General features: G+C 38.1%; 1 pseudogene; it reads left to right on the forward strand.

Moving 5' to 3' along the window:
• The first annotated feature begins 23496 nt into the window (after nt 1-23496).
• Nucleotides 23497-35605, forward strand: LOC125153207 (UPF0711 protein C18orf21 homolog; annotated as a pseudogene).
• The last annotated feature ends 36484 nt before the right edge of the window (nt 35606-72089 follow it).

Genomic DNA, 72089 nt, shown 5'->3' on the forward strand with positions numbered 1-72089 from the left:
AAAGTGCAGGCTGTTTCTCCCTCTAGAGATGGCATGCACACTGGACCACTAATTAAGCACTAATTAAGAGCGTCTGGGGTCATAGCTGCTTAGAAATAGGCAATCATGATCTTCCTCATGTTCACATTTCCTTCACTATTAAACAGCATCACTAGTGACAAACATGTTTTCCTTTGTGTTTTACATTTCCCCCACATCACTGGTTCTCAAACTGTGTCTAGCATGCATCAGCATAGGAGCATTCAGCAGATGTGTGGCAGGGTGAAGGGGTCCTCAGGAACTTGGAGTATCTAACAAGTTCCCAAGTGATACTGATGCTGCCATGCTGGGAACACATTTTGAGAACTGCACTCAGTAATATGTAGTGTTTCTGATCGTTTGAATCTGGACTTACAGGAGGGACTCAAGCACCAAAATTTTTAGTAACACTGGAATCTTCCATGGTTATATTCAGTAAGTTGAAAAGGGGAGGAAAATATGCAAATATTCCCAATTTCAAAATGAAAGTTGCAGCGACAAGCTGATGATTCAGATCTCTTCTATCAGTGGTCTCCCATTCACTCACCCCTATCGGGTTATGGAGGCTAAGTAGGATGTTGTATTGGAAGAGCTAAAAGGAGCACCAGACTGAGATGCTATGCTTGGATAAGAAGTATCTTTGTTACAGATCTCATTCTCAGTCCAAAATAACATGTATCTTGGAGAAGCCTGAGGTTCCACAGGCTAGGATCTCCCAAGGATTTCTTGAAAAAAAAAATAATAAACTCTACCAACTTACTGTCTTTTATATTAACCCAGGACCTACAGGATTAACAACTACCATATTTTATCAAATCTGACATTCATCAAATCACGACCTTAAGCAGCATCAAGAAAGAAAAAAAATGCTACAAACTATTATACACACCTTCAGTTTTAAGTTTCCTTTGGATTTTGAAAATGTGCAAATATGATCTTACAATCAATAAAACCCAGTAATAAAAAAATGTGTGCTGGCCTTGGGAACATTTGGGATCATTTCTTCATGTGCTACCATGCTTCATTATAGCAGTTAACATGCTGATTGTTTAAGGCTATGGCGGAGGGTGGGGGGGGGTCTATATGAAATCAAAGGAAGAAATTCCATCAAGTCTACAGATTTTTTTTTTAATGGAGAACATTTTTAAACTTTTTATTCTGCAATAATTTTAAGTTTAAATTTGCAGGACCAGTATAAAAAGATTCCATAAAAAGTTTTTCCTTAAACATTTTTTTGTATTTTATCCAACATTACTTGATTTTTATTTTTTTATATTAAATATAATTTATTGTCAAATTGGTTTCCATAAAACACCCAGTGCTCATCCCAACAGGTGCCCTCCTCAATGCCCATCACCCACTTTCCCCTCCCTCCCACCCCCCATCAACCCGCAGTTTGTTCTCAGTATTTAAGGGTTTCTTATGTCCTTAACCATTTTAGAGTAAATTGTAAACATCATGTTCCTTTAGGACTTCAATACCTCAGAGTATATTTCCTAAAAAACAGAGATATTCTTTTATTTAACTATAGTACAGCGAACTAAGTCAGGAATTGAATATTAACATCATTATCCACTAAACAATCCATTTTCATATTTCTCCAACCTTCCCAATACTATCCTGTATAGTATTTAGTATGGGATGCAACCTGGCCCTATACATTACACATGGTTGCCATGCCTCATTACTCTCCTTGAATCTGGAAACCCATCTTTATCTTGCATGATAAAGAAATTTTTGAAGAAAATAGAATAATTAGTTTGCAAAATATCCCTCAGTATGGGTTCAAGGATGCTTACTTAAGATTACAGATTTAGGTTATACTGAATACATTTTGGGCAGCAATACCACTGAAGTGATATTATGTCCTTGGTTTAATCCCATCCTATCAGGAGGTTGATGCTATCATTTTGTCCCCTTAGGGGTAATATTAACTTTGAGGACTTGGTTAAGGTGGTATCCATCAGATTTCTTCACTCTAAAGTTGCTCTCCATTTATCATCTGTAGGGACAAAGTTTAAGACCATTTAAATATCCTGTTCTTCATCAAACTTTCCAGTAGTTTTATCATCCATTGATGATTTCTGACTGAATCTGGGATGAATGTAAAACATTTTCAAGAAAGATTTCAGCACATCCTAACGCATACTAGTGATGAGATTTGTTTTGTGTATTACATTCATTGAGCTTTATTTTATGGTGCTCTTTATAGTTTTGGAAGAAATACAGTGTACAGAAACAAAGGGGGGATTTAAGACTCTCTTCTTCCCAGCTATACTGAGGGAATAGGATTGTTACGTAGGGAATTTCAGGGAATAATTTCATGGTGAAATCCTATCCCTCTACCTCATTTTATCTTCAAAATAGTATACAGACCAATAGAGTATAAACAAAACTGAATGAGAGCAAAAATAAATTCTATTTAGGATATATAGATCATTTTCAAAGATAAAAATTTGAAATAATGAAGGTTCAAATTAGGATAATGCCATTTTATAGGTCAAAAGGGGAGGTCTATCGGCAATCCCATATACCTGCTAGCTTTCTGCAATTACAAGTGCCCAAAAGTGAGACAGCCCCTGGTCAAGGAGGACATTGCAGTATAAAGCAATCCAAGCGTCATCATAAGGAAGGCGGGCTAAATCGGCCCTAACACCATCTGTGATCCTAACAGTCCATATTCTTATTAATGCCTTATGCACAGTCCTCTGTTAGGCCGTGTGTGAAGAAGGACTTGTCTCTACTTCATAAACCTGAGGGATTTGCCTTTTTCACACTGTTTTGCAACTCTTTACTCATTTGTTTCCGTGACTATAGAATATTTCAGGGAAGGTCATTTGGGTATCAAGGGAGAAGGATTCCTGACTCCTCCTGGAGGCTAGAGAATTTGTACAGACAAGAGGTTACAAAATGGAAAACTTTATAACTGGCTGCAGGAAGCAAATCATTGTTTTGTCTAAATACTGGGTGAGACCAAGGGCACATGGGTGGCTCAGTCGGTCAAGCATCCAACTTTGGCTCAGGTCATGATCTCGCTGTTCATGTTGAGCCCCACATCAGGCTCTGCACTGACAGCTTAGCGCATGGAGCCTGCTTCAGATTCTGTGTCTCCCTCGCTCTCTGCCCCTCCCCCACTCATGCTCTTTCTCTCTCTCTCTCTCTCTCTCTCTCTCTCTCTCAAAAACAAATTAAAAACATTAATAATTTTTAAATACTGGCTGAGACAAAATACCTAAATTGTACACCAGGGTCTTCAGTGACAGAACTTAAGCAAATGACTGAATCTCTGATTTGTGTATCTATACAGTTACTATTTGAGTCTTGCAAGCATGTTATGAGAGTAACCAGTTGATTATTGTAAAGAATCTGAGTTCCTTGAAGAAAAATATTACAGAAAAATAAAGCACTAATATACTGCATTGATGCATTACATCCATGGTGAGACTACTGTCCCATCCCCAAAATTAGATCTCTAAATACACATAACAAGCTGTAGTTAGCAAATTCAAACACCATAAAATAAAAGATTGATTTTTTTTTTATTTTAATCATGCTGTTGGGACTAATTTTGCCAATTTGAAGGTTATTCCTAAATAACCAAATCCTCATTTACACCGCTAACTAGCTCTTTAGTACATTTGCAAATAGAACATATTACATTCCTATCATCCAACAACTTTCCCATTAGCTACAGTAAATACTCTGCACTTTCGTTACCCATCAGTTCCCCCATAGAGTTATGGGTTACAAGTTTAATTGTTCCATTTGCATATCCAGCTGAGGTAAATTAGAAAAAGTCACCACACTCATTACACGTTATTGCATTACAAACACAGATGTCTGTTTTTTCTAGACCCACTTAACCTTGACCTAAAGAGAGATTAGAATAATACAGTGAGAAAATATAAACTGTTCACTTGGTTTCTCACATCTGAACTACAGTGAATTTCCTACAATATAAAAGAACTTTAGTTTTTTAAATAAGAAAATAACCTCAAAAAAAACCCACCATAACCAGATATTGCTTTCCTTACTTATGAATGATCTATTTAAAAAAAAATCTTTAGGGGCGCCTGGGTGGCGCAGTCGGTTAAGCGTCCGACTTCAGCCAGGTCACTATCTCGCGGTCTGTGAGTTCGAGCCCCGCATCAGGCTCTGGGCTGATGGCTCAGAGCCTGGAGCCTGTTTCTGATTCTGTGTCTCCCTCTCTCTCTGCCCCTCCCCCGTTCATGCTCTGTCTCTCTCTGTCCCCCAAAAAATAAATAAACATTAAAAAAAAAATTAAATAAAAAATCTTTAGTTATTATTTCTCATATATATGGGAAATAATTATCTCTGTCAAGAGTAACTTTGCTACCTCAAAAAAAGAAAAAAACTTTCTTCACGAGGAAATAACCTCCAGCCACCATTTGTCTGGCTTAGTGATTCATTTCACAAAACTACAGATGGAAAGACCAAGGACTAGGCAGCTAAAGGCCCTCTAGAGTTTGTAGCTTTTGCTCACTACAGTATCATAGGTCTCCACCACTGGTACTTTTATAACCTCTCCTGATGCCCTTATCTAATCTCTGGAAGATTCCTTACACACAGCTATGCAAGCACATGATATAGGGAGAAAGACCATTTGTTTATGCTTGTGTGGCAAGTCTTTGATCAGGGACCATCATCCCAGTTGTCACATTCCCACCCACAATGGGGACAAGCCATTTTTATACCTAATTTGCTAAGAGCTATAATCAAAAATTCAGCGCAAAATTAAGCTTGAAGAATTATCTTCAACTTTTGTTTATTTTTGAGGGAGAGCAAGAGACAGAGTGCAAGCAGGGGAGGGGCAGAGAGAGATGGAGGCACACAATCCAAAGCAGGCTCCAGGCTCTGAGCTGTCAGCACAGAGCATGACGGCAGGGTTTGAACTCACGGAACGTGAGATCATGCCCTGAGCTGAAATCAAGAGTCAGATGCTTACCCAACTGAGCCATCCAGGCACCCAGGAATTATCTTTAAACCAAAGACAAGGGGCGTCCAGGTGGCTCAGTTGGTTAAGCATCTGAGTCTTGATTTTGGCTTGGGTCATGGTATCATGGTTCATGAGTTCATGTCCCACATCTGGCTCTGTGCTGACAGCATAGAACCTGTTTGGGATTCTTGGCTCCCCTCCCTGCTTGTGCTTGCTCTCTCTCTTTTAAAAATAAATAAGCATTGGGGTGCCTGGGTGGCTCAGTCAGTTAAGCATCTGACTTCAGCTCAGGTCACGATCTCATGGTCCATGAGTTCAAGCCCCACATCAGGCTCTGGGCTGATGGCTCAGAGCCTGGAGCCTGCTTCCGATTCTGTGTCTCCCTCTCTCTCTGCCCCTCCCCCATTCATGCTATGTCTCTGTCTCAAAAAAAAAAAAAACATTAAAAAAATTATAAAAATAAATAAGCATTAAAAAAAATCCAAAGACGAAAATTCTCAAAGAAAACCAATATGTATATGATGCTTAAGGTAGATTCAAGAGAGCCTCTGACACTCAACCAAAGCCTATGCACATATGAACCATTCTCACACACAACTATGGAAGACAAGGAAAATACCTGGCCTCACACCTGAGTTAAAACTGCACAACTGCATAAGACTACATATGTCCAGATAGAGGTTTCCTTCAAGATAAACACATGGATAGAAGGAATTGAAAGAGGAAAAGCCAGAAAGACGCGATAACAAGCAAAGTATTTTAGAAACTACTTAGATACAAAAATGAACTTGAGTAACTTATAAAAAAAAAAAATGTGTTTCCCAGAAAGAGACCTATCAACGACCAAGAGAAGACCTTGGTGGAACATAGGAATTGTGCTGTATCTTTGTAGCTGAAGCATCTGTCTGTACTGTGCAGCTAATGAAGTTTCAGCTCAAGGGCCTCTCCTTTGCGTAGCTCCTTCCAAAGCCCTGGAGGGACTCTCACAATTAGATTTTATAAAATTTTCAAAGCCAAGATATTTTTAACCATAATTACTTAAAACGCTGTCTCTTTCCACTCTGACTTCTCTGTCACACTTCCCCTTGTGTCAGGTGGCATTAGAGTTACCACAGGCATTTTTGATGTTTTGGAAAGGGGAAGTTGGGAATACAGTGATTTGGGGTTTATAGGATATAGTGATGTGTTTTGCTGTCCCTTCCACGTAGAGTGAAAATATTTCTCATCTTCCCAAAGGAATGGCTTCCAGGAATACTCCTGACTTCCACTGGGCCCACTCGCATAGCTACAAGACATGAAGGAGAAGGGTCATGAGTTGTATCCTGATATGATGATGTTTGAAAGGCATCAAGCCAGAACCTAGTCTAAAAAAAATTCTTCCCATCATCAGATGTATAAAATTGCAAGCAGAGGATTTGATTCTCATCAACGCATAGTCAAAATAGATGCTCTCCTGTCAGAATCAATACAGCATGCACAACGAAACATACCATACATTCTTATTTCTTTATTTAAGAGGAACGTTTAAACACACCATTTTTACTATAATTTTGAAAGATGTCTTACAAGGTTTTAATCAAATAAGGAAGAAATTAAAGACCCCTGATTTGGATGTATACTAAGTGTACCTTTTGGCTTCTTTCAATTTATTTATTTAAGATCTGCAAGTTCCAATAAAAAATGATGAATGTGTAACAAAAGAGATAAAGATGGAAGTTGAAATCAATAGAAATTACTCTGACATCAAGAAAAGAATTGGATCCAAAATGTTTAAATCATACCTAAGCATTAATTCATTAAACCAAGAGATAAACGTTGACTAGCCATAATGAATACATTCTTGGATTGTTTGATCCTGAAATTAAAAAGAGGAGGAACACAAATGAACACATTGGGAAAAGATTAAATTTCTTCCTGAGTTGCCAGGAAGTTCTGGTATTGATGAAAATCACATAAAACATACAATGTACAAGGACATTGACAACAAATGATTGTCATCAATTCAAAGACCAAGATTATTCACTGTCTAAGGAAATCTCATAGCCCACACAGAAAAGAAACTTGGGGACAATTTTGCCCAATTTGAATCCTAAACCATTTTAAAATTCCAAATACCACTACCAATAAAGATTCAGGATGCTAAAATAAATTTTTCTTTAAAATAATTTTTTCTAAACAAATAAATGCCAATCAGCCATGCTAAAAAAAAAAAAAGATTGAATTATCTGTCCTCTCAATGAAAAGCAAAATTTAAAAATTATCGTGAAGTGCATGTATCAAATCACATTGTACACTAACTTGACACCATGTTATATGTCAATTATATCTCATTAAAGCTGGGTGGAAAAATTGAAATTAAATTTAAAAATTAAGACCATATAGCCACAAACAATAAGTTAAAAAGTATCATCGAGGTGTAGTGGGCAATTAATTAATAAAAATGTTATATTATCTCCTGGGTCATGTCATTATTGTTATGTTAACTGTTTTAATCTTTTTTTTTCCTTTTCTCAATCTAAGTATTTACCTTCACACTTAATTTTATATCAATCATTTTGTGTGTTCTTCACACAAAAAGAGCCCTTTTGAGGGCTCTAAAACTGTGTAAGCTTTAGGCCCTATAACTCCTGCATTTACCCCTGCCTGGGCAGCTAAGTGTTCACAGTAAAGCAAGGTTTGCCCTGGCATGCTGTTCAGAATCATGATGAGGTAAAAAGTAAAGATCAAAGTGAAGCTTCCTCATGAAAATGGGACTGACCTTCCATCTCAGTGGGTACATCACTCCTAAAAATACCAACAGCAACCCTTGCCTTTGCTTAGAAACGGAGAGTCATTGGTGCTTTCTCAACTGTTGCAATGTTGATTCTCAGCTAAATGTCACAGCACCATGTCTAAAGGACTGTGCACAAGCCATCTTGTTCAGATTACAATGTTTCTATCTCTGAAGCACACAGTTTTTATTAAAGAATTACTATGGGGGACCAAAAAAAAAGAGAGAGTCACACTATCAAGCTCCATTTTCCTTAATTGAGGATTTTTGTTTAGATTGGTGAAAATATGGAGTTTTCACCAGTCTTGCCTTCAGTTTTTCCAAAAAGACGTTATTAGGTCCACAAGTGTTTTTCAGGCCTGTAAAATTTCTTGATTCTCACTCACATTTGCTATGTTATATACCTCCTTCCTTTTATCTTCCTAAACTTTTTCTCCCTTTTCCTCTATGATAAGACTTAGAGGGTACCAACATGTACTAATGGAAAATTCATCGTGAATTCTTTTGTAAACATAAAATCTTCAGGGGATATAAAACAAAGGCTTAGAATATCAACTTTACTTTAGGCCAGCTGGTTATCATTTGGCCTGCCTCAAAACCCTTTAATCCCCAGCAATGAGCCAGTCTTTATCCTCAATGCAGCAAAAGACTCTCAAATGAAAAACAATGAACACTTATGAGTCCCTAGTTGATCTACTTCTGCAAGAGATTCAGTTAGTTTTTCCAGCAAAGAATCTTAAAAATCACACTACTGAAAAGGGCTCTAAGAGGTCATCTTCTATACCAGACTGCCAAAAAGGGCTGCACTTAAAATAATCAAAACAGATAGTCATTGCTCTAGTTCTTAAAAATTTTATGGGACAGGAGTTTCTCTCAAAGACAACTCTGCATTGGTTTCAGAAGCACTGTTGCTGATGAAAATCTATAATGCTGGCAAACTGATCAATACTCCCTCAACTGCAAGAACACTGTTAAGAGGCCTACATCAGAAGCAACCACTGGCTCAAAGAATTCAGGTAACGTGTATAACTCTCAGTGGGAAGGTATCAACTCTGTGAAACATTTAATCAAATCAAGCATCAGAAATCACAGTAGCCTATATGGAAAAGGAACTCTTCATCTAAATTTTTAATTAATAACCTTATTAATTATCCATCCAATAGAATGCTTATATATACAGACTAAGTTTTAGTGGACTAAAAGGAAGACCCCTAAACAATGATTCCTTTTGATTTACTAGATACATCATGAAGTTTTTTTAATGCTTCATTTAAAAGTACAGAATAAACACCATATGGAATAAACTAGATTGAATGACTGGCCCTAAATCTTCACCCTCACTTGGACCCAAACCCTTGTCATGGCCTCCTAATAGGGTTGGGCCAATGGCACATTTGCAGAAGTAACAGTGAAGTGGTCTCTCCTGAATGTTGTTCTACAATTCCTTCATGGCTGCTGTGTTTCTGTCCTGTTATGGTGCCATCTGACTGCCACTACTCTATAGTCATGGATGCCTATAAGATGGACACAGGGCTTTATATCCTCTTATTTAGTCTAATTTATAATCCTATCTAGACCACTAGAACACAAGGTAACAAAAGCCAACAGAATTATTATTGCCATCATCATTTTCACAATAAAATAAGCATTAATCTACATTCCGCAAAGACCTAGTGATTCCTTTTTAAATGTAACTAAGTAAATTGGTTGCCATTGTCAACTTTTAGAGCTGCAACACATTTTAGAGACTGTTATTTATCAAATAAGACTGAAAGACTTAGTGATGTGACCAAGGTCACCAATGCTACTCAGCGGAAAACTCAGAAAAAGAATGTGCCCAATACTTACAGAAATTCCTATACCCTTAGATCAAATCAAATTCTGGTACAAATCTAGAAACACCTTTAAAGGGATAAGTCAATATAAATCCAAAGGTTATCTAGAGAGGAAAAGAAGAAAGGTATGAGAAGCTTGGGTAATGAAATGAAAAAGAAAAAAGACAAAGAAAAAATTTCACCCCAAGGCAAATTAGTTTCAAAAATATTTCAATAGTACAAAAACAAAGTTGGTATTGATCTTGACACAAGATTTTGGAAGCATACATTCTGTGCCTTCGCTTCTCTAATACAAATACGTAAGTCACAATACATTTATTTAATAGCTACCATCCTGTATTACTCAGGGTTATCCAGACAAATAGAAGCAATAACCATTAGGGTGTATAGACAGACAGATAGATACAGATCGATCAAGCAACAGCAACATCAAGAGTGATTTTAAGGAATTGGCTCACGTGATTGTAGAGGCTGGCAAACCCCAAGACTAGCAGGCTAGAGACCCAGGGAAGTTAGTATTTCACTTCTGAAGTCTACAGAATTCCCTCCTCTCAGGGGTAGTCAGTCTTGGTTTTATTAAAGCTTTCAACTGAGGGGCACCCGGGTGGGTCAGTAAGTTAAGCATCTTACTCTTGGTTTTGGTTCAGGTCATGGCCTCACGATTCTTAAGTTCAAGCCCCACGTCAGGCTCTACACTGACAGCATGGAGACTGCTTGGGATTCTCTCTCCCTCTCTCTCTGCCCCTCCCCTGTGTGCTCCCTCTCTCCCTCTCTCCCATTAAATAAACAAACTTCGAGGAAAAAAAAAAAAAAACTTTCAGCTGAATAAATGAAGCCCACCCACATTATGGAGGATAATCTGTTTTACTCAAAGTCTACTGATTTAAATGTTAATCACATCTAAAAAATACCTTCACAGAGAATCTTCAATAATGTTTGACAAAATATCTGGGTACTATAGCTAAGTTGACACGTAAAATTAACCATCATATATCCATCCATCTGTTCATTCAACAAGCTTTTATTCAATGCTACAACATGCAAGGTACTGTGACAGATGCTGCTGACCCAGAAATGTTAGCTGTTACATTTATGTGTTTATTTACAACACATAATAGTGGGAGTGACACTGGTTTCATATACTTTTTGACCAACAACTTTTCCACATTTCTTAAAATTTTGTATTATTTTTACCTAATTTTCCACAAGACTAAGTAGCTAATGTGCTTAAGGAGCACATTAACACTGCTCTTAAAGTATGAGAAAAAAAAAAAAAAAAACCTTTGTTTGTATTTCAAATCACCAACAACCATGCTCTAATTTGAATATAAATAAATAAAATGAAAATATTTTCTTTTATTGCCATTATGGTGCAAATCAAGTTCTAATTTTTAGAAGTAATTCATTTGTGGAGCACCTAGGTGGCTCAGTTAAGCGTCTGACTTAGGCTCAGGTCATGATCTTGCAGTTCATGGGTTCCAGTCCCACATCAGGCTCTGTGCTGATATTTCAGAGCCTGAAGCCTGCTTCAGATTCTGTGTTTAACCTCCCTCAATGCCCCTCCCCTGCTCACTCTATGTCTCTCTCTCTCTCTCTCTCTCTCTCTCTCTGTCTCTCAAAAATAAATGAACATTAAAAAAAAGTAATTCATTTGTAATTCTTTTGGAAACATTGCCTTGAAGCTATTTTTTTGATGTGGCCAACAGAGCTTTGGAAAGTACAAAATGGCATGTGCAGAAAGGGCAAGAAATGAAATAGGTTACTGAAAGAAGAGAGATAGCATTTTAAATGGTCACCTAAACCATGAAGTATTCAGATTAGGAGGTTATTGACCTGCATCCTGGGCTAAGTGAGCACCAACTACATCGATGGGACAGAGAAATAAAATCCAGATTAAAAATTAAACATTCTGCCAACTAATCTTTGACGAAGCAGGAAAGAATACCCAGTGGAATAAAGACAGTCTCTTCAGCAAGTGGTGCTAGGAAAACTGGACAGCAACATGTAGAAGAATGAATCTGGACCACTTTCTTACACCATCTACAAAAATAAACTCAAAATGGATCAAAGACCTAAATGTAAGACAAGAAGCCATCAAAATCCTCGAGGAGAAAGCAGGCAAAAACCTCTTTGATCTTGGCCACAGCAACTTCTTACTCAACACATCTCCAGAGGCAAGGGAAACAAAAGCATAAAAACCTTCTGCACAGCAAAGCAAACAATCGGCAAAACTAACAAGCAACCGACAGAATGGGAGAAGATATTTGCAAATGACATATCAGATAAAGGGTTAGTATCCAAAACCTATAAAGCACTTATCAAACTCAACGCCCACATCCAGTGAAGAAATGGGCAAAAGACATGAATAGACACTTCTCCAAAGAAGACGTCCAGATGGCCAACCAACACAAGAAAAAATGCTCCACATTACTCATCATTAGGGAAATACAAGTCAAAACCACAATGAGATACCACCTCACACCTGTCAGAATGGCTAACATGAACAACTCAGGCAACAACAGATGTTGGCAAGGAGGCAGAGAAAGAGGATCTCTTTTGCATTGTTGGTGGGAATGCAAGCTGGTGCGGCCACTCTGGAAAACAGTATGGAGTTCCTCAAAAAACTAAAAATAGAACTACCCTATGACCCAGCAATTGCACTACTAGGCATTTATCCAAGGGATACAGGTGTGCTGTTTTGAAGGGACACATGCATCCCCATGTTTACAGCAGCACTATCCACAATAGCCAAAGTATGGAAAGAGCCCAAATGTCCATTGAAGGATGAATGCATAAAGAAGATGTGGTACATATACACAATGGAGTATTACTTGGCAATCAAAAAGAATGAAATCTTGCCATTTACAACTACATGGATAGAACTAGAGGGCATTATGTTAAGTGAAATTAGTCAGTCACAGAAAGACAAATATCATAAGACTTCACTCACATGAGGACTTCAGGACATACAACAGCTGAACATAAGGGAAGGGAAGCAAAAATAATATAAAAACAGGGAGGGGGACAAAACTAAGACTCTTAAATATGGAGAACAAACAGAGGGTTACTGGAGGGGTTGTGGGAGGGGGGATGGGCTAAGTTGGTAAGGGGCATTAAGGAATCTATTCCTGAAATCAATTGTTGCACTATATGCTAACTAAATTGGATGTAAATTTAAAAAATAAAATAAATTTTTTAATAAAGATGTCTTCAAATTAAAAAAATAATTAAACATATTCTGTTTAATGTTAGAGTCCTAACAGTATTTTTAATTAAAAAAAAACAAAGGTAAAAATATTTTCTCCTTTTTAATTTTTGATATACAGAGATCAGGAAAGCAACTGGATATATATACCAGTGCTATTAAAAATAAAAGGTTTCTGTTTTTGTGTTTTACTCCATTCCTCATTCTATATATAGCATTATAACAAATCCATTTTAATATCATTCAAGTGGACACTCTCCTTTCATCAGTATTTTCTGAAAAGGCTTTCTTTGGGAAATTATTTTCTAAACTTTGTTTCATTAGAATGGCATATCTAAGGGACATGTCTGGGTTTTCACAACAGCTCAACTACTACAAGGCAAAAGCAATACCTTGCACCAATTTTCACTGGTGATGTAACTGTCCTGGTTTTTCAGCCTCTTCACTATAAAGAATATTTTCCCCTGGATGATCAGTCCTATAGTCTATGCAAGTCCTAAAGATTCCTGAATCTGCCATTTACAAGCTGTGTGACATTGAACACTGACTCTACTCTTCCTGCCTCAGTCTTCTCATCTATAAAATGGAACAATTATAATATTGTTATAAAGAATTTAGGAGTTGGGGCCCCTGGGTGGCTCAATCAGTTAAACATCCAACTTTGGCTCAGGTCATGATCTCACAGTTCGTAGGTTCCAGCACTGTGTCAGGCTCTGTACTGACAGCTCAGAGCCTGAAGCCTGCTTCAGATTCTGTCTCTCTCTCTCTCTCTCTCTCTCTCTCTCTCTCTCTCTCTCTCTCTGCCCTTCCCCCACTCATGCTCACATGTGTGCGCTCTCTCAGAAATAAACACTAAAAAAAATGAATGTAGGAGTTAAGCATCCATTCATGATAAAAACCCTCAACAAAGTGGATTTAGGTGAAACATACCTCAAAACAATAAAGGCAATATATGAAAACCCACAATTAACACCATACTCAATGTAGAAAAACAGAGAGTTTTCATCTAGGATGAGAAAACAGACAAGGATTTCCACTCTTGCTACTTTTAATCAGTACAGTACTGCAAGTCCTAGCCATAGCAATTGGACAAGAAAAAGAAATAAAAGGCACCTGAATTGGTGAGGAAGAAGTACAACTGTCACTATTTGCAGATGACATGATACTATACACAGAAAACCCTAAAAACTCCACCAAAAAAAACTACTGCAAGTAATAAATGAATTCAGTGAAGTTCTAGAATACAAAATTAACATACAGCCATCTGTAATGAAGAAGAAGAAAAAGAAATTTAAATAACAATTCCATTTACAACTGCATCAAAAAGAGTATCTAGGAATAAACTTAACCAAGGAGGTGAAAGACTTGTGCTTTGTAAACTGTAAAACATTGATGAAAGAAGAGATGACACAAATAAATGTAAAAATATACCAGACTCATGGATTGGAAGAATTAATAACTGAAAATCTTCATACTACTCAAAGCAGTCCACAGATTCAATGTAAGCCTTATCACAATACCAATAGTGTTTGTCACAAAACTAGAATAATCCTAACATTTGTATGGAACCACTAAAGACCCTGAACGGCCAAAACAATCTTGAGAAAGAACAAACCTGAAGGTCTCACAACCTCAGATTTCAAAATATACTACAAAGCTATAATAATGCCAACAGTATGGTACTGACACAACAACAGACACAAATATCAATGGAACAGAAGAGAGAACCCAGAAATAAACCCGTACTTATATGGTTAATTAATTTACAACACAGGAGGGAAGACAATGGGGGAAAGACAGTCTATTCACTAAGTGGTTCTGGGAAAACTGGAGCTACATGCAAAAGAATGAAACTGGACCACTTTCTCACACCATACAAAAAAACAAACTCAAAATGGACTCAAGACCTAAATGTGAGACCTGAAATCATAAAACTTCTAAAAGACAACACAGGCAGTAAACTCTTTGACATCAGCCCTAGCAACATTTTTCTAGATACATCTCAGGCAAGAAAAAGAAAAACAAAAGTAAATTATTGTGACTACATGAAAATAAAAAGCTTTTGCACAGCAAAGATAACCATCATTAAAACAAAAAGGTAACCTACCAAATTGAAGAAGATATTCACAAATTATATATCCAAAAGGGGACTAATATCCTAAATACATAAAGAATTTATACAACTCAATACCAAAAACAGCAACAAATAATTTGTTTAAAAATGGACAGAGGACCTGAATAGACTTTTTTCCAAAGACCTACAGATGGCCAACAGACACAAAGATATTCAGTATTACTAATCATCAGGGAAATACAAATCAAAATCACAATGAAGTATATTACCTTACACCTGTCAGAATGGCTAGAATAAAAAAGACAAAAAATAACAAGCGTTGGTGAGGATGTGGACCAAGAAGAACCCTAGTGCACTGTTGGTGGAAATGTAAATTGGTGCAGCCACTGTGGAAAACTGTATGGAAATTCCTCAAAAAATAAAAAATGGAAGTACCATATGATCCAGCCATCCCACTACTGGCCCTTTACCTAAAGAAAATAAAAACACCAATTCAAAAAAATGTACACACTGCCCTGTTTATTGTAGCATCATTTACAATAAGGAAGCAACCCAAGAGTCCATTGATGGATGAGTGGATAAAGGTGTGGTACATACATATATAACATTACTTAGTCATAAAAAAAATGAGATCTTACTATTTGTAACAACATGGATGGACCTAGAGGGTATTATGTTACATGTAGTCAAAGAAAAAAAATACCACAATTTCACTTATATGTGGAATTTAAATACACAGACAAACAAGGCAGAAACAAAACCATAAATACAGATAACAAATTGCTGGTTGCCAGAGGGGAGGGGGGTTGAGGCAAAATGGGTGAAGGGGAGTGGGAGATAAAGACTTCCAGTTATGGAATGAATAAATCAGGGGATGAAAGGTACATCACAGGGCATATAGTCAAGGGTTATTGTAACAGCATCATATGGTGACAGATGGTAGCTACATTTGTGGTGAGTATAGCCTGACATACAGAGTTGTTGAATCATTATGTTGTATACCAGAAACTAATGTAACATTGTATGTCAACTACAATAAAAGAGATTTTTTAAAGAATAAATGTATTAAGATTTAGGAGGGATTTAGAACAGTACCTAGTACATAATAAGCACTATGTGATTGTTAGCTGTTATCATTTTTATTACACAGATTAAGACCAAAACTAATTACCCACAATGGTAATTTGTATCATAAAAGAATGTTTGTTGACTTCCTTCCCTTCCTTGTTTCAGTTCCCCAATGTCCTACTCTGTCTCAGAGCCTGCTTGCAGGGGAACCCAATTAAAACAAGCCAATTGATTTTACAGGTTAGAAAACTCTGCAGTAAAGAAAAGGGTTTTAGATAATCTTAGGGATGCTAGTATATTTGGAACTCACTGGGAAAAGCACCACACAGTCTGATGATCTAAGTCTGGATCGTAACATTATTAGCTGTTTGTATCCTGGCTTTTAAAATCAATGAGGAAAGGAAGAACTAGTCAATAAATTGAAATAACTTGCTGACCATCTTGGGGGACAGAGTAATAAATTAGATCTCTTACCTCACATCCCTACAAATGCCAAAGATGTCATTTTGATGTGGAAAGGCTTCCAAAGACAGAAACTCTTTCCTACACCCAAGGTCCCTTCCCAGGCTCCTCACCTTCAATGGAAAGGAGGGGATGGAATGAACAGAAATTGTGAAAGTAGGAGCTGTAAGCTTTGTAAAGTGACTGCACATGGAGCACCCTAGACAAGGAGTTTCAGACCTTGATCTTGGATGACAGACTAAATAAACTGTGCAACATCATCTCTGCTTGTCTCACTCTTATGCTATGTATAAAACCTTCCATGGCTCTCACCGTTTATCAAATTAACTTATAAAACCCTTTAGCTGAGTATTTTGACATCTAAGACCCTAACTTACCTTCCAGCTTATTCTTGATCCTCTTCTAGGTTTATCCTACCCTTCATTCATACTGACCGTTGCACTGTTCTACACACACACACACACACACACACACACACACACGCACACACGTTTACTTGCCTCCATGCCTAGATGTGAGCTAGGTGCTCTACCTAGAGAGTTTTCCCTTTTCCATCCCAGGTTCATCTCAGAGCCAAGGTTTCCCGACACCCAGTAGGGTGATGGTCAATGTTTAACAATCAGCATTGGGGCGTCTGCGTGGCTCAGTCAGCATCTGACTGTGGTCATGATCTCGCAGTTTGTAGCTTCAAGCAGTTTGTAACAGCAAACGGCAGTTTGCTGACAGTGCGGAGCCTGCTTCAAATTCTGTGTCCCCCTCTTTCTTTGCCCCTCCCCTGCTCACATTCTATCTTTCTCTCTCTCAAAAATAAACAAACATAAACAATCAACAACAACAATCGGCACTGGATGGAGGAAGCCCTGAGTTGTAGCATTTACCAGCTTCAGGGTCAATATTCTCACTGTGGTGCATTTCAAGCCATTAAACTGACATCAGCCAGCAGGCAAAATTCCAGAAAACACAACAGGCTACAAACAGGCAACATAGCTCTCTGTAGCATAGCACCTTTCCTAATCCTCCCCTCCACTTCCCACCTCCCCTCCCAGCAGATATCATTTGTGTCCCCCACCCAGAACCGCCTCTCCCCTTAGAGCACTTTGCATTTAACTTGCTTTATTATGCCCCTCATCATATAGTTAAGAATTTGCTTTATCTACCCACAGATTAAAAACCATTTGAAAATAACTCATTGTTTTATTCCTTGTTAAAACCTCTGTAGAATTTTTTTAAGTTTATCTGAGAGAGAATGCTCACACGTGGGAAAGTGGGGAGGGGAAGAGAGAGAGGGAGAAACAGAGAAGCTCAAGCAGGCTCCAAGCTCAGCACGGAGGCTGATGCAGGGCTCTATCTCACGGCCAGAGAAATCATAACCTGAGCTGAGATTAAGAGTCAGACACTTAACCAGCTGAGGCACCTGGATGCCCCAGACACTACAGAACTTGAGGAAGGGGTCATAAACTCCCCAGGGCCCAAAGCAAGATGGAGTAGAAAAACAAAAATTCATAGAGAATGTTTAGGAAGAGTTTTTAGCTGCTTAGAAGTGCTAATGAAATGTATGTCTTTAAGTAGGAAAAGAAGTGACAGACTTGAACGTTTGATCCTGTTTATCTACCCAACGTAGAAGTGAGTCACATAAGAAATAAAAAGTAACTCCAGTATTCCTGCTTCTTGCTTTCTATTTTTTTCCCCAAAGCATGCCATCTGGGCCTCAACCTCAGGAAATGTCTTGTCCCATGTAAAACTATTCCCATTCTCTCCATCTCCCTACCCTCTAAGGAAGTGTTGCTCATTGAGAACATGAGATCACTGAAGGTAAGGATGAGGTCTTCTTTGCTCTTATAATCCCCAGAGCCAGCCTAATGCTTGGTACCCAGCAGGAAGATACAGTGAGCACACAAAATCTTTTTTTTTTAATCTAAAAAAAAGTCAATGGGTTTGAACTAATAGAAGTATTGGTGTTATTCACATAATATCCTTTCCAATTGAGCCAAACTTTAGACTGTTACCCAGAGGATAGATTATAGTAGTGAGGACCTCTGTCTGCCCCCCTCCCAAACTGTGAGCTCTTTGTATGCTTATTAGGATGAAGGTCAAGGCTAAAATGCCACTCATTTATTTCTTCCTTCATTCTGCCAATATTTATCTAGTACCTTTTATATGCCAGACCCAGTGCTAGAAATTGTACACATTTCTTCAAAGTTGGCACTCATTTCATATCCAATGCAGAAGAAAAGAAGATTCATGAAATTCTTGAATGCCCCAGGGCATGAGGCATGACACAATAGCACAACAACCTTAAAAACAGTACCACCTGCCAAATGCACACCCAATACATAAAATCCAGATCGTTTCCAATTTTCCTAAACTATACACTTAAAGAGAATTGTTACTGGAAGGTTTGTGAATACTAATAGTACAGCATTAAAAATGTTCTACAATACAGTCCTAAGGAAGTGATGAATCACTAAATTCTACACCTGAAACTACTATTACACTGTATGTTAACTGGAATTTAAATAAAAACTTGAAATAACAAAAAAATATATACTCCTAAGGAGACAATGAGCTCAAAGGGCTTGCTTAAAGAACTCAGCAACAGTTTTCCAGATTACTCACAAAGCCTTCCTGCTATACAGCTTAAAACTTATTGGTATTTAATGGTGGCATTTATTTGCCAGTCATAGACACTTGTCTGTGACAGCAAATATGATGGTCAACTCATCAGTAAATACTACCAACTTAATCAACAAAATGTGCCTTATCTAACTACACCATCTCCACTGATTTTATTCCTGGTTAAGTCTCTACCACCTCTTTCCAGACTACTCTAACAGCCTTGTAACAGAGTAGTCAAAGTCATCCTCTTAAAGTACAAATCAAATGTAGATCCTCCCTTGCTTAAACTCCAATGGCTTCTGCAGATTTAAGGAGACTCCAAGATCACTCTCATTTCTGACACCACTACAAAGTTCTAGTGTCCCCATGACCACCCTCACTTGTGTCACCGATTATAAGTTTGGGAATCCCAAAGACCACCCTCAGGTTGGGTAACTTGCTAGAAAACCTCAAAGAATGCACTGAAAGCTATTATACTCATGGTTCTGGTCTATTACAAAGTAAGGATACAGATTAACATCAGCCAAAGGAAGAGGAACATGGGAAAGAGTCCAGGATAGCTCTCCACAGAGCTTCCAGTTGTCCTTTCCCAGGAGAGTCATGGATAGAACTAACTCTTCCCTCCAATGATATGTGACAATACTCATGGTATTATTGCCAAGCAGGGAAGTTCAACCAAGCATTGGTATCCAGAGTTTTTATTGGGGTTCAATCATCTACATATGGTTGGTTATCTATATGCCTGATCTTTCACCTCCAGTCCCTCTGGAAGTTGAGCTGCTACTGTATGGCCCAAAACAACCACAATAAATCACAATGTTAAACTATCCAGTATGACTCAGGACCACCAGGTAAACAAAGACACTTATCAGGCAGGGCATCCCGTAGAGCTCCCAGGAGCTGAGGGCAAAAGCCAGACCTCTGTCTGGGTAAAGTTAACTGTTTCCAATACATTCAGAACCAAAACTCCTGGTCTATAAGGCCAGATAAGATCTAGTCCCTACCTGCCTTTCCTACATCTCCATTTCCCCATCACTTGCTCTGCTCCAATCACATCTGCCTAGGATAAAGATAGCTCCCAAGTAAGGGCTGCAGCTCATGCTGTTCCCTCTGCCTACAATGCCCTTCCCCAGATGTTCATATGGTTGTCTGCGGCCGGCTCATCAAATTAATTGTCACCTCCTTAGAGGCCTTCCCTCAACACCCTAGCAAAAGCAGTTGCAACCTGCCTCCTGACACACACACACACACACACACACACACGGGCACACACTCACACACACTAAAAATGCACACACTATACACAAACACTACACACACCTATGCATACCTGCAGAGACTACATACACATATGCTCTCTCCACTCCATTGAACTATCATCTTCATAGAACTTTTTAGGACCTAAATTATTATTTGTTTATTGCCTCTGTGTTCTTTACAGTAAAAATGTTTTAAGCCTTATTCACCAATCTTACTGACCATTCTTTTTGCAGTGTACAAACTGATACCTAATATCCAGTATGTGTTGAAAAAAAATTGTGGATTGACTATGTGCCTCATATGGGACAAATATAGACACACAGAATTGTAACTTCCCCGAACCGGCTTCAGATAAAGTGTATATTAAAAGCATTAAAAACAAGTCTCTTTTTCTTAGTGACCAAGAGACTAGACACTGTATGCCATTTATAATTAACCAAGGGAAAATGTTAATATGAATATATGAAGCCTAATCAAATTAATGAGTCTTATTTCCCATGTGGATTGTTAAATCAGTTAAATGAGATGCCAACCTGGACCCAGGAGAGTGAAAGTTTAAACTTTTTCCTTTTCACCTGTATCACAAAACCTGAGTTTCCAACTTAATGCTATACAATTAAAAGTATAAGTTGATTATTCACCAATTAAAAAGAAATGAACTATCAAGCCACAGAAGACAAATCTTAAATGCATATTGCTAAACCAATCTGAAAAGGCTGCCTACTGTATGACTCCAACTATATGACATGCTGGAAAAGGCCCAACTAGGCAACAGTTGTTGGGAAGAAAAATTTTTTCTCTGCACTTCAAAGGTTCTTACAGCTCATCTAAGCATTAAATTGTCAAGAGACAGATTAACAGAGAAAATGAAATTTCATTCCATACATATAGGAATATCACATAAAGAAGTTCAAAGACAGAAAGGTAAAATGAGGAATATATGCCATCCTGAGCTAAGAAATGGAATAGGGGCCTGGCACTTCAAGGGGAGGAAGGTAATTCACAGGACAATACGAAGAGCAGATGTTTGGTAATTAAATGTTTGTGTCACCTTACAGATGGGTGACTCAGATAAAGTTTATCTCTGGTGATAATGCTTACTCTGGGAAAGACTCCTAATTTAGAGTCTTCTAAGTAGTTAAGTGAGGGACTCTCTTGAGTCTACAGGGTCTCGATTATCTTCAACTCAAGATATTCCACAAGCCGAAGTGGCACATTTTAGAGAGACTTGTCCTGAACCCCTTCACAATAAAAAGAAGAGTGATTACCAAAGCTTTAGGGGTAGGGATAAATAGATGAACAGTTTCACGGACTTGTGCTTCAACAGGATACCGTAATAGTGAACACATGTCCTACATTTGTCAAAACCCATAGAATATATACAACACCAAGAGTAAACCCTAATGTAAATGATGAATTTTAGTTAATAATGATTTTAGTGTCAACACTGGCTCATCTGTTGTAATAAATGTACACACTAAGGCAAAATGTTAACAGGAGAAACTGGGTGGGGGAGGAGGGAGTATATGTACTTTCCCCTTAATTTTTTGTAAATCCCAAATGGCTCCAAAAAAAATTCTACTAATTAAAAAAAAAAAGTGCAAGCTGCGTTTCTTTTCATGGAAATTTGAGAGGCTATTTCCTCAACTCTAAGTGCATTAAGATACACAGTCTTGCCCCTTTTTTAGTTAATTATAACCTGTTTTCCCATCACATTTCCAGATTCTGTGTAACAGATGGTGAAAATGTCTATTCTGAAGGCCTATAAAGTATTCCTGTTGAAGAATAGTGGCTATTATTCAGCGTCCCCCACATAAGAGTTGGAATACTCAGGGTAGGGTGCGAGGAAAGGGGGGCCACATGCAGGCAACAGGGTGGAAAACAGAAAGCAAATCCTCAGGGTGCTAACAGGAAGAGAGGGTACTCCTAGAGGAATTAAAAGTGAGCCCCACCAGGAACCTAGGGAAATCATCTATGCAGAGAAAGAAATGACTTGTTTGAAATTCATTCACACTGGCAGGGTCAATAGAAAAATTTCAATGTAAATAACGGGAGACCTTAAATGTGTGTTTGCTGAATGCTGAAGCATTGGGGGCAGAAACTAAGCAGAGGTTTCTGCAGTGGCCAAATGTTTCCTCTTATCACAGCAGAATGGTCATTAAAAGAGAAGCCCTAAGAATGTCTTGAATATAGATGAAGGCCAATCAGATACCCCTGTGAGAGATTTTTAAAGATTTTTTTCTATTCTCCGTTGTATTCCATTTGGATTGGATAAGATTTGGGGGAGTGATAATTTGTCATTATCTTAACCTCGGAATTGAAGCAAAATTTAAAGGAATTAATGCGGCTTTTTCCCTTCCCAGGAGCATCTTCACCTTTATACCACCAACTCTTCATTCGTCATCAGCAAGGGGGGACAGTTATTCAGAAAACAATGGCAGGAGCTCCACAGCACTGGGGGTTTAATGTTATTTCTGTCTCCATAAAATCTTCAATAATTTGTTTACGACTTCTAAAATTCAACAACAGTGTGCAAATGCAATTCCACTTATGTTAATGTGTGCTTCCTTCTCGCATATCAGATTCTGAATAAAAATTAGGCAAGTACTCTGTTTTGAAAATATGTAAGATGTGAACTTGCAGGGAGGAAAAAAAAAAACCTCGAAATGCACTATCCTATCAACCACATTTTTTTTAACTTAATAACTTAAGTGAACTGTTAGTGAAATTACAACCTGCTTGTGACACAATAAATTTACAACAAAATTCACTCCATAAATTATTCAATTCTGTGACTGCAGTCAAGGAGAGAAATATCGCCAGGAGCAGGTGATTAGCATGTGAAAAGAAAACCCATCTCCCCACCAAAACAATCACTGTCAAAGCCTCCTATTGGAGTTTTGTAAAAATTACCATTAAGAACACACACTTAAGTCTTTGTAGTTACTTTAAAAGGGCCAAGTATTTGATTTACATTATATTCATTTGTTCTTTCTTCAACTGTCTTTCTCCCACAAACCATAACTGCCTCAATAAATGCTTGCTCAATCAAGTGTGCATTAAAACAAAAGAATTTAACTTCAATAAAAGTGATGAATCAGAGCCAGAAGTTAACTTTTCCTTCCTCTGTATATCTGGCTACCGGTTAGGCAAAGTAGAAATTTACATTTGATGTTCCACAGGGGAGTATTAGCAGATTCTGCTGTGAGATGTAGGGGTCCGGGAGCCAACATGGTCCAGAAAGAATCCTTGATACATCTTCAGCACAAAAAGGATGGTTTTATTAAAGCACGGGGACAGGACCAGCGGGCAAAAAGAGCTGCCCTGGGATTGTAAGGAGTGAATGATTGCACACTTTCAAGTTGGGAGGGGGTTAGGGATTGCCTAAAGCCTCTAAGGAATTTGGAAGCAAGGCTTACAGGACCTTGAGGGGCTAGCTGCTAAGATAAAGTTCATTAGATCCCTCAGATGTATATCAGAGGGCCATATACTTGGAGGACGACTGCTCACCTGTATCTTGGGGAGGTAGAGATAAAAAAGTTTCTAAAGGGATTTTTCTATGTTAAAGACTTACAGGATCCTGGAGGTCCCGCTACTGTCAAGGTAAGGTTGCCTTTTGCGTCTAGCAAAGTATTTACAATGAGGCAGTTGAGGTCCTGGAGGAAGGTCACTCTGCCTGCCTCAAGTACTTGTTAATGGGCTGCAAGTTGTAAGTTTGTTTTCTTTTGCCTTTGTTCTCCTCAGTTGCTATTGTGCGGTTGGTCATATTTGTACATTTTTGCATAAATCACCTTTCTTCCTAAGTCAAGAATGTGGCAGGGCACCTGGGTGGCTCAGTTGACCGACTTCCACTCAGGTCGTGATCTCATAACCTGTGAGTTCAAGCCCTGCACTGGGCTCTGTGCTGACAGCTTGGAGTCAGTAGAACCTGCTTTGGATTCTGTGTTTCTCTCTCTCTCTCTCTCTCTCTCTCTCTCTGCCCTTCCCTCACTAGTACTCTGTCTCTCTCTCAAAAATAAATAAAAACATTACAAAAATTTTTTTTTAAATCAAGAATGTGGCTATCCTCACATATTAATACATAAATTGTTTTCAGTTCAGCAGATGCCTTGGAATTGGGTTTTCTTTAGAGGCTGTTCTTTTTCTTGTAATGCCCCCAATTTCGAATCCGAGAGACCACCAAGGAGCCGATACCAATGCAAACACACAAGGGTTTATTTGCAAGCTCGAGCTTGGGCCCAAGTATACCTGACACAGCGGAGCAGGGACTTGGACCCCTAGGTCAAGAGGCGTAGCAGTTTTATAGGGACCAGTGGCCAATGAGATTGTAACACACACAGAAAGTTGCATAGTCATGTCAGTCCACATACAGATGGCCAACTGAATTACAATTTACCCTATAGTAACTGTTTGAACTAGCCTATCACTCTGGTCAGAATTGGCGGGCAAAAGGCAGGGTTTACATTCTTTGGCGTTTAGGGGTTCCACATTCCTATATGAGCCGGTTTCCAGGAAGGGTGTGCTCAGTGGCTTGACTAGGGTGGGGAGTGTCTTAAGCAATAAGTAGGTCATGTGAGGGTCATACATGAGATGGTGGGTGTAGCACAAAATGGAGTTAGTCTTGCTCTGCTTGTCCAGGGGTAGGGGATTTTTGTTAAATTCCTTGGGTCCCACGGACCCAAGTAGTGTGTGGCAGGCAGAATAATGGCCCCCCAAAGATATCTATGTCTTGTTTCGCAGAACTTGTGAACACATTATCTGGAAAAGGGAAATTAAAATTGCAGATGGAATTAAGGCTAATAATCAGCTGACCTTAAAACGGAGATTACACTGGGAATTCTCAATGTAACCACTGGGATCTTCAAATGTGGATGAGGGAGGCCCAGAGTGAGTACCAAAGTGACATGGTATGAAAAAGACATATATGGATATTGTGGGTTTCCAAGACGGAGGAAGGGGCCATGAGCCAAGGAATGTGGACGGATTCTAAAAGATGGAAAGTCCAAGAAAACAAATTATCGAAGAAACACAGCCTTGCTGACACCTCAATCTCAGCCCAATAAGATCCATTTCAGATATGTGACTTCCCGAACTATTAGAAATCTGCGATATTTTAAACTCTCGAGTTTGTGTTAATTTATTAAAGCAGCAATAGGAAACTAAAATAGAGTATTTAAATAGTACTCTCTATTGTGAAAGGCAAATGGTGTGAGAGAGGAAAAGAATTCCGCAAATTGTTAGTATTTGTTCATGAAGGAAATCACAAAAGACCTGTAATTTTATATAACTCTTCTTTCTTAAGTATTTATTTATTTTTCAGAGAGAGAGAGAGAGAGAGAGAGAGAGAGAGAGAGAGAGAGAGAACACAAGCAGGGGAGGGGCAGAGAGACAGGAAGACAGAGGATCCAAAGGGGGCTCTGTGTTGACAACAAAGAGCCCAATGCAGGGCTCAAATCAAACTCCCAAACCATGAGATCATGACCTGAGCTGAAGTCGGATGCTCACCCAACTGAGCCACCCAGGTACCCCTATATAACTCTTCTTAAAATTACATAGTAAGAAATAATTTGAATGGTATATTTATTTTAATTGCTATTACAGTTCTTCCATTTATCAGAAAAATTATTTAGTGCTTATGGATGTATCTTCCACTAGTATTGGAATAATTCACCCCATGTAAAGCTACTCTTTCTTTCTTGGATAATACCTCTTTCTCATCAGCTACCAGCTGGCATGTGCTTTGTGTTTTGATACACAAAAGCCATCTAAAAGATCACCTGTACTTACAAAAGTAAATTCTTGTTAGATAGTATAGGACAAAGAAAACTTTCCTCGATCCTCTTAGGATTTCCTGGCTGGGCCTAAAAATTAAACTGACAAAAACAAATGAACAGGATAAAAATGTAAGTATTTATTTAATCTAAGTTTTGCCCTACACTAAAGCATTCCTAAGAAAATGAAAGACCTGAATAAGCAGTCAAGCCTGAGTTTTTATACTAGGTTTGATAAAAGTCAACAATGATGGGAATACTTGATAGGGCAAAAGGGTATGAGCTAAAAATAGTAACTGGAGGAAACTGAGCAAGGCCTGTTGGTATGGACTTCCTCTCAGCATTCCGCCATCTTGGCAGATAAGAGTTTCCTCTGGGTGTAAGAAGGGCACCTCTCACACGAGGATCTTAGTACCTTCTTCAGGAAAGAAGGGAGAGGTCACAAAGTCCTTTCTGTACCAGCTATTTCTCAAATTACTTCAGCTTAAAATTTGGTGTCATATTTTGGGGTAGTGTGTTCTGAACCCTGTCAATTGTCCAGCAGGGACGAAAAAAGACACAGAATCACAAAATGGAAGAGCTGGAAGAAACCTTATGTGATCTAGTTTAACTTCCTTAGCTTATCAGAAAAGCAATCAGGATTCAAAAGGTGGAATTCTCTTCCCAAATTACATAATCTGGGGTAGAAGTAGCTTTAGAATACTGGCCCAGATCTCTTTTAATAATGCACAATGCCACCTATATGGGTCATTCAAATCAACCTTTGTTAACCCAACAGATATTTATTGAGCACTTGTCGGTATGTTGGGCACTTGCCTTAGGCAATGCAATGAGATTGCAATTATGCAATGAGAAGCAAGAGAGACAACTACATAGTTACTATGTAGTTATTCATATAACAGAGGTAACTATGGTAACTACTTACTATAAGTTAATAGTTCATTGGGAGCAAACAGTATCAATAAACAAGCAAACAGTGTTCTATTGAATATGTAACATATTCATGTGATATAGAAGGACTAAGGGCCATCTCAGAGAGCTGACCAGCAAAGAGCTTTTAAAATAGCTGAATGACAACAAAGAGCCAAGCAGAATGGGAAATGAACATTTCAGGCAGAGACTCAAGGTTGTGGAGGAGAAACTTAGTTCTGGAGGAATGTACTGAAAGCCAGTAAGGTGGGAACTTGGCAATGAGGGTGAGTGGGTAGATGGGAGATTTAAAAAAAGGAGGGAAAAACCAGGTTCAAGTTCTGAAATCATTTTGTGTTACATGTAACTATGGTCATCTCTACTTATATTTGCCTTGACTTCCATGTTAAGATGTGAAACAAAGCACCTAATATTATCAAGTAAATATGAACTCAGATCTATCCCCCTGCTTCATGAAAAAGGCTTAGGTTCAAAGAAGTCAAATCAATAAAATATGATTGGATTATTGGCACTCATCAGTGACACTGTGCTAGGTTTTATAAAGTAAAGGCTCACAAGAGCTCTTCAAGATAGAGATCACATATTTAACTAAAGGAAATTAAAAAAAAAAAGAGTCAGGTGTTTCTTAGCATGAGAGAAGTCAATTAGTATTTCCTGAACACACACTATCTGCCAGGCACTCCAGTAGGTGCTTTACCTACACTATCACTATTAATGCCCCAGTAAACACCTGCATGTCCCAAGCACTTTGATGTTAAGTCAGTGGCTCAAGATTGCACTCTTAGGAGAAGAAAGGCAAGTATACACTGGTCTGTCTGCCTCCAAAGGTCACACTTTCCCCATTAGGCCATGTGCCACACACATTGAACAAAAGATTCCCTACATAAGTCACATCACCTCATTCTCTTCCTGTATGAAATGACATGTGGGACTAGATGATCTCAAAAATCCCTCTTACCTCTAACATTCTGTGATTCCGTGATCCTATTACATTGGCACAGACTGTCCTCTCCCATTCTTGCAACCTCTGCACCTGGAAATTTCCTCCTCCACAAGTTGTACTGCAGTTGCTACCCACCAATGAGGAATGTTTCCTTCCACCAAGAAATCAGATTCTTGCCTACACCTGCGCAACACCAGAGAAAGCAAACCAACTTCCCCCTGTGGCAAGGGGAGCGCAATAACGGGAGTCTGTATTAGCTGACCATGTTTCTCTCCCATTTATTTCCTGCTCACTAAATGACTATCAACCATGTGACAGTCATTCTCAACCATGTTTGTGGGTTGAGACACCATGATGAGGAAAATTCACAGATCAACTTAAAGTACTGTTCTCAGCAGCTTAATTTGAAAATGTCAGTACTTCCCTTCTCCCTACTGGGCTCACCTTTTTCAATTCTAAGTCAGATAGCAGCAAATACAAAATTTGCTTCTAAGTATAAACTGTTTCTGGGGAGTATAGTTCTCTGCCTCACAGACTTCTCACCTGAAAAATAAAATATTCAATGGCAGATGATAATTAAGTCAAGTTTCAAGATTTGGTGTGTAGGTAGCTAATCATTTTTCCTTGGTATTAAACAAATTATACTTAATATTCTGGAACAAAAATTAAATATTTAAGTGTAAAAGTCATTATTTGTTATAAATTTAATTATTAAGAATAAGGTGCATCATAATGAAAGAATCAGTTCTGATTATTCTGTAAGGCAACACTAGGACTAAAAAAATTCAGTGTTTCTTCTATGTACTGCTTTCCTTGATGTGTACAGAAGTTTTTCCGTGCTCTGGGAAAATCCTATGTGTCTTCCAAGTCACCACTTGTAGTAAGCAGTTGCTATTTTTGCCTGCTTAGCATCCTGCAGGTGGGATTTCCTTTAGATATCACTCTACTTCAATGCTCTGTGCAGTGGTTCAGGTGGTTCAAGAGGATTATAACTCCAGATCCAGGAGCAAGTGATGCCTTGCCAATCAGCATACATCCTCCTAACAGTGATGGGCACATAACCCAAGTCTAATAGAGCTTAATTCCTAGTTTGCTGCTGGAGAATTCAAGATAAAAATGATCTCTTCCCCTGGAAAATGTCTATCAGTCTGGAACCATTGGGAGCTATCCCGCCAACACATGTAAGAGTTTACCTGAGCACAAACCAACATAAGACAGCAAAGAGGCAGAGAGAGTTTGGTAAGTCTTGGTGATGAAATCTGAACTCCTGGATCCACCTGCACTAAAGCCCACTTGGACTTTTCAGGCAGTTGAGACATCATTCCCTATTTGTTTATATTAGTTTGTGTTTTTTAGTACTTGCAACCAAAAAATGTCGAAATATCCCATTTTATACTACAGTGTTAACGTAATATCCTTCAATCATTAAAAGTCCATGAAAGTCAACTAAGTTTGTCCATAGAAAAGATACACAAGTACTCTTAGAGAGATAGGATTCTTTCCACCAAAAGAAAATGTGTTTACAGAATTACTCTAGAAGAACTACAAAGCAGTATCTACATTCCCATCACTAGCAGCAGAAGAAAATTATGGCTATTCTGTTAAAATAGAAGTTCCTCTATCCCTGATCTCATCCCTCATTTTCATTTTAAAATAAAATTTTGGGGTGCCTGTGTGGCTCAGTCGGTTAAGCATCTGCCTTCGGCGCAGGTCATGATCTCATGGTTCATGGGTTCAAGTGCCACATCGGGCTCTCTGCTGTCCATGTAGAGTACACTTTGGATCCTCTGTCCCCCTTTCTCTCTGCCTCTCCCTCGCTTGTTCTCTCTCTCTCTCCCCCTCTCAAAAATCAATAAATAAAAATTTATTTAAAATAATTTTCTTTGAAAGGGAGAGAGACAGAGTATGAGTAGGAGAAGGAGAGAAAGAGAGAGGGAGACACAGAATCCAAAGCAGGCTCTAGGCTCTGAGGTGTCAGCACAGAGCCTGACACAGGGCTTGTACTCACAAACCATGAGACCATGACCTGAGCCAAGTTGGATGCTTAACTTTCTGAACCAACCAGGTGTCCCCCATTTGCATTTTTAATAAGTCAACAGCATGTTTTCTAAAAAGATATTCAAATTATGTGTATACATACTATATCCTCCCATGTAAAAACAGAAAGCCTTCCCACTAGAGCACTTTGTCTTTAATTGTACAATGTGGAAATTTTTATTTTTCAGTCTTTTGGGAACAAGACTATTACAGACTAGTACACATAACTGTAAAAACAACCTGAATCTGGATATCTCAACAAGCAGTGAGATCACAATCCATTTGTAGAAAAATGGGCTGATAGACAAAAGCGAGTACACAATGCCATAAAGGCAAATCCCACATAGTCCACCCAGGGGAATATTTCAAAAGGTAACATAGAGAACAGATGGGGAAAGTGGTGGACATAATCTGATAACATTAAGTAGATCACAAGATAACAATAATGACACCATGCATATATTAGGAAGGGCCTGTTCTCCAACAATCACAAAGTCCTTTTCCAACTCCTAGGTCAAACACCAGTAGTCAGAACTGATAATGAAAAAGCATGATTCTTATTTTTCCTGTATTACAGACCTGAAACACTCACATTCTAAGAAATTGGCCAAATGGAGGCATGCATTGTGGAATATCTCTGATTAGACATTAAAAGACAACCACTGGAATAAAACATGCCAGGGAAGAAAAGAACACATCAACCCACACAAGAGAGGAATCCATTTTGTTCAACAATTATATTGGTGTACAAATAATGTATTTTTTTTTAATTTTTTTTTCAACGTTTTTTATTTATTTTTGGGACAGAGAGAGACGGAGCATGAATGGGGGAGGGGCAGAGAGAGAGGGAGACACAGAATCGGAAGCAGGCTCCAGGCTCTGAGCCATCAGCCCAGAGCCTGACCCAGGGCTCGAACCCACGGACTGCGAGATTGTGACCTGGCCGAAGTCGGGCGCTTAACCGACTGCGCCACCCAGGCGCCCCCAAATAATGTATTTTTTAATGACTGCAGTGTAATGTATATTCCTGTAGTAACCACAAGGAATGGCCACCACATAGGAAATACTATTTTTAAGTAGTAATATTTGAAATTTTGTGACATTAACTTACCTTAAGATTGGAATTTCCTGACCTAAAGTGAAGTTCTTACTCTGGGGGAGAAACGTAGCATATGGATTCATGCAGAAAACCTCACAGTGGGAAATGTAGTTAGCATACAAATATAGATGATCCAGCTTCTATGAAACAAAGTTGAACTACTGTGCCTATCTGTGGTTCAGAGTAGAATAGGAATACATGTAGGACTTCTGAGCAGGAAATTCTTTACTTGCAGACCCTATTTTCTAGTGGCCTTGGTAGGGTATGTTATCCTGCACACCCAGAAGGGCACCACCTCCACTTTATGCACATGAAAGAAAGACCAATTCAATAAATTAGGTATGGCCCATTCAGGATTCACAGCTAAGATCCAGCTCCATAGTCACTTACATTTGTAATTCACTTTGCTTTCCTAATCTTGAATCCCCCGGGACCACGTACCATTCTCAGACCCAGGTACAACTGTAGTCTACAGCACTCACCCCTAGGTAATGCCAAATTTGTCCAGGAAGTTGTACTGGCCTTCTGCCTTTGCACAACCATGTGCCACACTGAGAGCATGGCCTTGTTTCCTGAATGCCTATTTGAGGCACAGACATCATGACTCGTTCTCAACAGTACCTCTCTCTGATGCCTAAAACTGCCTTGCATACTCTCAGCACTGACTCTATTCTCTATCAAATCAGCAGGCTGGAATCAAGACACAAAAAGTGGCCAGGAGCATGCTCGGCAGGTATCAGCATGGAAGATGCTCCAACATTGGAAGGGACTTCACATGTTCAGTGAACTGCTGGGAGATGACAGAGTCCATTTAGCAAGGGAACTTGTACAAATCATCATCATCATCATCTCCAACCTGAGCCACTCATACTCACATAACCGACATTAAGATGTTTGAAATCCCCAAAATTCCAGTATATTTTATGTTACAAACACAGTTTCGAAGTAAAACATAAATTTATGTAAATTTCCTTTTACAAAAATGTAAATGTTTTTTAAAGAATTTTCAACACATGAATTTAAGCAAAGTGGGTTTGGTTTTTTGCTTTGTGTTCTTGATTTGTTTTGTTTTAATTAGGAAGATCCATTTCCATTTTCTGAGCATTCGGGTTAATTGTAGCTTAAAATTATGTACATATTATAGTTATCTGCTGAATTATAGAACATCCAAAACTTAACAGTATACAGCAACAACCAAGAATCTCCAAAATAAGGAGCCTACAACCAAGAATCATTGAACATTTTAGGAAAACCAACATCACAAAAGAAAAGGCATCAAACAAGGGAAGAATTGACACATGAAGAAGCTGAAACCCTCATACTTTACTGTGGCATAGTAAAATTGTGCGGCCACTCTGTAAAACTGTCTGACAGTTGCTCAAAATGTTAAACCTAGAGTTACCATATGAGTTAGAAATTTCACTCCTAGGTATATACAAAGGAAAATTGAAAATACATGTCAACACAAAAACTTACAAATATTCACAGCACATGTGTCCAACTGATGAATGGATAAATAAAATGTGGTGTATCTATACAATGAAATACTTTTCAGCAATAAAAAGGAATGAAGTTTTGATACATACTACAACATGGATGAAACTTGGAAACATTAACATTACATTAAGAAATCAGCCTTTTGGGGTGCGTGGGTGGCTCAGTCGGTTGAGGGTCCAACTTCGGCCCAAGTCATGATCTTACAGCTTGTGAGTTCAAGCCCCGCGTTGGGCTCTGTGCTGATAGCTCAGAGCGTGGAGCCTGCTTTGGCTTCTGTGTCTCCCTCTCTCTCTCTGCCCCTAACCCACTCACATTCTGTCTCTGTCTCAAAAATAAATAAATATTTAAAAAAATAATTAAAAAAAAAAAGGAAATCAGCCTTTAAACAAATAATCCAGTGAAGAAATGGGCAAAAGACATGAATAGACACTTCTCCAAAGAAGACATCCAGATGGCCAACCGACACATGAAAAAATGCTCAACATCATTCATCATCAGGGAAAGACAAATCAAAACCACAAAGAGATACCACCTCACACCTGTCAGAATGGCTAACATGAACAACTCAGGCAACAACAGATGTGGTGAGGATGCAGAGAAAGAGGATCTCTTTTGCACTGCTGGTGGGAATGCAAAGTGGAAAACAGCCTGAAGGTTCCTCAAAAAATTAAAAATAGAACTACCCTACAACCCAGCAATTGTACTACTAGGTGTTTATCCAAGGGATACAGGTGTGCTGTTTCAAAGGGGCACATGCACCCCAACGTTTATAGCCACACCATCGACAATAGCCTCTGTAAACAGCCCAAATGTCCATCGATGGATGAATGGATAAAGAAGACATGGTATTTATATACAATGGATTATTACTCAGCAATCAAAAAGAATGAAATCTTGCCATTTGCAACTACCTGGACGGAACTGGAGGGTATTACACTAAGCAAAATTAGTCCGAGAAAGACAAATATCCTATGACTTCACTCATATGAGGACTTTAAGATACAAAACAGATGAACATAAGGTAAGGGAAGAAAAAATAATATAAAAACAGGGAGGGGGACAAAACATGTATCACTCTTAAATATAGAGTACAAACAGAGGGTTGCTGGAGGGATATAAAAACAGGGAGGGAGGATGGTCTAAATGGGTAAGGGGCATTAAGGAATCTACTCCTGAAATCACTGTTGCACCATTAATATTTTATATTATATATTTTTTAATATTTAATATTTTACATATATGTGTATAATGTATATAAATTGATATATATTTATACATGCACAAATTATTTATACACACACACAAACATATGACAGAACATTGCATTCATAAAATAAGAGCAGGCAACTATGAATAAAAACAAATTAGAAATGAAATAAGCAAAAATTTGTCACTGAGACAAACAGATCAATGGAACAGAATAAAAAGCCTTGAAATAGACCTACATAAATACAGCCAATTGATCTTTGAAAAAAACAGCAAAAGCAGTGGAGTGCCTGGATGGCTCAGTTGGTTAAGTATCCAATTCTTTATTTTGGTTCAGGTCATGATCCCATAGCTCATGGGTTCAAGCCCAGAGGAATGGAATTCCCTCTCTCTCTGCCCCTCCTCCACTCCTTTTCTCTCTCCTCCCTCTCTCTCTCTCTCTCTCTCTCTCTCTCTCTCTCTCTCAAAATAAATAAATAGCAAAGGTAATATAATGGAGCAACCATAATGTCTTCAACAAATTGTGCTGAAACAAATGAACATCCACATAGAAAAACATAAAACTAACACAGACATTATGTTCGTCACAAAAATTAACTCAAAATAGACCACATACCTAAATATAAAATACAAAACTATAAAACTAGAAGATAACGTAGAAGAAAATCTAGATAACCTTGGGAATGGCAGTAACTTTTTAGATACAACATCAAAACCACAATCCATGAAAGAAATAATGGATAAGATGAGTTTCATTAAAATTTAAAACTCATGGTCTGAGAAAGATTTACCAATAAAAGGAGAAGACAAGCCACAGACTGTGAATAATGATTGCAAAAGACACATCTGATAGCGCCGGGATGGCTCAGATGGTTAAGCAACCAACTCTTGATTTCAGCTCAGGTCATGATCTCATGGTTCATGAGTTCGAGCCCCACATCACACTCTGCCCTGATGGTATAGAGCCTGTTCGGGGGCTCTGTCTCTCCTCTCTATGTTCCCCCACTTATGCTCTCTCTCTCACTCTCAAAGTAAGTAAATAACCATTAAAAAAAATAAAAACAAAAAGACACATCTGATAAAGGTATACTATCCAAAATAAACCAAGAATTTAAAAGTCAACAATAGGAAGGGATTCAGAGGTCAAAGTCCAGCAGGCTGCCAGATCCTGGAGTCTCCTATCTTGCAGGGAGCAGCTTCCAGCAGCTATAGCCAAGAGGCAGAAGCACTACTTTGAGGCTACAGCATGGCAACTACAGGAGAGCTGGCCAGGCCAGGCCCACTGTCTCCTCTGGGTCTACAGTTCCTCACACAATGATAACATCACTTTTGAAGGAACATGTGCACACTGTTTCCGGTTGCTCATCTTGGATAACTCTCAAGAGTACCTCAAACCCAAATCCAAACTGCCACCCAAAATACAGAAACTTCTTAGCGAGAGGCAAGAAAATATACACTCAGTTTTAAAGAAGCAAAAATTGAGAAAAAATACAAAGACCCCAAAAGTGTGTTGATTACTTGTAAAACATGCAACAGAACAGTTAAATATCATGGTGAAAGTAGAAGCTTTCTATCCACACTGAAGAGCAGTCCTACCACTCCTATGACTAAACTTGGCCTGAAGACACCAGAAAGACTCTGAGTTCTACAAACATAAATCATACGTGTGGTTCCAAATGCAAGAGCCCAACCTTGATATTCAGGACACCGACATCTCAACACTCAACACTCACTTGCTCCTCAAAGAGTGTGAGCAAAACTAAGAAACACTTCTCTCAATTAAAAATGTTGCTTAGCCAGAGTGAATCCCAAAAGAATTCAAAGGTGGACTTCAGAAATTTCTTACTATCTTTGTAAAGGGTACGCTGTGAAAATAAATGTTTAATGCAACTCTGAAACTAAAGGTAGTAAGAAAAACATCTGTTTTAAAGCTTTACTTATTTAAATACATGGATACTACGGTCCAGGAGCAAACTTCTCTGGGCATTTCTCAGTGTTTATGGAGAAAATACTTCATTAAAATGAATAATTGAGGGGCGCCTGGGTGACTCAGTCAGTTGAGTGTCCGACTTCGGCTGAGGTCATGATCTCGCAGTTCGTGGGTTCGAGCCGCACATCAGGCTGTGTGCTGACAGCTCAGAGCCTGGAGCCTGTTTCAGATTCTGTGTCTCCCTCTCTCTCTGCCCCTCCCCTGTTCATGCTCTGTCTCTGTCTCTCAACAATAAATATATGTTAAAAAAATTTTTACATGCATAACTGAAACCTGTCTACCTCATAGGGTGGCTGTGAGGATCAACAATATATGGAAGGTCCTTGTAAACAGCAAAGACATTATGGACATTGAGTGGTTATATTATTATTTTCCTTTCCCTTAATTAGCACATTAGTCATTTTCTTTCATAAGGAAATTGAGACCTTTATGAGGGAACCTACTCACTCCTTTCTAGGTGTCTGTTATTGCTAATTCAGGAAAAGGATCAAGTGTCCTTGTTTTTCCACAATTATCTGCATAACTGTATTAGAGTGCTGAACATGATTCCTGTTTTGCATACTAAAGTAAATATATGGATCATTCTTGATTGTAAATCATTCAGATACCCAAAATTTCATATTTTACAACTTTCTGTTGTTCCTAGTAATATTTTATCCTAAGTGGCATTTCATTTGCTCTGGTGAAGACTTATTTCTATGCCTAAAATTTACAGCAAAATATAACATAGTAACAGTTTAACTATCTTAAACCTTTTCTGGAACATAGATATACCAAAATGATAGACTGAGGTTGTATTCAACCTGTCTTTTAAAAATTCTTTCAATAAATAATTTAGATACTTTCAACTACAAAAAAGAAGTCAACAATAGGAAAGCAATCCAATTAAAAATGGGTTAAAGACCTTGACTCCTCACCAAAAAGGAAACATATATTAAAAATATGAATATGAAAAGATGTTCACATCATATTCCATATCAATGTAAATTATAACAGTTATGAAATACCACTACACACCTGTTGGAATGGCCAAAATCCAGAACACTGACAACGGTAAATGCTGGTGAGGATGTAGACCAACAAGAACTCTCATTCACTGCTATTAAGACCACAAAATGATACAGCCATTTTTGGAGACATTTTGGCAATTTCTTACAAAACTAAACATACAATTATCATACAACCCAGCAATCTTGCTCATTGGTATTTACCCAAAGGAGGTGAAAACATATCCACACAAAAAACATCTGCACTCAGGTGTTTATAGCATCTTTACTCATAATTGCCAAAAAACTTGGAAGCAACCATGATGTTCTTCAGTAGGTGAATGAACAAACTAAGTACATCCAGGCAATAGAATATAATTTAGCAGTAAAAAGAAATGAGCTATCAAGCTATGACAGGACATTAAGGAAATTTAAATGCATATTACTAAGTGAAAGAAGGCAATCTGAAAAGGCTACATACTCTATGATTCTAATTACATGACATTCTAGAAAAGGCAAAACTTTGGAGAGCATGAAAAGCTCAGTGGTTGCCAGGAGTTGGAGGGTAAGAGAATGAGGAATATGAGGGTTTTAGGGCAGTGACAATACTTTGGATGATACTATATTACCATACAATAATATATTCCATATAATATTACACATACATATTATAATAATGAATATATGTCATTACACACTTGTCCAAACCCATAAAATGTACAACACCAAGACTGAACTTTAAGGTCAACTATGGACTTTAAGCAGGATATGTCATTACAAGGTCAGGTGGTAAGATATGTACCACTCTGGTGGAGTTGATAATGGCTTAAGCTAGGCACATGCTGGGGTCAGGAGATATATGGGAAATATGGGAAATCTCTTTACCTTCCACTTACATTTATTGTGAACCAAAAACTGCTCTTAAAAAAATAAAATCTTTTTAAAAATCACTGAAATTAGGGGCACCTGGGTGGCTTAGGTCATGATCTCACAGCTAGTGAGTTAGAGCCCTACATCTGGCTCTGTGCTGACAGCTCAGTCTCTTGCTCTTTGAAAAAATAAACATTAAAAAAAAAATCAATGAAATTAAATCCTCAATTGGTTATCTAAAATCAAAATGGACAAAGCTAAAAATTAAAATATTCAAGTTGAAAATATAGCCCAAGAATTCACTCAAAACACAACATAAAAACCTCAGAGATTAAGGAAGAAAAAAGATTTATAAGACAGATCCAGAAACTGTAAATTTGTCTGCTAGGAGGCAAAGAAGAAAAGAGTGAGAGGGGTGGGGGAGGTAACACACACACACACACACACACACACACAAATTCTGCCAAGTTTTCCTAATGTCAAAGAAAAGCAAATCCTAAAAGATTCCAGATAAAGTTCTGCCTCCATTATGAGAACTGCCAATACATGTGCCACAGAAGATGCCTTGATTTAAGAGCAGCACTAGGAGTTCCATTCCATTTGCCCTTAGATCAAGGATTCCACAGAAGACTACCCAAGATTCAACAAACCTGGGCACCCAGGGCCATTTGGGTAAGATTAGCACCCTGTATTCCTTTATCCCTAACCAGCCTCTCCACAGAGAGAATATGCAGAGTGTCTACCACATGCCAGATGCTGGGCAACAGTAACAGCTATACTCTCTATCCTCTCCTTTTCCTAAACCTTCTAGAATATAGTGTTCTGATAGACTGTGGAACACATCTCTTAAAGAGGTGAAGAGATGAAGAAGCTTGAATATTTGATCTATTGACTTCCAAACCTCACTGGGTGAAGGGGCCACTCTGGAACCAAGAGTTCCACAGGATACCCTGTCTCGTCTTCACAGAGGCCAAGAACACCCTCCCACAGTTAGTGAATGTGCTTAAGCAGAGAGAGCCAGGAAGCCTGACTTATGGAAAATAACTGTCCACAGGTGACCTCTGGGGCAGCTGGGGGGATCTGGGTAGATGAGTGCATGCAGGTGCTTATCTATACACACATAAAATCAGCCCTAAGGTCAACTTCTGATATAATGTAGAAACATTGGGAGTATTAATGCTAACGTTAGGCACAAAGATGTCATCACCATATTTAACACTAACTTGAACTAACGCAATTAGGCTAGAGAGAGAATTGAGAGGTATAAGATTGAAACAAGGCAAAGCTATCTCTATTTTGAGATATGATTTTGTATCTGTAAACCCAGTAAATCCACTAAAATACCACAGCAAAATACAAGATAATTCAATCAGGTGGCAGTATATAGAATTAAAAAGAAATCAATACACTCTATATAATAAAACAACAGTTAAAAGGTATAATGGAAGGAAGAGCCTATTCACAGCTAGGAACAAGCTTAATATGAAATGTGCAAAACCAAATGACAGGGGAAAAGAACTACTACCAAAGGATAAATAGTAATATGAAAAAGAGATGCTGTATTCTTGGAAAGAAAGACTTAAAAGTCAATTCTCTCTCAGTTAATTTAATGCAATCCAATAAAATACCAACAAGGTGGGGGTTTTGTTTGTTTGTTGTTTTGTTTTTACCTAAAACTAGACCAACTGATTCTAAATTCATACAGAAAAATAAATTTTAAAATATCTAGGAAAACTCTGAAGAGAAGAAATGTAAGAAATAGACCTATTAGCACACTAATTAAAAATGTGTAACTGGTGACTGAAGAGACAGGCCAAAATGGCCATAAATAGACCAAACAGACCAAAATAGGGCACTTGGGTGGCTCAGTCGGTTAAGCATCCGACTGCAGCTCAGGTCATGATCTCATAGTCCATGAGTTTGAGCCCCACTTCAGGCTCTGTGCTGACAGCTCAGAGCCTGGAGCCTGCTTCAGATTCAGTGTCTCCCTCTCTCTCTGCCTCTCCCCTACTCATGCTCACTCGCTCTCTGTCAAAAATGAACATTAAGAAAAAAATTTTTTCAATGGAGTGAGGAAGTCCCTAGAAGTTAGACTGCAAAATCCAAAGGCAATGTAAAATTGGTAAATTTGAATGAGTAAGAATCTTAACCTCATCCATGCCCCCCCCCAAAAAACAAACAACAACAACAAAACACCATAAGCAAAATTAAAGTCCATGACTAATCTGGGAAGAGAGAAATTTAAGATTTATATTATAAAACCTGATCTCTCTAATTTATGAAGATTACCTAGAATTCAAGAATACATGAACAACAATCCAAAATAAAAGTGGACAAAGGATACAGAGTCCTTAGTAAAAACAAAAAAAAAACATACAAATCACCATAATTTTGACAACTGTTAATGTTGGAGTGAAACAGGCTCAGAGGGTACACTGCTAATGGGAAAGTTAAATGGTACAACCCTCATGGAGAGTAATCTAGCTATCTCTACTAATAATACAGATGCATTTACCCTTCGACCCAGCAGTCTTACTTCTGGGAATCTATCCCAAAGATATAACTGTACACATATAAAATGGCCTATGTATTTCACCTACCATTATACTTTCTAGCTCTATCCATGTTGTGTCAAATGGCAAGACTTCATTCTTTTTTGTGGCTGAATAATATTCCAATATATGTATTATACACACATACATGTACACACACACACACACACACCCGCTATATTGTACACCTGAAATAATGTAACACTATGTATTAACTATAATGAAATTTAAAATTAAATTTTAAAAATCCTATTCAGAAACGTTATGTAGTATACCCCTTTTTCTATAACAAAAAGGAAATAGAAATACACCTTTGCTTTTCCTTTCCTTTGAATAAAGATATATAGAAGAGATAACCAGAAATCTCATAAAAATTTGTATCTATAGAGAGGAGAACAGGCAGGAGAGAAGAGATAGAAGAATTCTAAGTGCATTTTTTTTTAATTTTTTATTATTACCTAGAATAAGAAAAATATTTTAAATATTCCAGAGAAAAAAATAACACACATGAAGACATGGCCTAAAAGGAAGTAAAAACTGAAATTATTTCAGATTTCTGATGAAACAGTATCACTAATGTTCTAAGAGAAAAGGATTTGAACCTAAAATTCTACAGGCCTAATTATTTTTCAAAATAAAGACATTCTCAGACATATAAGATTTCAGTTTATCATATACAAACTTTCTCTAACAAGAATTTCTCAAAAAGGTACTCCAGAAAAAAAGATACAGAGAGGTTGGATATAAAAAGCAAGGGTGAGCAAAGACACCAGCAAAATTAATCAAATGTCACTACATGTTGATCTGAAACAAACAAAAATACTTTAACAACTTGGAACTCAAGACGTGAGAAGTGCCAAAGAAGATGGAAAGTGAGGTAAGTAAAAATATATCAGATATTCACCTCATTCAGGAACAACAGGTACTTTACCTGATGGTCCAAAGATATATAATAAATGTGTTTGTTAAAGTTATCAATGTAACTAATAAAAGAAAATAAATGGGAAGTATAACTTACAAACCATCAGTGGAGGGGAAAAAATGGAATAAAATAATCCAATCAACCAAAATTAGGCAGAAAGGAAGAAAACAAAAAAAGGCACATTGTAACAAAAAACATAAATAAGGTAAGTCCAAACACATTGTAAGTATGGGTGGAGAATAATTTTCTATTAAAAATAGAAAATTTGGGGTGTCTGGGTGGCTCAGTGGGTTAAGCATCCAACTTCACCTCAGGTCATGATCTCACAGTTTGTGGGTTTGAGCCTCATGTCAGGCTCTGCCCTAATAGCTTAGACCCTGGGGCCTGCTTCAGATTCTATGTCTCTCTCTTACTCTTTGGCCTTCCCCCACTTGGGCTCTCCCTCTATCTCAAAAATAAATCAATACAAACATATTTTAAAAATAGAAAATTTGAAGAGAACACAAGCAGTGACATCTGTGACATGGCTGTACCAACTTCTTTCTAGATACGTCCCTTGAGGCAAAGGAAACAAAAGCAAAAATAAACTATGGACTTTATCAAAATAAGAAGTTTCTGCACAGTGAAGCAAACAATTAAAAGTAAAAGGCAACTTATGGAATGGGAGAAAGTATTTGCTATTAACCTATCTAACAAAGGGTTAGTATCCAAAATGTATAGAGATATAAAACTCAACACCCAAAAAACAAAGTATCCAATTAAAAATAGGCAGAAGACATGAATGAACATTTCTCCAAGAAGACTCCCAGATGGACAAGAGACACAAGCATTATTTATCATCAGGGAAATGCAAATCCAAACTACAATGAGATATAATCACACACCTGTCAGAATGGCTAAAATCAAAAACACAAGAAACAACAGCTGTTAGGGCACCTGGGTGGCTCAGTCGGTTAAGTGTCCGACTTGAGCTCAGGTCATGATCTCATAGTCTGTGAGTTTGAGCCCCGCGTCAGGCTCTGTGCTAACAGCTCAGAGCCCAGAGCCTGCTTCAGATTCTGTGTCTCCCTCTCTCTCTGCCCCTCCCCCACTCTGTATCTCTCTCTAAAATAAATAAACAACAACACAAAAACAAGTGTTGGTGAGGATATGGAGAAAAAGGAACACCCACGCCCTGTTAGTGGGAATGCAAACTGGTACAGCCATTCTCAAGAACAGTATGGAGGTTCCTCACAAAGTTAAAAAATAGAACAATCTTATGATCCACCAATCACACTAGTGGGTATTTATCCAAAGAATACAAGAACCACTAATTCAAAGGAATACATGCCCCCTTACATTTAAGCAGCCTTATTTAAATAAGCAAGATATGGAAGCAGCCCAAGAGTCCATTGATTGATGAATGGGTAAAGAAGATTTAGTATATATATATACAATGGAATATTATGCAGCCATTAAAGAGAATGAAATCTTGCCACTTGCAATGACATGGATGGAGCTAGAGAGTATAATGCTAAGCAAAATAAGTCAGAGAAAGACAAATGCAATAGGATTCCCCTCATGTGGAATTTAACAACAAAACAAACAAAGGGAATAAACTAGGAGAAAGACAAATCAAGAAACAGACTCTTAATTATGGAGAACAAATTGATGGTTACCAGAGGGGTGGGGCATGAGAGAATTGATTAAACAGGTGATGGAGGTTAAGGAGTACACTTATCATGATAAGCACTGGATCAAGTATGGAATTTTTTGAATTATTATACGGTACACATGAAACTTATATAACACTGTTAGTTAATTGAAATTAAAATAAAAATCTGAAATAGAAACTTTCATTTTACAATAAAAACTCCATAGGCTGTATGTAAAACACGTATCTAAAATAAGACAACACAGAAATAGTAACAATAACAGTGTAAGAAAAGCTATAGTAAGTAATTCTTAGTATCAGAAAAAAATACAAAATTTTAGCCAAATGCACTAAAAAAACAAAAAGAGCACATCAACTTTGGGGTATGTCTAACAACACAGCTACCTGGAACCAGCAGATAAAAGAGATGAAGAAAAACTAAGAATATAGAATATTTAAATAATCTAATTAACAAGTTTGATCTAACAGATATAAAATAGAACATTAAGCACATTAAAGAACATTTTTCTCAAAAAGTCAGGGACTCTCACAAAAGAAAATTGATAACACATTAGGTAATGAAGAAAAAATATCATCAACTCCCGTAAAGCAGAAATCATATAAGGCTTATTGACTGGACCCAATAAAATAAAATTAGATTCATCATCAAAAAGCCAAAAATATCTATGGACTCAGAAACTGTAAAACCCTTTGACAATAACTCTTATATTTAAGAGAAAAATCAGTATAGAACCTGTAAACTATTTTAAAATGACTTGAGACCCAAGTAAAACCTGTAGGATTCAGGTAAAACAGTTTTCAGAAAAACTGAAATACACTCATTAACCTTGCTCGATTCTTGTCATCTTTCCCAAAGAAACATTTCCACTGTGCACAGAAATATGCACAGAGGTTTTAATTGCACCATCGTCTGTCATGGTTAACATTTCTCTATTTGGACACTTTGTTCTTTCCAGATCTTTCTAGCTCCACGTTATGGAATATTACACAACAGTTCAACAGAATACAGTTCTAAGTATTGAAATGGAAAATTTTTCAAGATGTAATATTAAGTGAAAAATTTTTAGGGGCGCCTGGGTGGCGCAGTCGGTTAAGCGTCCGACTTCAGCCAGGTCACGATCTCGCGGTCCGTGAGTTCGAGCCTCGCGTCAGGCTCTGGGCTGATGGCTCAGAACCTGGAGCCTGTTTCCGATTCTGTGTCTCCCTCTCTCTCTGCCCCTCCCCCGTTCATGCTCTGTCTCTCTCTGTCCCAAAAATAAATAAACGTTGAAAAATTTTTAATTCATGCAAAATTATTACATATACTTTTATGTTAGAATAATTTAACAAAAATGAAAATTAATGTATTTCTAGAGGTACATATCTATTTGACAGAAAAAAATGTCAGGAAGAGTAGCTGCTAGCCAGTGTGTTACTTTTAGGGAAAAGAGTAGATAAGAGGAATGACCGATGTAACATTCAATTAAGTGTACTACTTTTTTAAAAATTTTTTTAAAAATGTTCGTTTATTTTTGACAGAGAGATACAGAGCATGAGTGGGGGGAGGGGCAGAGAGAGAGGGAGACACAGAATCGGAAGCAGGCTCCAGGCTCTGAGCTGTCAGCACAGGGCCCAATGTGGGGCTCGAACTCACAGACCACGTGATCATGACCTGAGCTGAAGTCGGAAGCTCAACCGACTGAGCCACCCAGGCACCCCTTAACTTTTTTTTTTTTTTTTTTTTACAACATTAGAGTATTTATGTAAAATCTGTGGAATAGAAAAAAAAGTTACCTATGTGAATTATCCTAAAATCATCATATAGGATTCCTCTCTTATAGACAGATTTTGCAGGAACCATTTATTCAGCTTACATAATTTTTTGCTCAGGCAAGTTTTTATTATTGAAGCTAGCCTTTTTTTTTTTTTTTTTTACCATTTACAATCTTAGGTGAACATAAGGCATTAGATGATTTTCATTGATGTGTTTAGTTATATCAGATTTCTAAATTATCAGACTAGAAAGACAGCTAAAATGGAAAGGGGAGAAGCCTCAAATAAAGCACAATTTTACAAATCCTTTTTATTAATAATCACAAGGGTATCATCTGCAAAATAAATCTTCAAATCCTTAAATTCATCAATGTCAACATATTTTAAAGTCTGCATCTCAGGCTCACATTTAATACAAGGGTTTCTTTTAAGAGAAAACTCATCATTAACAGCACAAGATAGGAACCAAAATGTAAACTATAAATGTAAGAACAAAATAAAATGTTACATAAACAAAGTAAAAAGTGTGTACCCCTTTTCTCTAACTATACAACAAATTATTAAAATAACTCTCAGATACACTGGTTGTTAAACAGGGCAGCGGAAGTGTGAATAAGAAAGATACTCTAATTTAAACAAAATTAATAAAGAAATGTTCTGCATGGTTTTTTTTTCCTGTTTCTACTTCTAATCATTTATCATGCAAATGAAAGCAGTAATGGAAAATGTAAAGAAAACAAATTCTGCAATATACCAAAACCCATATCCAGCAAGAGATAAGATTGAATATCAGAAGGAAGGGGTCTGAAAATTAGCTGTCTGTACAATGACTGGGAGGGAAAACTGTTTTATTTAGCCTGGAGGGATTTTTTTGTAGCAAACTGACTAAATTAAAATCCAGTCTATTAAATCCAGTATCATACTAGAAAATGCCTTTTCCTTGCACTTTTAGATAAATTTTCATTGATCTCATTTTACGCATGATTACATTTTTAATGAGTTGTGCAATATTTCCAGGCTAATATTAAATCCCCTCTCTCCTCCTCTTCCCCCGCCCCCCACTTATTGCTTGCTGGATTAACATTTCTGATAAATTGTTGGACCAGAAAGGAGCATTACCAAGATGAAATAAATTACTTCCATTTTTTTGCAGCTCTAAAGCGATAATAGGAGAATACAAATGCCTACTGCCTAATTATGCCACATCTTCCAATTCATTTTACAAAAACAATTATTTTATTTTTATGTAACAGGCATGTTACCTTGTATTCATCATAAACGACCCTGAACACTGCATGGTTTATTAGAAAAAAAAAGGTTTTTTTCACCGTAACACGGATCAAGTAAACTTATGATCATCTGAAAAGAAGCAACTTCATAAACTAAACCATATGGCAGTGATAGACAATTAGAAAATCTAAACACTAAGAAATAAGTTTATTTTAAAGATAGAAATTATTTAAAATTAACTTCCAAGCAGAGTACAAGATGATATTATGCATAAATGCTTTAAGAGACCAGTTCCTGTGTGAGACAAGAGACCAGGAGAGTACCTTGCATATAGTCTCCCACTTTATGGAAGTAAGACCCATTTTTCTCTAGCAGCATCTTCAGGCTTATATGCCATAAATAAAGATAATGTCATGGACACTACTAGAATTCCAGGCTCCACTCAAGAAAGGAAGTCAGAAAAATCATTAAAAGTGGGTCTAGGACCAAGAACTTTGTAAGAGAATTCTTAAACATCTATGCTTCCCCCTGTATTAGCTATAACTCCTTAATTCTTTGTAATGACTAAGAGCAAACTCTGTAAACATATTAAACTTTCTAATTCAAAGAATACAAGAACAAAATGAAATGCAGCTCTATGGTGCTTACAACAGATAGACCTAAAAAAAATGGGTCTTGAAAGACTGAAAATAAAAATGTGGGAACAGACTTATCAAATACTAACTAGAAGACTGGTAGTGTAGTAATTTTAGTGATTTTTAGTAATTTTAGTAATCAATGTAGAAAATATAGCAAAAGGATTTAAAATAAAGGGGGAAAAATCACAAGATTTATATACATAAATATGGAATTTATATGTATTATTACATACATGGAAAGAATGTATGTATTTGCATGTAAGAACATAGATATCTATTAGAGTATTTATGTTAAATATTTATTTAGATACAGGAAAAAATATATATACACACATGTACATACACAGTACATATATGCCCACATGAATACACACATAAGTACAAAGTATTAACTTGTATGCTCCCAACACATGGCTTTGAAACATAAAAATCACAACTGACAGAATTACAAAGGGAAAATGATAGAAGAAAGATCCAACATGTTAAATGGAGACATGAAATTTTTTTTTGAAGTTTCTGTATTTATTTTTTGAGAGAGAGAGAGACAAAGCAATCAGGAGAGGAGCTGAGAGAGAGAATCCAAAGCAGGCTCCATGCTGTCAGCGCACAGCGCAACCCGGGGCTCAATTTTCATGAACTCTGAGATCATGATCTAAGCCAAAATCAAGAGTCACCTGCTTAACTGACTAAGCCACCAAGCACCCCTGGACGATATTTTAAGAAGACACAACTGAATTTCTAGAGATGAAAACTACAATGTATGAGATCAAAAATATCCTGTATGGAAGAGACTAGACCAAGCAGAAGAAAAGATTAGTCAACTTCAAGACATGGCAATAAGAACTATACAAAATGCAACAAAGATAGAAACAAAGACAGGAAAAAGAATTAACAAAGCATCAGTGAACCATGGGGCAACCTCATAGGGCCAAATATAAGGTAACTGGCATCCCTAAAAGGATGAGAAAGCAATACATATTTGAAGAAATAATGACTGAAAAATTTCCAAGTTTGTTGAAAACCATAAGCTCATTTTGTGGGTGGCAGCAAGCATAAAGTGGGCACCATGAAGGCCTCAGATAGACTGCAAGAATATATAAGATGGTGGAGTACTGCCTACTCACTCCCAAATGCCACTCCCTGCACTCTACCACATGCCAATCTTTGCACCTAATCATGTCACAGCCAAGTCCTGTTTCTGGTACTTTCTGTCTCAGCTTAAGAAGTCTTCAAGGAAAGTGGTCTACTGGCAGCAGGTATTTAAGATACCTCCCCTGCAGCTACACAACTCTGGCACCTAGCTGTGCTACAACTCCTGTAATGACACCCACATATGCTGGATGTACAAGGACCTAGCCACTGTGGACAATGTCACCCAGGGCTATCATGACATGGGGGCCCAGCACAGCACCCAATCCCATACAATCCATATCATGAGGATGGAGGAGTTCATGGCCAGTCAAGCAGTTCCACAACCTCAAGATTAAGTTTTGTTGCCACACTGGGTCTTGGATTGACAGTAAAGGCCAAGGTTTACTGCCAAAAGCCCCAACACCTTCTTTTAGATGCAAGGTCCTCCCCATTCCCACATCTGCCCAAATAAACTCATAGGGACACAAAAATAGAAGAATCTCCCATGAACCCCAAGCACCAAAAACAAAAAAATAAACAAACAAAAAAAAAACACAAGAAAACTAAGGCATATCACAATCACCAGGCTTAAAATCAGTGATAAAGAGAAAAATGTGAAAAATAACCACAGAAGGAAAATGGAGACATATTACATACAGAGTAATAAAGATAAAAAGGACAGTACATTTCTAATTAAAGACAACATAAGCTACAAAATAGTGTACCAAGATCTTTAAAATACTAACTGGGAGGGGGAAAAAAAAGAGGGGCACCTGGCTGGCTCAGTTGGAAGAGCATGTGACTCTTGACCTCAGGGTCATGAGTTCAAGCCCCATAAGGGGTATAGAGATTACATAAATAAAAATTTTAAAATTTGTAAAAAAGGAAAATAGATGGAAAATATAAGTGAAATAAAGACCTTCCCCAGACCTACAAAAACTCAATCAATCACTAGTAGACCTACAGAACAAGAAATGAAGCAAGTGCCCCAAACAGAATGAAAATGATACCAGATGGAAACCTCAATGCACACAAAGACTGGAAATAGAAACTACAAAGGTAAATAAAAATAAAAACTTGTTTAACTGAAATCTCTAAAACATTATCAACCGTTTGAAACAAAAATAACAGCAATTTACTGTAGGGATTTGAACACACATAAAAATGAAATGTGTTGACAACAGCTTAAAGGCCAGGAGAAAAGGAAGTAATACCACTGTAAGGTTCTTACACTGTACGTGTATCACTTGAAGGTTGACTGTGCTATGTTAAACCTGTGTAATATAAACCCCAAAGCAACCAATAAAACAGTTTTAACCTATAAGACAACAAAGGAGACAAAATAGATTCATAAAAATAAAAAACTCATCTAAAAGAAAGCAGAGGGGCACCTGGGTGGCTCAGTCAGTTGAGCGTCCAACTTTGGCTCAGGTCATGATCTCATGGTTTGTGAGTTTGAGCCCCACATTGAGCTCACTGCTGTCAGTGCAGAGATTGCTTAGTATCCTCTGTCCCTGTCTCTCTCTGCCCCTTCCCCTCTTCAAAACTAAATATAAACATATTTTTTTATAAAAAGGAGAAAATGAAGATAAAGGGAACATAGAACAGAAGGAACATACAGAAAACAAATAACAAGACGGTAGATTCCAACACAATCATATCAATAACCTTATTAGGTGTAAATGGTCTAAAAACCCTAATTAAAAGCTGGAGATTGTTAAATTGGGAGAATAAAGATGCAACACCAAACTCTATGCTGCCATAATTTTTTTTCAAGTAAAAAGAATGAAAAAGACACTCTGTACTAGCAAATTGAGAAAAAAGTCGAAGTGGCTGTGTTAGTATTAGACAAAGTAGATTTTAAAACAGACTGTCAAGGATCAAAGAAAGTCATATCATAATGATAAAGGGGTTACTTCATTAAGAGGGCATAAAAATCTCAACTATTTATGCACCTAATAATACAGTTTCCAAATACATGAAATAAAGTAATTCAGTAATTGACAGAACAGTAGAAAATCAATAAGATAGGAGATATGAAAAACAATATTAACCAACTTATTTAATTTACATCCATATAATACTTCATCCAGAGAGAAAAATATACATTCATCTCATATGTCTCTAGTCTAAGATGGACTATATTGGGGCTATACAAGAAGTGTTAAAAAATTATTAAGTATTCAAGTCACACAAAGTAGGCTGTCTAATGACAATGAAATTAAATTAGTGATCAGTAGCAGAAAAATCTCTGGAAATCCCCCAATATTTAGAAACAAAATAAGATACATCCATGGTGTGTAATCCATGGGGAAAGTAAGAAATCAAACAGAAATTACCAAGTATTTTGAATTAAAAATAAAAACACAATTTATGGATTTCTGCATTGTATTTCTTAGGAAAAAAACTTCTCCAAAGACAATGCAGGTAACTAGGGTCACATTTAGGAACCTCATCCAGTATTTTAGGTCTTAGATGCAGTACCAATTTCAACCTTGAATGAAAATCTTCACCTTGGCATTAAAAAAAGAAGTTGGTGTCATCATGACTCCCCAGCTCTTGTACTCATGGTGCAAAAGGGAGGAAGTCAATTTTTTATGGTCATTTCTAGTTCTACCTCTATGTCCTCTCCAAAAAGTAACAGAAAAATTCTAATAAACTTAACAAATTTAAACCAATAGCCAAATCTGACCAATTTCTGGATATATTTGTCATTTTTATCACCAAAACAGGTTTCAGGGAATTCAAGGGTATTAATAAAAATCCATGCCTATGACTGAGCAATTTAACTATTTTTAATGATGGTGAACAGTAAATACATGACCAGAAAGATAAAATATTAACATCAAAGTGAAATAAAGAAAGTCTCAGAAAGTACCAATGGCCTAAAGGAATGCAGTAGAAAATTTAACAGACTATAAAGTTCACAAGAGAACATGACAAGAATCTAAGACTCAAAATAGTAAAAGCCAGTCTTATATTTGTTTAACCTACTGAAAAATTCTCTGCAGTCTGGACAGCCACAGTCTAAGACTTCAGCAATGAAAATGTAATTAAAATATGCTAATATTGGACAAGAAAATAGTAAGACCTGGGGATGTGGAAATGTCTCCCATGTTGCTCAGGTGGGTAATATGTGAGCATGGAAAGGAGATGTCAAGGGGTGGTGTGGAGAAACTGTCAAAGTCCCAAAAAATGTTTCTGCTATTAGACAAGCCTGAAATCAGAAAGGGGGAGGCGGGAGGATTTGTTAATAAAATCATTTCACAGACCTTTGTCCTAGTCTACGTGCCAAGGACAGGAGCATCCATTTCACGGAAATTCTGTGAGAATTCAGTGAAGTCAACAAGTCTAGTGGAGACGAATTTGACAGCAGTTTCTAAAAGAAATTTCATAATGGGCCTAAAAAAGAGCTACAATATTTCAGTACAAAAGTACCAACTTTGAAATCAGAAACCTCTACGTTTTCAAAGTTGGCTCTACTATATTATAAGCTCTGAGAACTTGGGCAAGTTTCTTATCCGTCCAAAGCCTCAGTTCTTTAAATCAAGAAAAGAGAAGTAATACCTTCTTCATAGGCTTGCTATAAGGACTTGCTCACATAAACAACTAAACTCAGTTCTGAGCACACAGTAAGGCCTAACTCAACAGTACCAATTATTAAGAATAATTAGGGCTACCTTCCCTAAAGAACCAGAAAATGCTGGCTGACACTGGCAAGTAAACATAAGATTGTTCTTTTCAAAGAAGCTGAAGACACATGAAAAAAATCTGATTTACAAAATTAAATAGTGCTAATTTAAAGTGAATAATGAGGCTGTGGCAAGTCTGCTCCAAAGAAAGCTGCCATCAGGACATCTGGGTGGCACAGTCAGTTAATTGTCCTATTCTTGATTTTGGCTCAGGTCATGATCTCACTATTATGAGATCAAGCACCAGGTCAGGCTTCAAACAGGGTGTGAAGCCTGTTTAAGATTCTCTCCCCCTCTGTCTCCCTCTGCCCTTCCCCCACGCACACATGCATACTCTCTCAAAAAACAAAACAAACAAAACAAAACAACTGCCATCAATTATTTACTCTCTGTGTATGAACAAGGCACTCTCCCCATCAAGAAATGGAGTCTAACTGAATTTGGATTTTAACTTAGGTGGAAGTGACACTGTAGTAAATGCAGCCCTAGCCTTTAAGGGGCTCAGGCCAGCCACATGAAGAGAACATGTGGAGAAACAGCAAAACATGAGACATTTGAGTGAAGGTTTCTTGGAACTTCCCTCCCAGCCAAGATGCCAAATGAATGCAACCAACAGAGTAACCTTAGTTGTTGACATCCTATGAGGCGGGAGAACCACCCAGCTAAGTAAGCCCAGTCAACCTACAGAAACATAAGGGGAAAAATCTATCATTTTAACTTCCAGGCAAAAGAGAACTGAAACATAGACTAAAGCTGCCAACTATCAACTGTATTTATCTGTAGCCTCTGACTTTCAGAGCTGTTCAAATTATCTTTTCTCCTTTAACGTATTTTCAGAAGTTTGTCTGTATTAGGAGTTTCAGACAATGTTGGAAATGAGCATCACCCGACAAGTAGAAAAGGGAGAGCTGCAATTTCAGAAACATTCTCTTTGCAGGGAAATGACTAACTCACTGCACAGGGGCCCCAAATAGAGACCCAGACAGTAAAAGCACCAAGAGCACCTCTAGTAGAGGGGTGATTCTTTTTTTTTTTCTAATGTTTATTTATTATTGAGAAACAGACACAGAGCATGATCAGGGGAGGGGCAGAGAGAGGGGGAGACACATAATCTGAAGCAGGCTCCAGGCTCCGAGCTGTCAGCACAGAGCCCTACGCAGGGCTCAAACCCACAAACCATGAGACAATGACCTGAGCCGAAGTCAGTCGCCCAACCAACTAAGCCACCCACGCACCCCAGAGGGGTGATTCTTTCTCACCTACAAATAAAATAATGTTTGTAAAAAAGCTTTCTCTGGAAAAGATTACACAAAAACAACTTGCCAATTATGTCTTACAGGAAACTTTATTACCAAAAGCCACTTTGCTAATATTTTTTTTCTTTCACTACATAGAACTGATATTTTAGAACACAACCACAAGTAGCCTTTTCAAATTCATAATCTCATTGGGATTTGATTTATGGTTTTTAAGAACCTGATGGAATCAAGTTCTGTGAACAAAAGATCACCATAACTAGTGGTCAATGCTGTCATGCCAGAAAATAGTTCTAAAAACACAAGAATTCAATAGACAGAGAATCTTTGAAATACTTGGTCTTCTCCCCTTTTAATTCTCTTTCTTTCCTTAGAGGACAACTCTTTCTGGGTCTGTCAATGACTTAGCTGTCTTATTATCATCCTCAACTGATTTTGGAATAAAAAAAACTTTTCTACCTCTTCCCACAAGTTTTCTCCCTAAACTATTTCCCACACACTGTGGCAGGAGATGGCATGAAGAATAATTCTGGGCATAAAAGCTTTTCAGGTCTTTAATACTATGAACTCACCTCAATTAATCGGATGGAAATATTTCTCTAATTTGCTGACAGTGACCTTACTCTTAATGGCCTTCAATGAAGTCACCAAAGCTTTCACTCTCCAGAATTTCAAGACAGTTATTTATTCGTTTATTCCTTTTATTCTGCCATTTGTCTTCATAAAATAAGTTATAAATTAAACAAATTTTAAATAGCAATTTCTAACAGCAAGGGCAAAAAGACTTAACTTTTGATCTCACCATGGCCCGTTTGACAGCCAAAGTAACATTCATTTTTATACACATCCTCCAAAGAGAATTTTCAAAAGCTTTAAAAAGGATTTTACAAGATAGAAACAAAAAGAGAAATGTTCATTAATTAAGCAAATATTTAATATAAATTGATTATGTGCCCATCACATCCCAAGGTACAGGAGCTGAAAAAAACAGACAAACTCCCAGGAAGTTCATGGCTGAATGGAGATGCAGACACTGAACAAAAAACTCTCCCTAACATTGTGGGAAGAGAAAATACAAGAGTGTGATACAAATGAAGGGTTGAGTGTGTACACATGAAGTGGGGGGGGGGGGGGGGAGAGAAGATTCTGAGGCAGTCAATTAGAGCAAAGCCTATAACACAATTCACTAGACAGTGAGAGAGAAGCAGGAGAAGGAAAGCATAAGGCATCTTCCAAACAAAGGAAAAGGCCCAGAGCAGAAGCGTGAAGCACCATACATCTTCAAAAAATATTAAGAAAGAAAGAATGAGTATAAGGAGGACTGGGGGTGGGGGGTGGCGGGCGGCACCAGGTGGCTCAGAGGGTGGAGTGTCTGACTCTTGATTTCAGTTCAGGTTATGATCTCACGGTTTGGGATTGAGCCCCAAGTTGGGCTCTGTGCTGTCAGAGAGCACAGAATCCCTGCTTGGGATTCTGTCTCTCCCTTTCTCTCTCTGCCCCTCCCCTGCTCCCTCACTCTCTCTCAAAATAAAATAAATAGTAATGATAAACATAACTGAGAAGGGAGATGGTATTAGTTTCCTACAAGCTGCTGTACCACAAACTGAGTGCCTTCAAATAACAGCAATTACTCTCTTGAAGTTCTAGAGGCCAGTAGTCAGAAATCGAATTGTCGGTGAGGTTTATTCCCTCTGAAGGTTCTGAAGGAAAATCTGTTTTTTCTCTCTCGTAGCTTCAGGTGGTTGCTGGCAAGCCTTGGCTTGTAGCAGCATACTCCAGTTTCTGTCTCTATTGTTACATGCCTTTCTGATAAAAACACCAGTCATTGAATTTAGGGCCCATGCTAATTCAATAGGATTTCTTCCTAAATAATGACATCTACAACTCTATGTTTCTCACATTCTGAGGTTCTAGTAGTTTGGGGCACACTCTTCAACTCAGCATAGAAGGTATGCTGAGGAATTTGGATGCAGTAAGGCCCATAGTCCTAAACTTTAGTTGTTATGTACCACCATTCACAATTTTTCTCACACCTGTAAGCCACCCACTCTTCAATCTTATTATATATTATTTTAAATTTTATTAGGTCATCTTTGTTTTTTACTTGTCTATATTTATTTCAAAATGAAGCATATCATTATTATAAATTAAAATCTTGTTTGCCATAACTGTATCCCTAAAATGTTTATCAAATTTTTAATGAAAAATCTTAACTATGAAATATCTGGATCCAATATATAAATCTGGTTTATAAAAACCTGAAAATAAGTTGCTCAATGATAAGAAAGGAACTCTCAGTGACTAATTATAATAAAGGAGTTTTGGCTTATCTTCACTGGGTTTAAAAAGATGAAGTTCAACAGGGCACCTGGGTGGCTTAGTCAGTTAAATGTCCGACTTCACCTCAGGTCATGATTTCGCAGTCTGTGAGTTCAAGTCCCGCATCCGGCCTCTGCACTGACAGCTCAGAGCCTGGAGCCTGGTTCAGATTCTGTGTCTCCCTCTCTCTCTCTCTGCCCTTCCCCCATTCACGCTCTGTGTCAAAAACATTTAAAAAAAATTTTTTTTTTTAAAGATGAAGTTCCGGGGCGACTGGGTGGCACAGTCAGTTAAGCATCCGACTTCAGCCAGGTCACGATCTCGCGGTCCGTGAGTTCGAGCCCCGCGTCAGGCTCTGGGCTGATGGCTCAGAACCTGGAGCCTGTTTCCGATTCTGTGTCTCCCTCTCTCTCTGCCCCTCCCCCGTTCATGCTCTGTCTCTCTCTGTCCCAAAAATAAATAAATGTTGAAAAAAATTAAAAAAAAAAATAAAGATGAAGTTCCAGGGACACCTGGGTGGCTCAGTCAGTTAAGCACTGGACTCTTGATTTTGGCTCAGTTCATGATCCTGTGGTTTCTGAGACTGAACCCTACATGGGGCTCTGAGCTAACAGCACAGAGCCTGCTTGGGATTCTTTCTCCCCCTGCTCCTCCCCCACACTCTCCCAAAATAAAATAAACCTTAAAAAAAAGATGAAGTTTCACACCAACAAGACAATTCTCCCTTAACAGCCACAGAAAATCCTGATTTTAATATGTACATAATTATAAAGAGCCAAAGCCACTTAACACCCTTCACTGATACAGTTACACTGAGAATGAATTCCTCACCAAAATAGTAATCATCACTTCTGTTCAACAATCTTTTGTCACCAGAAACCATCTGACCACAGCACCAGCACCTGTTCTGCTTCAGCATATTTCATTTTGTTTGGTAATACCAGAGAAATAATGGAGAAACGGTTCTCCATGCATTTACCCCCGACTCACAATTTGAGAAAATTCCTATGAGGACTTTCTAGCAAGTCTTTCAAGGGTCCTTTCATAACGTTCAAAATACTGGTGGTAAGTTCTTTAGGTGAGCTCAAAACCAGGGTTTTCAGATAAGGCTTTCACAGTATTGTTGAACCGATGAATGGAGCTGAAGGACATGGATGTCATCCCAATTGCTGCCATTTATTCAGCACTACTGTGTCTAGCCTCTGCAGGAAGCTATTGACACTCATGTTCTCATCTCATTCTCCCAAGTACTCCCAAATAGCTACTGTTATTATCTGCACTCGATAGCCAAGGAGACTGAGGTTCCAAGAGGTGACAAGATTGGCATAAATTTACACTGTCCATGAAAAAACAGTCAGGATTATGGGGGGCGGGGGGAGTTGAGGGCATTAAATAGAAGGTGCAAGATGGTATGTGCAAACTATAAGTTGCTGTCACTTTCCGAATGGGCAAACTATGCCAGATATGATTAAATACCATTTCCTACTCCAGAATATAGAGGTCAAGGCAGTGATAGTCAAGTTTCTGTAATTAACTTCTATAACAGTGATTACCAAGGCCTGTTTGGAGAGGCAGGAGTAACTGAAAAGTCTTTAAAATGGTTTAGATCTGGCCAGCCCTGCCCCAAGGGAGTTTTGGGCTAGATTCAAGAATGGGAGAGAAACTTGCTAAATGTTAATGGCTTTAACAAATAGACAAGTCACTTCTCAATAACTTATAAAACTCTCCACTTTTCTATCACTTTGCTTTCAAACTAATGAAAACACAGCCTTAATCCGAGGGAGGAGAGTTGATTCCATCTAAATTTTTTCTGCTGGTTAAGAGATCCACAGGCAACCACTAATTTCCATTTTTATCACTGCTTTTTTATTTAAACATGTTCTATTGGCCCATTGTTTTAAGAAACTCCTACAGCTTGCTGGTTTTTAATCTATCTTTTCTTTTAATACCTGTCATTGTTCATGAACTTCTGAAGCATTCTGCTTTGTGTCTATGAAAAGTTTAGGCATACGATTTTAATTTCCCTTCTGGGCAGCTAAAGGCATCAAGGAAATTTTCACTTTGTATTTCTGTGGGGCTTCAATCAAGGTGTGCTGATAATGCAGCTGATGGTCTGGTTACAAATTGAAGATTTGTGGTTCTTTCTCAACATGTACAACTTTGAGATGAGCTAATACCTGAAAGTAGAGCTCTAATGTAAACATAAGGTGACAGTTCCTACCTAAGATTCAGGAAGCTTCTTCCTTGTGGCAGTTTCTTTCATGAATGCATAAAATCAACTAGGTGTTATTTACAAGTAAAATTTAAACCTACAAATGCAAGGTCTCTACCCTCAAGGTGTTTACAGATCTCCCCCAGCTCCCACCAACAGGCATATGGTAACAGAAGTGTGCATGCACATACACACACACACTCTCTCACAGCCCCTCTTACTACAAGTACCTGGGTCACTGCCTGTGGACTTTCTCCAGTCACAGTACCATACCCAAAGGGCTGAGAGTATTAATTCCCTGGTGTGAGAAGGGAGAGGATTCTTTTTCAGAAATACCAAATAAAAGCTGTGTTGTCTAGTTAACAGGTTTACAACTACATTGGAAATATGTATGAACTCCCCTGCTCCCCCCACCACCACCACAATGGAGTCCCACCACCACAATAGAGCCTTCACTCACTGGTTCTTCTTCCCCTCTCCATTTTGTGGGCTTATTTTCGGGGGCTTGCAATGAGCATGCGCCAAAGAACAAAGGGAGGAGGGACTAAAAGTCTCTGCATCACCTCAGGGAATGTACATTTGTTCCAATCAGACTAATTTTTCCATTACGTGGGTATAGGTGACATCAGGGTAAGACTAACCTCTGTAGGAGTCAGCTAATGAGGAACCAGAGGAAGGACTTGCACACTAAGAGATAAATTGTCTGCTATAACTGCCCCTTGTGTGCCTGTCCATCAGATACCCACTCTTCCAAGAATGTTGATTAAAGCCTTGTTCAACTGTTCTCTGAGTCTCTGTGTCCCTCCTTTGACTGGGATGGTGAGCTTATTTCTCATACTGGGGAGTAGTCTTCAACCAGTGACAAATTAACAACAGTGAAGAGATATCCCAGCCTCCATGCCTCTCAGGTGGGAAAACTCTAAGACATGCTGTATACAATTTCTTCAAAGTCCTAAATAGGACTGCATCCCAATTGCCATCAACTGCCCCCTACTCATCAATCCTCCTTGCACTGGCTTCTTCCTTTCCCTGTCTCACTTCCCTCCTTCTCTTCTAGAGCATCTTGGAATCCCTTTCCAAGTAAACTACTTACACACAGAGATGGGGAAATAAAATGGGTTCAAAAGAACTGTCACCAGGATAGAGATGGCATGTAATCATTCAAGTTGCATAATCTAATTAACCTGACAATTCTAATAACTTTATGGTCTCTTTCATTATCTTTTAGGAAAAAGAAAAGAAACTTAGGAGAAAAAATAGGTTTGATTTCCGTGTATAATATAAAAAAAAAAACATCACATTCAGGATTCAGTCAAGGAAATAGAGTTTATGCCAGGTATTTTAGTAGAGGATATTTTATACAAGGAACTAGTTCTAAAGGAGCTGGAAACACCAAGAGGCCCAAGAGAAGATAATGAGATAAGACAAAGACTTGCAACAGAAAGAAGCCACTGTCCAGTTCTTCAAAAGTTTCAGTGTAAAATTAACATATGACCCAGTCATTCTACTGCTAGGTAAATCTTGTTTTGCTCAAGAGAAATGAGAATTTTAATCCAAGAATTGAAAATATAGGTTCACAAAGAAATGGTAACATATATGTTCATTTATAATTGGCATATATTATAAATGGCATTATTTATAATGGCCAAAAAAATGGAAACCATCTAGATGTTCAATAAACAAAATGTGGTAAGTCCATACAATAAAACATTCCATCATAAAAATCAAGTAGTAATACATGCTACAACATGGATGAACCTTGAAGACATTATGCTAAGTCAAAGAAGCCAGTCACAAAAGGCCATATGTTATAGAATTACATTTGTCCAAAGTGTGCCAAAGAGGTACACACACATAGACAGAACATAGATTCATGGTTTCCAGTGACTATGATGAAAAGAAAATGGGGAGTGACCATTGATGGGTATAGAGTTTCTTCCTGCGGGTGCTGAAAATGTTCAGAATTAGATAGTGGTAGTGGTTGCACAAGTTTATGACTATACTGAAAACCACTGAATTTTATACTTTAAAAGTGAATTTTATCGTTTTTTATGGCATTTTACTTCAATTAGAAGTAAATAAAGAAGGCAAAGTAGGGGAAAAGGAAAGAAGAAAAAAAGAAGAGAGAAAGGAACAACTGTCACCACTTGGGCAAGAGGGACAAAAGGGTAAGATGTTTTGCCAGATCTCACAAGACAGGACAGAAACTGGGGCCAGTGTGGAAGGGGCTATGAGTTGGGAGCTCGAACAAGGGGGGAGACACAGCCACTGCTAGGCCCTCATGCTGAAGCAGGAGGAGACAGAAAGACATGCTCTGATTTTTCCCTTCCTCCTATCCACCATTCTTTTCCCATTGGACAAACCTATTTGGAAACCATTAGGAAGGGAGCCTGAGAAACCATCTTAGGCATCTCATGTGTTGACCCGATAATACAGAGAAGTGCAGGGTAAAAACACAGAATGAGTCTGAGAACCAACAGGCAAATGACTCGCAAAGAACCCCATTGCTTCAAACATGAAACTCTTCCCAGTTGAGATTATTAAATACAACCTGGTCAACAGCATGGGTAGTATTATTTGTGAAAATTTAACACAAATCCTCAATGCTTTTTTTTTTTTTTTTGAGATAATGGAAGAGGAAGGCAATAATTATTTCATTAGTAGTTCCATTAAAACGAAAATCAAGTGTTAACCTTAAGCCAAATGGGCATTCTCACTTGGCCTGACATTCCGCAAACATTACTGAGTACCCTAGGGACACAATGAAAATGACACCATCCTTACCCTCAAGGAGATCATTAAGGAACTCTCAGCCTATACAAGGGAAAAAATATTAACCAGGCCTGATTAATATGAATCAAAGATGTGGGAACCATAACAGAATTGAAAGTGCTTATTTAATAAGTAAATTTTAATAGCACCTCCCTATCAAATACCTCAAAGAGCTTAAAATCAGAAGGGCAACCTTTGGCAGGATGCCAAAGAAGCCTCATCCTCACTGAATTTCAATCTATCCAAACATCATTACCTTGGGGGCATACTGCAGTCTTCCTAAACCATATTCCCACACGCCCATTTCCAACATGCCACTCACTTTAGTACACTCCATGGAATAGCTATTGGAACACAGAAAAGAACTTGTAGTTTAAATTTCCCAGTGAGAACAACAGGGCTGGGGGAGGCTGGTGAGGGGAGGAGCCAAATTTACAGTGATCTAAGTTTCCCTAAAACCTTCAGAATATTTAAAATCTCCAGACATGTCTCCAACCAACTCCTGACACTCAGATGGCCAATTATTCCTCTAACATTCGTGAGCTATTGCAACTTGCTGTTAATTTCATCCCTAGGAATAGTATTGGCAGACAATCGACTCAGAGGCATTAATATGAACTGAGGCTAGATTCCTGCTGACTATAGGAATGCCTTTAATCTAGGGTATATGTCATACCTTGAAGAAATCCTAAAAGAGAATTATTAAAGATGTCTTTCTTTCAAAAAAAAAAAAAAGGCAAGAGGTCTTCCTTTATATAAGCAAGTGAATCACAAAAACAAATTTCCTTTTTTTGCTTAAGGCCAAAACAATGTCAAATAAAATAAAGCAAAAGATAAGCACATACCTCTGAGGCCATACTTTGCTCATTTCCACTTTTCCTCCTGGATAATTCTCAATATTAATACAGCTTGGGAGGATGGAGCTACCAGAATTGGGGAGGGACAATGGATACAAATGAGAAAAAAAACAACAAAACAAAACAAAACACCTATGGGATTACTAACCTGTTTGCAAGATATGCAAAGATTTCCAAGGATAAAATATTTCAAGACTGCCGACATAACAAAGAACTGAGTCACAATTATAGTAAAGTCAGACTTTTCAATAGTTCACTATTTATTTTGGGTTATACCTATACATCAAAGCATAGCACAAAGACAAAATCTTTTGTTTCTCAATATCTATTTATGAAAAGCAGAGCTTTATCAAGCAGTCAGTACAGCTAATTTTGTTCTTAGATCTTGTCATTTGTGGACGCCTAAAATGGGAGTGCATTTGGCTACAAAACTTAAAAACAATTTTCCTTTCCAGAGCTCCAAACAAAAATTATCAGGACTTAATGAGGTATGTGCATGAATCAGCAAATATATTAACTTTATTAATATATTATTTATTATACAGATATTAACTTATGTTAATATATTTCATCAATATCTCAAAACCTAGCAAACCACTACTCAACATAAAGTTTCTCCAAGGGACTTTAAATACTTCCTTTAATTTGCTTAATGAAGAAAATTGCCAATTACCAGTTTTCAAGTTCTTACTGAAATAATTAACAAGAAATTAAGAACTCCTGAAGTTGCAGTATTCATTATCTTCTGATTACTTATACTGTGTACAGCCCAGCAGGGGGTGTTTCAAGCTAAAATACTTAATCTCATTCATACTGAAGACTACGTAAAATGCAGAAGCAGAAAAGGTCCACTTTCTCTTTCATACCTACCTATTATGCAAAGAGAAACTTGGGAATATTCTGGGCGGATGAAGAATCATAAAAGGAAAGCTGAACCTTTAAGGCAAGTGTTGGTGAAATTATTAAATATCAAAGATACCAGGTATTTGTATAAATGCACAACAAATTGCATCATCTTTTCTGTTAATGTGGTAATAAAAATTCACGATAGAATTCTGTACTCAAGTTACTATTGATTCTAAGATCAAGATGTGGATGGTATATGTGCACTACATCTGGAATTCTAAGGTATTCTTGTCAACGTTTTTTATCTAGTGCCATACAACTTAGCAATTAATACAACGTCTTAGGTAATTAACTGTTTGGTATATTGATCTCCTCTTGCTAACTAAATATTCCACTGTACTCGCAAACTTTATTGCACATGTAGCAGGTGTTCAAAAATACTTCCTGACTGATAAGAATGTTTGTCCAGATTGGAGGTTTCTGGCCTGTAAATACACTGGCTAACTTCCAATTCTCCATTTTATGGTATTGTCTTAACAGCCAAAAGTTGATGTCTACCTGTTAGGGACAACTCACACCCAAGTAATGCATTGATATTCTTTTATTTCTCACATTAAAAAATTTTTTTTATTTATTTTGAAAGAGAGACAGCACAAGCAGCGAGGGGCAGAGAGAGGAGACAGAGAATCCCAAGCTCTGCACTGCCAGTGCAGAGCCCAATGTGGGGCTTGAACTCATGAAATTGTCAGGTCATGACCGGAGTTGAAACCAAGAATCAGACACCCAACCAACTGAGCCACCCAGGTGCCCCTATTGCTCAGATATTTAAGCACAACTTGAATTTTTGCCTTAATCTAGAAAAACAACCTGTTGTGTAAATCAACAATGAAACAGTGTAGGCTGTTACTAAGAAAAAGATATTTCTTTTTCTCTTTTCATTGTTACTCTTGTGTATGATATATACATCCACAACATACGCTTAGAAGCCAAAGTATTCAAGTGTAAAGAGCCAGGTAAAGAAACAAAACATGGCTATTCAGAGCCCCTGTGTGCCCCATCTCCCCAACACATCATATTACTGCTCTTCCCTACAGATAACCCCCATCCTAACTCTTCTATTACTTTTCCCTTTGCTTTCTTTGTAGTTTTGCCAACTGTGTCTACCCAAACAGAATACTGTTTAGTTTGGCTTCTTTGCATATTTTTATAAATGAACAAATACTGTGTGTTCTTTCAGTGGTGTGCTTCTTTTGCTCAATATGGTCTATTCACCAAGTCCATTCCAACGTGGCAGCCAAACCAATCTTACTCAACTCTAAGTTAGGACACTTCCACTGCTCAAAACCCTCAAGTGGCTGCTCAATTCATTCAATAAAAGCAATAATGCCAGTGAGATTCTCCACATCTTGGCCAACAGCTACTACTGTCTCCTGACCTAACACCCCTCTAGACATAGCACCTCCTTGTCTGAAATGTCTCTACCTTGTACCTTGTACCTTGGGGCTGTTTCCTCTGCCTGTTCTGTTCCCACCATACCTCATAAGCTTATGACCTTCAAATCTTTTCCACAATGTCACATTCTCAATGAAGCCTATCTGACCTATTCAAAATTGCAGACATATACACACCATCTATCCCATTCTCACAATTTCCTGATCCCATTCCTTGCTTTCCTTTTCTTTCCCACAACACTCAGCATTTTGACACTCCATTTAATATGCCTATTACTCTCTACCTTCCCTCCTCACTAGAATATAAGCTCTATTTCATATCTGTTGCTTTGAAAGATCTTTGGCTCTTTTCCACTTTTGTTCTTTCATTTTTGAATCTTGCAAGCAATGCTACTGTGCATATTTTTAGATATGAATCCTGGTGCAGATAATGCAGTTGTTTCTCAAGGATGAACACCTGAGTGGGGATTTACAGTAAAACTGAGTATGCAAGTTTCAGCTCCCCTAGCAGTGCCCAACTCTCTACCAAAGTTGTTGTGCCAGTCTAGACCCACCAGCATCCAAGAGAACTCACTTTCCTCCACACCCTCCCCAGTACTCATTGCCAGGTTGCTCTTATTTGCCAACTTAGTGAGTGTGTATACTATCCCACTGTGCGTTTACTTTGTAATTCTCTGAATATCAATGAGATGAGCCATTTTCCCTACACTTAATGGCCTTTCTTTCTGAAGTGCCTATTTAAGACTTTTATCCAGATTTCTATTGGATTGTCTTTTCCTTATTGATTCTTAAGTTTTATAAGTCAAAGTCCAGTCAACAAAACCAAAACCACACAAGGTATTTTAAATAGAGGGAATTTAATTCGGGGAATGGTTACACGGCTGGGGAAGGCTGAAAAAACAGAAAAAGCAGGAGGAAGGAATCTTGAGGTAGCCTAGATATTAACGACATCAGGAATCAACTTATGCCCCTAGGGAGGAAGAGACAAGAGAGAAGTCTGGACTTCTGGGCCGATCAGTCAATACCTGGACCCAATGGGAACCCCAACAACCCAGAGGTGAGTGGGAAAAGATTAATGCTAGAATCAAATACAGATGGAGACTCACATCCTTGTCTACATTTAAACTGTTAAATTATATGCTATTATCATATCCTAACAAGTATCTATTCATAACGTCCTAGGAGGCCAGGTGTGAATTTTGGTGAATGTTAGTCCAAAGATGACCTGCAAACAAGTCCACAAACCAAGTCTACTTGTTCCATGCCAAATAAAAATAGACAGTGAAGTATTTAAAAAATTTTACAGTAATTTGACTGTAATTTTATATTGGTTGTACACTTTTCAAGTTTTTTCTTGTATTTTTATTCTGTGTACCCAGAGTATTGGTCTCCAATAAATTTGAAGTTTAAAAAAGAAAAGAAAAATGGATTTTCACCACAGTTTGAGAAGCACTGCTTTTAACTTCTCAACCTCTCGAGGTGCCTGGGTGGCTCAGTCGGTTGAGCGTCCGACTTTGGCTCAGGTCATGATCTAGCAGTCCATGAGTTTGAGCCCTGCATCAGACTCTGTGCTGACAGCTCAGCGCCTGGAGCCTGCTTCAGATTCTGTGTCTCCCTCAGTCTCTGCCCCTCCCCACTCATGCTCTGTCTCTCTCTCTCTGTCAAAAATAAACTTTAAAAAAAATGTCTAAACTTCTCAACTTCTCAAAATTTTCAAGCCAGAATATAGCAGGAAGCACCTGGAAAGAGCCATACTCGAGGCTCAGATCCCTGGCCTGTGAGACAACCCTTCTACAAGCAGCTCCATCCTCCTCCATTAGAGGTCTCAAGTGCATACAGGTGATCCCCCCCAAGGCCACACATCCAAACTCCATTCACTCCCATACAATTATATATAAAACTATATATAAACAGCCATATTTTAAGCCAAGGTGTGCACAGCAGAGGCATGGCCCACCCTTGGAAGGACGGACTCAGAGCACTCTATGCATGGAACATCAGCATTCTGTGTTACCCATCCAAGGGCAAGTAGGGAACAGGCTCCAAGAAATCACACCCTTTTGGCCACAGACTCTTTGCCCCATAGGCAGAAATGCAGTCCCAAGAGGCTCAGAGTGGGCTCTCTAAAGGACAAGGTTCCATGTAGGGACCCCCTCACATAGTCTTTGAAGGGCAGTAACGGCCGCATGTGCTGAAAGGAGCTGGAATGTGGTTATGTGGTTGAGTCAACTGTATGGTATAGAGCCACAGTGGCAGGAACGAGAAAAAGCAAAGGAAATATCCCATTTCTTCCTATTGAGCTTCCTATCAGACTCTCATTTCCAAAAGCTAACCAGAAGTCACCTGGTGAGAAGTGTGGGAAACATAGTTTGTACAGTCTCAGCTGCAGCCAGAGAGGTGTTTTCTATATCCTCTAGATATTGGTCCTCTGTCACATTCTGTGTTACAAATATGTTCATGCTTATAGATCTTTTTGTTGTTATTTTGCTCTCTTTCTCTCAGCTTCTGATGAATTTTCAAATTTGCTACAGTCAACTTTTGATAAATTTTCAATTTTAATTTGGACAAATTTATCAATCTAATCTCCTATATTAGTTTCTAAAAGCTTTATCATTTTAAAAATTCTATCTTAGGGGTGCCTGAGTGGCTCAGTCAGTTGAGCATCCAACTCTTGGTTTCAGCTCAGGTCATGATCTCACAGTTCATGGGTTCCAACCCCAACTGGGGCTCTGGGCTGGCAGCATGGAGACTACTTAGGATTCTCTCCTTCCCTTCCCCACTCATGTACATGTTCTCTAAAATAACGATTTTTTTTAACTATAGCTTAAAAACCTCATTCAGTCTTAAATTTGATAGTGACTTTTATATATAGTGTGAGATGGACGTACAATTTCATTTATTTTTTCCATCTCCATATGCAGATGTCCCAGCATCAATGACCATAGAATCCCTTTTTCCCGTCTCTGGTCTGAATGTGTCACATCTATCAAGTATCAAACATCATTATATATGTGGATCTCTGTCTGGGCTCCCATGTGCTCTTCCAGAGCCCTTTCTCTATAACAACACCAAACTGTCTCAGTTACTATAGTTTCATGACTCTTGATCTTGATAGGCAATTTCCTGAACTTTGTTCTTTGTCTTTAAGAATATTGGGTTATCCTCAGTCCCTTGCATGGCCATATAAGTAGCTTATTAAATTTCACTAAGAAAAATAAATCCTGGGTAGATTCTAAACAGTATTACATTGAATCTAAATCAATTAGAGGAAACTTGACATCTTTACAATATTAAATCTTCTGATCCATAAGCATGGCTTATCTGTCCATTTGGTTAGGTCCCCTTTAATATCCTTCAATAAAATTTTGTAATTTTTTCCATAAAGCTCTTGCATCTTTGTTAGATTTATTCCTCAGCGCTTCATATCATTGTGCTATTAAAAGCATCTTTTTATTCATATTCTGAATGTTTGTTACTGGCATGTAGAAATGCAATTGATTTTTGTATATTGATTTTTTATTCAACTACCTCACTTACTAATTCTAATGAATTATCTGTAGATTTCTTGTATTTTCTACACAATCTAAGCTGCCTTCCTTTATCACTTCACCCCAATCTCAAGTTATTTTCCTTGCTTGGATATTCCCATCCTGTAATTCTTCCCCTCATAGCACCTATCACATTTTTTTGTAATTGTTTTTCTTTCTACATTTTCCATCTACTGTAAGTTCCTTGACAAAACAAACACTGTGTACTCTTTCACTTTTGAATTCCCAGTTCTTAGCACAATACCTGGCACTATTCCTTGCTTAATAAATATTTGTTTAACAAAGAGAGTCCCCTGCATGAAATACTTCACTGGTTTACTATTGCCTTCTTACAAAAGGCAAATCCCTGTAGCATTTGGCCAATTCTAAAAGCTTAGTTAACAGAACACTACCATGATTATAAAATTTGTCCTGGCCACTGACCAGGGTAATTTTACCAAGGATATCCTGTGGCAGGTGGGCCTATGTGCCACATCCAAATATGAATTATCAGAAACTGGTCAGAAATGAAAGCAGGCTCCAGCACTGCCACTTGTAACTTCTGAAGTGAAATGCATCTAAGCAAATCTCTAACTTCCATATGTATACCACATTGTTTAAATATAGCTAGACAACCATCATCTCGTAAGTTAAAGGGAAAGTCCTATTTGTCAGTTTGATGAATACCTTGCTGTGCTAATTGAGACAGTGCAGTCTGAGCCCGCCTATGACTCAGGATGGTCCATTCTAGAGCAAGAGCAAGAGCATTTGTTATCTCTATAGCTGCTTGAGAGCACTTTCTACTGAAAAGCATTTTTTTAATATATGCTTCCTAAGTTGACCTTTCATACCCTAATAACATAAAAAGACAAAATTATGTCATTCTCAAAGCCAAAAGAATTCAGTAAGTTATTAATTAAACCTATGACTAGGACTTCATGTAAAACCAGTTGTTCACCAATTATCAAGGGACAGGATGTCAGATTTTCCATTCCTGGTTCAGTGCTTCAACAGTTCCTACTATTAGAAAAGTTATTATTCCTCACTTTGTCTCTGACCATTTAAACCTTCCAGGTTCTACCTGGCATTGGACAAGCCAGTAAAAGACAATTTACACCACATGAACTTATGTCTGTGCTAGAAAACCCAGGTGACCCAGGACCAACTGCCAAGACTTGGCCTTTTTGCTATCCATTTCCATGTCCTGGTCCTGTGCTTTGGAATTTGATATATGACAGACTTCTTCATTGATTCAGTGATATATTTTGCCTCTTGGCTTTGGGCAATGGATCTTGGATTTCTTTTTATTTTTTTCCTAGTTATTACCCAAATATAAACTTTATTCTTCTTAAGTTTTTATTTAAATTCCAGTGAGTTAACATTCAGCATAACATTAGTTTCAGGTGTAGAATTTAGTGATTCAACACTTACAAACACCACCCAGTGCTCATCATAAGTGCCCTCCTTTAATACACATCACCCATTTAACCTATCCTTACACCTACCTTTCCTCTAGTAACCCACAGTTTCTTCTCTATAGTTAAGAGGTTGCTTCTTGGTTTGCCACTCTTTTTTTCCTATGTTCAGCTGTCATATTTCTTAAATTCCACTTATGAGAGAATTTATATGGTGTTTTCTTTCTCGATTTCACTTTGCATCATACATGCTAGCTCCATCCATGCTGCTGCAAATGTCAAGATTTCATTCTTTTTGATAGCTGAGTAATACTCCATTGTATATATGTATATATGTGTGTATATTATTGTACATATTATGTATATTATTGTAGTATTATCAATGACTTCCCTTAGGACTTGTTAATGTTTTATATATTTGGATGCTTTCAAGTTGGGGGCATAAATATTTATAATTGGTATATTATCTTATTGGATAGTCCCCTTTAATTTGATATAGTGCCCTTCTTTATCTCTTGTTACAGTCTTTGGTTTAAAATCTAGTCTGAGATTAATATAGCTACTCTGGCTTTCTTTTGACATCCATTAGCATTATAGATGGTTCTCCATCCCCATACTTTGAATCTGCAGGTGTCTTTAGATCTAAAATTATTCTCTTGTAGGCAGCATCTAGATAGGTCTTGTTTCTTTAATCCATTCTGACACCCTATATATTTTCATCGGATGATTTAGTCCATTTACATTCAGAGTAATTACTGATAAATATGCATTTAGTGCCATCTTATTATTTGTCATTTCTAGAGATTTTTCCCTGCTCCTTTCTAGTCTTTGTCAGTTTTGGTCTTTCCTACACAAAGAGACCCCTTTCTTGCCGGGATGGTTTAGCAGTCATGAAATTTTTGTTTGAGAATAATTTTTGTTTGAGAAACTCACTCTCCTTTTATTCTGAATGATAGACTTGCTAGATAGAGTATTCTTGGCTGCAGACTTTTCCCATTCAGCCTGTTGAACTTATCATGCCACTCCCTTCTGGCTTGCCAAGATCTGCTGTTAGCCTTATGGGTCTTCTAAGTTACAGACTTGTTTGTCTTGCACCTTTACCATTTTTTATCACTATATTTTGCAAATTTAACTACAATATGTCTTGGTGTTGGCTTGCTTTTGGTAATTTTTGGGGGGCTTTTGTTGATTTTAATGGGAGTTCTTTGTGCTTCCTGTATTTGGATGCTTGACTCCTTCCCCAGATAAGTAAAATTTTCAGCTATAGTTTCCTAAAAGAAACCTCCTGCCCCATTTTCTCTTCTTCTTCTTCTTCTGGGACTTCTATGATACAAATGTTATTATGTTTGAATGAGTCACTGAGTTCCCTAAGTCTACTCTTGTGATTCAAAATTCTTCTCTTTTGTTCAGGTTTAGTATTTCCTGTAATTCTATATTCTATATCACTTATTCATTCCTCTGATTCTTCCATCCTTGTGGTCATTTCATTCATTTGGTTTTGAATCTCAGTCATTGCACTTTTGATTTCAGCCTGATTGATTTTTTAGCTCTTTCATCTCTGCAGTAAGGGTCTCCCTCAAGTCTTCTACACTTTTCTCAAGCCCAGCTAGCATCCTTATGACTGTTGCTTGAAACTCTGGATCAGGCATATTACTCCTATCTATTTTTATTAGATCCCTGACCATGACCTTTTCTTGTTCTTCCTTTTGGGATAAATTCCTATGTTTTGCTATTTTGTCTAGGTCTCTGTCTTCTTCCATATGTTAGAAAAGCCTGTTATGTTTTCTGCTCCTGAGAGTGATGACTTTATGAAGGGGAGGTCATATAACGTACAGGGTCTGGCACTTCAGGTAGTGTCTCTGGTGTGTGCTGCGTGACTGTGTTGTTATGTTTTGACTGCCCTATCCCTCAAGTCAGTCATTTGTAGAGGCTCCCCCTAATAGTGGGGAGCTTTAAATAGGTGTGTTCTGGTCTGCTTGTTAAAAAAAGTGGATATTGGGGCACCTGGGTGATTCAGTCAGGGGCTCTGTGCTGACAGCTCAGAGCCTGGAGCCTGCTTCAAATTCTGTGTCTCCCCTCTCTGCCTGTCCCCTGCTCATGCTTGTGCACTAGCACTCTCTCACTCGCATGCTCTCTGAAATAAAATGAAAAAACAAAAAACAAAAAAGACATGATGCCATTGCCACTAGAATCGAAGACTTGCAGAATTCTGATCAACTGATGTGATGTGTGAAGGGGTTTCTGTTGGTCTTCTGGGGAAGGGGCCTGCTGTACTAGTCCTTAGGCATACTTGCCTGAGAAAAGCAGTGCGAGCAGAGTCTGGGGTGGGGGCAGCACTTGGGGTAAGCAGGTTAGGTAGCCAGTGTTGGTGCTGTGCTCTTTATTGAAGTTGGCTTATGCTGAAGAGCAGGGGCACTAGCAAGCTCCTTTGTCCCTGGAAGGGGGGGGGGGGGGGCGGTTCTTGCTTGCTGCTCTCAGGGAAGCAGTTTCCGTAAGCCAAATAATTTCCCCTCATGCATATGAGGCATTTTTCAGATTGCTGATTTCACACTATCTCCAGGTTGCTTGCCTACCTTCTCTCCAGGAGCAGGGCAGTGCATTTTGGGCTCTTTCCCAGCCCCAACTGCTTTTTAAATTCCAAACTTCAGTGGCCTGGTATAGCAGGGAACTTCACTGGTCCTCTGGGAAAGGGTCTTGCCCACACTAGGACTGGTGCAGTTTTGACCCAGAAGGGCAGTCATGCCAAAGGGCAGGGGAGTGGGAGTTGGAGTAAATCAGGCTAAACAGCCAGTATCTGGGTTAGCTGCCCTCAGTGTCTCTGCACTTATGCTGAGGAGTGGGGGGAGGGAAACGGAGACCCCTGGTTCTTGTGTACCCAGAGAAGCAATGCAATCTCTCATAGATGCACTCCAAAAAGTACATTCAGTCTCCCCCCATGCACCTTAGGTGATCCTTGGATAGTGCGGTCTGCCCTGGGTTTCTTACCTGCCTTCTTTCCAAGAGTAGGACAGCGTCCTCAGTTCTCTATCCTAGCCAGGTCCAGGAACCTCTGTAACTCCAGTCTGGTCACTAACACTCATGAAAATCAGCCCCTCTCACTTTCCAAGCCAATGGCTTTGGGGAAGTTTTCTCTTTGCATATATCCCTGTGCCCTCTACTCTCCCTCATCTTTCTCTGCTACCAGGGCTGCCTCCTCTCCTCAGTACCTGCACTCCATTTCCCCAAACCACGGCTCTCCATGCCCTATCTTCCTCATGTGGCCTCCTCACCCCTTAGTTGTACAGTTTGTTCTATCAGTCCTCAGGTTGATTTCTTGGATAGTCAGAATGATTTGATAGATTTTTAGCTGTGTTTGAGGGATAAAACAAGCATAAAGTCCTTCTCCTATGCCACCATCTTAGCTCCCCCCGCCTTGGATTTCTGATCTTACTCTGCACACCCCTGATTTCAGCATCACCTACTCTGCTTTTTGTTGTTTATTTTCACAGAGAGAAAGAGAGCAGGCCCTGAGGGGAGGGACCAAGAGAGGATGAGAGATAATCCCAAGGTGTCAGTACAGAACCTGACACAGGGCTGGAACTCATGAACAATGAAATCATGACCTGAGTCAAAATCAAGAGTCAGACATTTAACCAACTGAGCCACAGAGGTGTCTCAGCATCCCCTACACTTTAGGGATAATAGAGAATCCATCCACCTGGCTTGCTCCTATGCCAGTCAGCTTAGCTTTCTTTAACCCCATTCTCTCCTTTGCCTGCCCACACCCACACAAATGACTTTACACCACCAGCCAGAGAAAGGGACTTCAATTTGTCAGATATATCTTATTACTCCATATTAATTCCACATTCTCTGATTCTATGTTCTGTTAAGATACAGAGTATTTGGTCATCATCCTTCATATACTCAAATTCCTTTTTAAAAAAAAACAATGTTTTCTGTAAAATGAGATCAAATATGTTGGAAACACCAGTAACATGAATTATATTTCTGTGTATTTTCAACATTCAAGTCAACTTAACTCAATGACAACATCTGGAACAGTAGATCAAGAACACAAATACAAACAGAAGAATAAGCTATAACCTTTCTATTGATATAAAGGGAAAGCTAGATAATTGCCTTTCATTTGAGAACGAGTCTACACACCACTAAATGAAGTAAAAGGCTATGCAACCACCTAGGTAAAACATGTACCTTTGCCCTCACTCAAAAAACCTGACAAAATAGAAATCTAAAGAACTAACCTAAAAATGTAAACTAATCAGC

This window comes from Prionailurus viverrinus, chromosome E2 (genome assembly GCF_022837055.1).
Source record: "Prionailurus viverrinus isolate Anna chromosome E2, UM_Priviv_1.0, whole genome shotgun sequence".
Classification (NCBI taxonomy): domain Eukaryota; kingdom Metazoa; phylum Chordata; class Mammalia; order Carnivora; family Felidae; genus Prionailurus; species Prionailurus viverrinus.